We start from the raw sequence: 71,389 nt of genomic DNA, 5'->3' as shown, positions 1-71,389 counted from the left end.
GAAAGGGATGAAAATGTCAACTTCAAAATTTAGGGCTATGTTGCCCAAAGTTTATAATTTCTCTTAGGAAGGAGGTTCTTATGGAAAAGTTGCCTATGAATTTATCTAGACTATCTTTGAATTATTTTTTCTTACTTTCTGTACTCCCCATCTGAGTAATGAGTTTTATTACTTTATACACTGAATTGGGCAGTAAACTATTACTTTTTATTAGTCCTAATAAAAGTAGTAAGTGTATACTATGTGTCAGGCATTGTGCCTATTTCTATCCTCATAGCAATCCTTCAAATTAGTTATTTACAGATGAGAAAAGCAAGGCTCAAAGAAATTAAGCAACATGAGCACTGTCACACAGCTAAACCTACTGGGATTAGAACTCAATTCTTTCCTCTCTCCACTTTCTTTCCCTTCCTCTTACCCCTTCCCTTCCCTTTTTCTACATAAAACTTCTGTCTTTGTGATTCTAAAACCTGGGTTTAAAATTTTTTTAAAAATATACTTTATTGTTTCTTTAGACTTCTAACTGCATTGTAACTTCTAAGATTTGATGCAGTCTCTACCATTTCACACCCTTTCTATTTCATACTAATGTGTCCTTTATATATCTATATCTATATTAAAAATATGTATGCATACATAAGCTCCTCTGTCCTTTGGTCTTTTGGGATACCTTTCTAGGCCTTGTGTATCTATTTTACCTTTTTTGTGCTGTGATGGCCACAACTGCACATTCTATTCTAGGTACAGATACGCTTTGGTTTGTACAAGGGCAGGATAATGTGTTCTGTGTTTTCAAAGCTTTCGTAATAACAGTCAGCATTTTGTTGCCTTTTTGTAGCTGTATTCAGCATAAGTCCAGGGACTCTGAAACCCTTTTCTTGTATTGTAACAGGTAGCTTTAGAGCTCATCATCTGATAATTATAATTTGGACTATTTTTCCATTACCGCATTACCTTATTTTTGTCTACATAGAAGCTATTTTCCACATTTCTCAACACACAACTTTGTACCATCATATTTCTAGCTACTGCTTTAGAGTCATCTGCAAACTGGGAAGATGTCACTAGACAGTTTTTTCTAGATAATTTCTAAAAATGTTACTTGTGATAGGTTTCAGCATTAATCCTTGGGGGACCCCTTTGTTTATACATCTTTATCTAGAGAAGGTACTATATCAGAACACTCTTATTTCTGTTTCTAAATGAAGTCTCTGGGGAAAAAAGTTAGTCTTCTTAAATAATATTTATTTACTGTTTTCAGTAGCTTTTGGAAGAGTTTTTTTTAATTTTAATTCTATTTAATTTACATTATATCACATATCCTCTCATTTCAGATATGCATATGTTTTACCTGAAACCTTGCAAACAGTAGGTTCTCTGTAAGGCTTTGATATATTAAATGTTCAACAATAAGATAATGCCCAGTATTGGTTTATTAGTTTAACATTCAACAAATAATAATTGAGTATATGTTATGTGCCAAGTATGAAGAATACAACTCAGTGACTATGAGAGGTAAGGTCCCTGCTCTCATGCAGTTTAAGAAGCCTTGGGGGCTTCCCTGGTGGCGCAGTGGTTGAGAGTCCGCCTGCCAATGCAGGGGACACGGGTTCGTGCCCTGGCCCGGGAGGATCCCACATGCCGCAGAGCGGCTGGGCCCGTGAGCCATGGCTGCTGAGCCTGCGCTCTGCAGCGGGAGAGGCCACGGCAGTGAGAGGCCCACGTACCGCAAAAAAAAAAAAAAAAAAAAAGAAGCCTTGGGTAGACAATAAACACATAAATAAAATATTGAAAGATTGTGATATGTTAGGAAGAGAATAAAATAGGGTGCTATAATATAATAGAGATAATAGAGGAACTTAGAGATGGTCAGGAAAGGCTTCTCTGAGGAGGTGACAAACCAAAACTGAAGAATGAAAATGAATGAGCCAAATGAAGAGGTGAGGAAAGAGTTCCAAGATAGAAGGAACTAAGAGCAAAGGTATTTCAAAGCTTTGTAGGACTGATAAAGGAGTTTTATTTTGAAGTAAAATGGGAAGTCTTGGTGAGTTTTTTTTTTTTAATTGAGGTACTTGAAAAGTTTTTTTTTTTAACTTTGTTTTTTTTTTTTTTTTTTGGTGGCCGCACTGCAAGACTTGTGAGATCTTAGTTCCCTGACCAGGGATTGAACCCAGGCCTCAGCAGTGAAAGCATGGAGTCCTAACCACTGGACCGCCAGGGAATTCCCTAAAACAACTTTTTAATGCAAAATTTCAAGCATTATATAAAAGTAAATGGTATAATGAACTCCTGTGTATCTGTTTCCTAACTTCAACAATTATTAATGCATGACTAATCTTTTTTCTAATATCCTATCTCCTCCCCTAATGTTATTTTTTTCAACAGTTAATGTAGCTTTTATTTATTTTTATTTTTTAAGCTTTGAGATATAATTGACAAACAAAAATCTTATATATTAAGGTATACAACATGATAGTTTGATACATGTATACATTGTGAAATGATTAACCACAATCAAGCCAATTAACACATATTGATACATCACCTCATGTAGTAACCATATTGATGCATCACCTCACGTAGTAACCATTAATAATGTAACTTTTATTTAAAATTACTATCTAGCCTATAGACTGCAGCAGTTTAAATACTTGAATTAACAGTGCTTTCGTTTCATTTTTACAACAGTTTTATTGAGATATTATTGGCATACAATAAACCCCATACATTTAAAATATAAAATTTGATAAGTTTTGACATATGTATATACCATTAAAGCTACCACCATAATCAAGATAATGAACATATTCATCATCCCTAAATCTTTCCTCCTTTGTAATCACTCCCTCCTGCTCCGATGCCTCCCCCCACACCCCCAGGCCATAGGCAACCACTGACCTGCTGTCTATCACTATAAATTATTTTGAATCTTCTAGAATTTTATATAATCATACAGTATATGCTCATTGACAGGGGCGGAGATCTGGTGTCTTTCATTTGGGATAATTATTTTGAGATTCATCCATGTTGTTGCAAGTTTCACTAGTTCCCAAGTAATAATGCATTACATGAATATAGTAATTTGTTCATCCATTCACCTGTTGCTGGACATTTGGGTGGTTTCCAGTTTGGGGCTGTTACAAATTAAGCTGCTGTGAACATTTGTGTACAAGTCTTTTTGTGGAATTTTTTAAAAAATTAATTAATTGATTATTTGTTTATTTATTTCTGGCTGTGTTGGGTCTTTGTTGCTGTGCGCAGGCTTTCTCTAGTTGCAGTGAGTGAGGGCTACTCTTCGTTGTGGTGCTCGGGCTTCTCATTGCGGTGGCTTCTCTTGTTGCGGAGCATGGGCTCTAGGCACACAGGCTTCAGTAGTTGCAGCACGTGGGCTCAGTAGTTGCGGTGCGCAGGACCTAGAGTGCACAGGCTTCAGTAGTTGCGGTGTGCAGGCTCAGTAGTTGTGGCGCACGGGCTTAGTTGCTCCACGGCATGTGGGATCTTCCCGGACCAGGGATTGAACCCGAGACATTTCTTTTTAATTTTTTTTTTTTTTTTGCAGTATGCAGGCCTCTTACTGCTGTGGTCTCTCCAGACGCACAGGCTCAGCGGCCATGGCTCACGGGCCCAGCTGCTCCGCGGCATGTGGGATTTTCCCGGACCGGGGCACGAACCCACGTCCCCTGCATTAGCAGGCAGACTCTCAATCACTGCGCCACCAGGGAAGCCCTCTTTTTAATTTTTAAAACTGAAATACAATTTACATGCCAAACAATTTAGCCATTTAAAGTATGGCATTCAGTGTTTTTTAGTATATTCACAAGGTTATGCTGTCATCACCACTGTTTAATTCCAGAACATTTTTATCACCCCAGAAAAAAACCCCATACCTATTAGCAGTCACTCCTCATTCCCCCCTCCCCATGCCCTACACAACCATTAATCTACTTCCTATGTCTGTGGATTTGCCCATTCTGGACATTTCATATAAATTCAGTCATACAATATGTGGTCTCTTGTAATTGGCTTCTCTCACTTAGCATAATGTTTTCAAGTGTTCATCACGTCGTAGGCTTGTATCAGTACTCCATTGTATGTGTGTAACACTTTTATTTATCTATTCATCAGTTGATGGACATTTCAGTTGTTACTACTTTTTTTTTTTTTTTTTTGCGGTACATGGGCCTCTCACTGTTGTGGCCTCTCCCGCTGCAGAGCACAGGCTCCGGACGCGCAGGCTCAGCGGTCATGGCTCACGGGCCTAGCCGCTCTGTGAGATGTGGGATCTTCCCGGACCGGGGCACGAACCCGTGGCCCCTTCATCGGTAGGCGGACTCTCACCCACTGCGCCACCAGGGAAGCCCTGTTATTACTTTTTGGCTGTTATGAATAACGGTACTATAGCATTCTTGTACAGATTTTTTGTGTGGACATATGTTTTCATTTCTCTTGAGTATGTACCTGTGAGTGGATTTGCTGGGTCATATGATAACTCTTTTTGAGGAACTGCCAGACTGTTTTCCAGTGTAGCTGCACTATTTTACATTTCCACCAGCAGTGTATGAATCCAGTTTTTCCACATCCTCACCAGTATTTCTTATCTGTTTTTTTGATGATAGCCGTCCTAGTGGGTGTGAAATGATATCTCGTGGGGGTTTTTTTGGTTATTATTTTTTTTTTTGAAGTATAGCTGATTTAACAATGTTGTATTAGTTTCTGGTGTACAGCAAAGTGAATCAGTTATACATACATATATATGTATATTCATTTTCTGATTCTTTTCCATTATAGTTTATTACAGGATATTGAATATAGTTCCCTGTGCTATACGGTAGGATCTCATTGTTTATCTATTTTAATATTCACTTATTTTATTTACTTATTTTTTGGCTCCGTCGGGTCCTAGTTGTGGCATGCGGGATCTTCGTTAAGGCATGTGGGATCTTTTGTTGTGGCGCGCAGGTTTCTCTCTAGTTGTGGAGTGCGGGTTTTCTCTTCTGTAGTTGTGGTACGCAGGCTTTCTCTTCTCTAGTTGTGGCACGCAGGCTCCAGGGTACGTGGACTCTGTAGTTGCGGTGCGCAGGTTCCAGAGCTCCTGGGCTCTGTAGTTTGCAGCACGTGGGCTCTCTAGTTGAGGCGCGCAAGCTCAGTAGTTGTGGCACACTGGCTTAGCTGCCCCGTGGCACGTGGGAACCTAATTCCCCGATCAGGGATCGAACCCACGTCCCCTGCATTGGAAGGTGGATTCTTTACCACTGGACCACCAGGGAAGTCCCTGTTCATCTATTTTATATATAGTAGTTTGTATCTGCTAATCCCAAACTTCTAGTTTATCCTCCCCCCAGTATCTCATGTTTTGATTTCCATTTCCCTAGTGACTAGTGATGTTGAGCACTTTTCATGTGTTTGTTGGCTATTTGTGTATCTTCTTTGGAGAATGTCTATTTAAATGTTTTACCCATTCATGAGTTGGTTCATTCATCCTTTTATTATTGAGTTGTAATAGTTTTATATATATTCTGGATACAAGTCCCTTATCAGATATGATATGTAAATATTTTCTTTTCATTTCTGTGGGTTGTCTTTTTACTTTCTTGACCATGACCTTTAAAACACAGAAGTTTTTCAGTTTTGATGAAGTACAGTTTATCTATTTTTTCTTTGGTTGTTTGTGCTTTTGGGTGTCTTATCTAATAAGAAACGATTGCCTAATCCAGGATTGCAAAGATTTACACCTGTGTTTTCTTCTAAGCGTTTTATACTTTTAGATCTTATATTTAAGCCTTTGATGCTTGTTGAGTTAATTTTTAGCATGGTGTTAGGTAGGGGCTCAACTTTATTATTATTTTTAAAGAATTTAAAAAAATTATTTATTTTTAATTTTGGCTGTGTTGGGTCCTCGTTGCTGCGCGCGGGCTTTCTCTAGTTGTGGCGAGTGGGGGCTACTCTTCGTTGTGGTGCGCAGGGTTCTCACTGCGGTGGCTTCTCTTGTTTTGGAGCACGGGCTCTAGGCGCACAGGCTTCAGTAGTTGTGGCATGCAGGCTCAGTAGTTGTGGCACACGAGCTTAGTTGCTCCGCAGCATGTAGGCTCTTCCCGGACCAGGGATCGAACTCATGTCCTCTGCATTGGCAGGTGGATTCTTAACCACTGCACCACCAGGGAAGTCCCGGGGTTCAACTTTATTCTTTTGCATATGAATATCCAGTTGTCCCAGCACCATTTATTGGAAAGATAAGTTGTTCCCCATTGAATTTTCTTGCATCCTTTTCAAAGATAAATTGACCATAAATGTATGGGTTTATTTTGGGGTTCTCAGTTCTATTCCACTGATCTGGATGTCTGTTCTTAATGCCAGTATCACACAGTCTTGATTACTGCAGCTCTTTTGTAAGTTTTGAAATAAAAAGAGTGTGAGTCCTTCAATTTTGTTCCTTTTTCAATATTGTTTTGACTTTGCTGAATTCCTTGTACTTCCATATGAATTTAGGCTCAACTTGTCAATTTCAGCCAAAAAAACCCAGCTGGGATTTTGATAGGGATTTTATTGAATCTGTAGATTAATTTAGGGAGTATTGCCATCTGAACAGTATTAAGTCTTTCAGTCCATTAATATGGGATGTCTTTTCATTTATTTAGGTCTTTAAATTTTTTCTAGGTTTTGAAGTCTTAATGTACAAGTCTTACACTTCTTTTATTAAATTTATTCCTAAATCTTCCTAAACTTATTTATTTTGATGCATTTGTAAGTGAAATTATTTCCTTAATTTCATTTTTGGATTGTTTATTGCTAGTGTGTAGAAATAAAATTGAATTTTGTATATTGATCTTGTATACTGCTACCTTGCTTCTAACAGTTTTTTTGGTGGATTCCTTAGCATTTTCTATTGATATAAGATCATGTCATCTGCAAACAGAGTTTTACTTCTTCATTTCCAATCTCATGCCTTTTACTTCTTTTTCTTACCTGATTGCCCTGGCTGGAACCTCCAGTACAATACTGTACAGAAGTGATAAGAATGGATATTGTAGTCTTTTTCCTGACCTTAGGGGGAAGTCTTTGTCTCATTTTGATAGTACAGTAATACTGGTCTCATAGAATAAGTTCAGACTTGTTTGCCCTTATTTTTGAAGCAGATCCCAGACTTCATTTTATTTGTAAATATTTCAGCATACATCTCTAAAATACAAGTATTTCCCCTATTGAAACATGGTTATATTAACATTGTCACACCGCAGTATCTTTAAATATCCAGTCAGTTAAAACGTTTTAAGCAGGGGGTGGGTATGTGATATGATTTACATTTTTAAAAGATTAATCCAATTGCTGCAAAGAAAATGGATTATTTGGGGGCAGGAATTGACTAAGGTGAATAACAGAAGTCCAGTAATGATGGAGACTTCAACTAGGTTGGTAGAAAAAGAAATGAAAAGAAGTAGATGTATTTAGTATGTATTTTGGAGGTAGAGCTGATAGGCTTGATGATGAATTGGATGTGTGGGTCAAGGAAGAAAACAAGGATTGAGCATGCCTTCCTTCTGGAAACTCTTCTCTTAGCTTTTATGACAAGGCATTGTTCTGATTCTCCTACATTTCTTGATGCTTCTTCCTTTGTCAGTCTCCAAGTTGTCCTCTGTCCTTGCCTCTCTGTTTATGCTTTTGTGTTAGGAGGTCATCTCCTCTCTCATGTCTCTGACTACAGCCTTCATGTATCAATAGTAACTCCCAAATCTGTATTTCTACCTCTGAACCTCAGTCCTAGAGTTCCTATTGAATCCCTCCACTTGGGTATCCCTTCTGCACCTTCAGCTTTTCATGGATTGTTTGCTTTTGGGAACCAGTGGTCAGATTGGTGCAGCCTGTTTCCTTCTTGCTTGGGAGACATGTTTATAGGTTTTAAGGATGGATTTTATACAGATTTTAACGATGGAACCTTTGCTTTTCTGAGAAAGTTGCTTAGCACACCTGGACAGCATTTTCCTTCAGCACCTTGACCTCCTCATAAGTTAAAACGGGAAGGCTGAGCTTTTCTTCTGCCTGTCCACCCCCCGCTGCCCCCAGTCCCCTGACTTGCTGCCTTTTATCCTGACTCACATATTTCTATTTACTTATTCACTTAGTCATTTATTCAGCACATTTCAGGGCGAGTATAAGTCTGCCAACATACCAAACATTGGCTCCGCTGTTTTCCCACTTCATTCAGATGTAAGGCCTTAGTTGCTGTTGACTTCCCTGAACTCCCGATCTCTTTTCATGCCAACACACTCTCAGGTCCCTCCCTGTCTTTTTCTCCCACTAGGTCAGTTTTGGTCCTTTGTTACCAGTTGCCTTGACTGCTGCTTCTTATTCCAGTCTCCCCCCACCCAGCTCCATTCTTTTCTCTGCTTAAGTGAGATGTATAGCATCTTCCTAAATATTCTGTAATCTATAACTCCACTTGTGTGACTCCTAGCACTTACCGACTAAAGTACAAACTCAACCTGATATTTAATATTCTGTGATCTGGCCCTACTTGTCTTTCCAGCCTTGCTTCCTACTACTTTTGCAATAACGTACTCATCTGCATTCCCCAGAAATGCCTCATTATTTTCTGCTTACGTACCTCTGCTCACACTGTCCACCTTAGACATAATACTCGTCTTTACATGTCCAAATCCTGCCTATATTTATTTATTTATTTATTTATTGTCTGCACTGGGTCTTTGTTACTGTACGCAGGCTTTCTGTGTAGTTGCGGTGAGCAGGGGCTACTCTTCATTGTGGTGCACGGGCTTCTCATTGTGGTGGCTTCTCTTGTTGTGGAGCATGGGCTCCAGGCACGTGGGCTTCAGTAGCTGTGGCTCGCAGGCTCTAGAGTGCAGACTCAGTAGCTGTGGCGCACGGGCTTAGTTGCTCTGTGGCATGTGAGATCTTCCAGGACCAGGGATCGAACCTGTGTCCCCTGCATTGGCAGGTGGATTCTTAACCACTGCGCTACCAGGGAAGTCCCTCCTGCCTATTTTTTTTTTTTGCGGTACGCAGGCCTCTCACTGTTGTGGCCTCTCCTGTTGTGGAGCATAGGCTCCGGACGCGCAGGCTCAGCAGCCGTAGCTCACGGGCCCAGCCGCTCCGCGGCATGTGGGATCTTCCCAGACTGGGGCACGAACCCGTGTCCCCTGCATCCGCAGGTGGACTCTCAACCACTGCGCCACCAGGGAAGCCCTCTCCTGCCTATTTTTAACATCCAGTTATATGACACTCCTCTACGATGCCTGTCGTGATTTACTTAACCAGAAGTAAACCATAACTTCATCACTTTTACTTTGTTTTATATTTATGTTCTTTTCTTGTCTCTCCTGTATTAGGAAACTCTTTAAACAGAAACTGTTTCTTGTATCTGTATACATCTTCTACAATGCTATGGCCTTTGCACTTGGTGGTTACTCAATAAATGTTTGCTGAGTGAGGTAATATTGCAAGTAATGTTCCTGGAGGCAGAAAACTAGATTGAATGACTTCTTGAGGTACTTGCCAACCCCATCATTTATTTTCATAGATTTTTGTAGATTCAAGAGCAAGAAGTGTCCTTATAGATAAAATTTTCTCTCATTAAAAAAAAGTATGGGGGGGCTTCCCTGGTGGCGCAGTGGTTGAGAGTCCGCCTGTCGATGCAGGGGACACGGGTTCGTGCCCCGGTCCAGGAAGATCCCACATGCCGCAGAGCGGCTGGGCCCATGAGCCATGGCTGCTGAGCCTGCACGTCCAGAGCCTGTGCTCTGCAATGGGAGAGGCCACAACAGTGAGAGGCCTGTGTACTGCAAAAAAAAAAAAAGTATGGGGGCTTCCCTGGTGGTGCAGTGGTTAAGAATCTGCCTGCCAATGCAGGGAACATGGGTTTGAGCCCTGGCCCGGGAAGATCCCACATGCTGTGGAGCAGCTAAGCCTGTGAGCCACAACTACTGAGCCCACGTGCCACAACTATTGAAGCCTGCATGCCTGGAGCCCGTGCTCCGCAACAAGAGAAGCCACTGCAATGAGAAGCCCGTGTACCACAACGAAGAGTAGCCCCCGCTTGCCGCAACTAGAGAAAGCCCGTGCACAGCAACGAAGACCCAACGCAGCCAAAAATAAATAAATAATTTTTTTTTTAAAGTATGTATAGAAAATTTCAAACATATACAGATGTAGAGAAGATGATATAATGAACCCCTACATGCCCATCACTCAACTTCAACAGTTATCACCTCATGGTCAATTTTGTTCATCTGTACTAATACCTGCTGTCTCATCCTCACAAGATTCTTTTGAAAGAAATCCCAGACACCATGTTATTTAAATTGTTAATAATTTCATTATGTAGCTATAAAAGATACTCTTTAAAAAAGAAAAGTAACACAGTACACAGTAACATCATTGGATAGCCAGTTAATGTTCGTATTTCCAGTTGCTTTCTCTTTTCCCTCTTCCCTTCATCTGTGCCTTCCTTTCTCTCTAAGCATTTGCTTTATTCGAATCAGGTTCCAAAAAATATCCATACATTGATTTGATTTATATGGCTCTTAAATCTCTTTTAATTTTTGGGTTCTGTGGCTCTTAAGTTTCTTTTAATCTTTCGGTTCTCTTGCCTTTTTTCCTTTATATTTTTGTTGTTGAAGAAAGCAAGTTTTCCCACTCTAGATTTTGCTAATTGAATTTCTATGATTTATTTGTTTCTCTGTCCCTTGTATTCCCTGTAAACTGGTTGTTAGATCTAGAGCAGCATTGTCTAATAGAAATATTCAAGCCTCAAATGAAATTTTAATTTTCTGGTAGGCACATTAAAAAGGTAAGAAGAAACAGGTGAAATTTGTTTTAATAATATTTAAAATTAACCTGATAGTTGCAAGTTACTATCATTTCACCACGTAATGAATATAAAAAATATTGAGATGTTTTACATACTAAATCTTTGTGATTCAGTGTGTGTTTTACACTTAAAGCACATATCAATTAATATGAGCCAGACACATTTCTAAGTGCTTGATAGCTACATGTGTGTAGTGGCCGCCTGTTGGTCCGCACAACTCTAGAGGCTTGACCTAAATCAGGTTCCTGCTTTGGCAATATAATGCTTCATAAGTGTTGTTGTATTCTACTATCAGGAGGCCTATAATGTCCAGATGTCTCTTTGTGTTGTAAGTGGTCATGGATAATGATTACCTAGCTGTTTGCAAAATGGTGATATTCTAGTGCTATCATTCTTTCTTCATTTATGAGCTGGAATACTTCAAAAAAGAAAAACTTTCCCTAATCAACTCTTTGGTTACCCTGAAGTTTTTGATTTGTACAGGAAAGGCAGGATAAATACTTGATTCTTTATCTTTAGTCCTTTACTTGCAAGTTTTCAAAATGGTAAGTTGGTTCCCTGATATGCTCCAAAGGGAATCAGTGAGTTGTTAGGTTTTTTAAAAAGTATCATTATGAATTTATGGGTATTAACATATTTAACATGTTTTAATCTATTGTAGTTATTCTTTTTTTTTTAAATAGATTTATTTATTTTGTTTATTTATTTTTGGCTGTGTTGGGTCTTCGTTGCTGCGCGCAGGCTTTCTCTAGTTGCAGCGAGCGGGGACTACTCTTTGTTGCAGTGCGCGGGCTTCTCATTGTGGTGGCTTCTCTTTTTGCGGTGCGCGGGCTCTAGGTGCATGGGCTTCAGTAGTTGCAGCATGCAGTCTCAGTAGTTGTGGCACACGGGCCCTAGAGCACACGGGCTTCAGTAGTTGTGGCACATGGGCTCAGTAGTTGTGGCACACGGGCTTAGTAGTTGTGGTGCACAGGCTTAGTTCCTCCATGGCATGTGGGATCTTCCCAGACCAGGTCTCGAACCCGTGTCCCCTGCATTGGTAGGCGGATTCTTAATCACTGTGCCACCAGGGAAGCCCTATTGTAGTTTTTCTTACTGATGTTCAATTTGTTCTATCTTGGACCAATGGGAGCCTCTTCAAGTTGGCTCCTGATTTCTTTTGACATAACTGCAGTAGTCTTTGATAGTGTTCCTTGGTTTCTAGTTATGATAAGATGTTCCAGACTCATCTTGTACATTTCCTGCCCTTTAGTCAAGGAGCTCTGGATGCTTTTAGTGAGATATGGTATTTAAAGACCACATTTATTGCCTAGGAAACTGAAGGCTGGAGAAGTAGAGCGATTTAACCAAGGTCACACAGATTTAGCAGCATCATCTGACCTAGAACCTGAGGCTTGTGGCTCTTAACTCTATGCCATTGCCATTTTGTCTTGCTTCCTCTACCTAATTTCTGTGACAGGAGTTTTAACTGCATTTGAGCTTCTACTCTAGGCCATCAGGGGAAGATAGGTTTTGTGGGTCATCATCGGAGGTACAATCAGACCTCATTAATTTGGGCTAATTGAGGTAAATCCTAGTGAGAGTGTTGTGTTTTGTTTTTCTCTAGGTGCGACTGTTACTTTGAGTCATAACTGAAACTAGGCTATTAGTGTTACCAGGTTTTTTTGTTTGGTAGAGGTCCCTGTATCTGGTTTAATGAATAGCTGAGAATGATGTGCAATTTAACTTTAATTGTATGTAAATTAGACTCCTGAAATGCTTAAAAACCGCTCATTAAACATCTCTCCCTGCAATCTTATTTACACTGGTTTCTTAGCCAGGCTTTTCTTTATTAGAGTACAGAGGTAAACTTTAGCTCAGGTCTGAATTTGTCTCAAGTTTTCAAATGGGTGTGGAGTCTATATTAATAAAGTGTTGCCATAAAGTTCAGAGAATTTTGGAAAGAATATTTGAGAAAGTGCAGAGGAAGAGCATCTGAAAGTCAGACATCTGGCATTTTCAGCCAACCAGAATGCAACTTCTTGTGTTTGAAAGTAAGCTGAAAGTACTTTTAAAAGTCAAAAAAAGCTTTCAGAAAGCTCGTTCACTATCTAAAAAGTCGTATCATCCTAGGACTTCACTCAGAGACAACTGTATATTGAGGGACAGAGGATCTAGGTGTGCTAGGGCTGTCAGTGTTGCCTGTTGGCTCTGTGGCCCAGAGTAAGTCACTTGACCTATCTGAGCCTTAATTTATTCATCTATAATGAGGTAATTAAAATTGGGAGTAGTAATACATGTTCTTTTTACCTCACAGACTTCTTGTGAAATTCAAATCAGCTAATTAATCAAATGACATAGTGGATATTTATTGAATTAATGAGAGATGACATGAAAGTGCTTTTTAAACTAAAAGCCTTGTTTGACTGTAAACATTATTAGAATAATATAGATTAGATGCACTAATACATACTAATGATCAAAAGCATGACAGCAGAAGGAAGAGATTCAAGATGTCTGTCCAGACTTTATAGCTGTTTTACTACAGAGGCATATAGCACCTCATACCTTAGGAGCCTTTGACAGCATCATGGTTTTATAGCATAGTACCACTGCTGATGTGAAGACCCTGAGTTACTAAGAAAAGGTTAAATTATATTTAACATATTCTGTTTAAGAAATAATGGATAAGCACAACATATTTTACAGAGGTTTTCATTAAAATGGCTTTAAGGAGTATAGTGTCTAAAGAGTTATTTCCATTATCTGACAATTCTACCTTGTATGGAGTCTATCACTCCCTAAAAGCAGCTAACACCTGCACTAAATGCCAAAAATTGTTCTAAATTCTTTATATTTACTCCTTTATTTCTCCCAATAATCCCATGAGGGAGAGATTAAGAAACGTGCCCACAATTCTGGATTAGGATCCTGGGTTGAGGAAAAAAATTCCTATACAGAGCATTATTGGGACAATTGGTAGAATTCAGATATGGACTTTATGTTACATAATAATATTGTATTGTTGTTAAATTTCCTAATGTGATAATTGGACTATAGTATGTTCTTAGGAGTTGTTCTCTGTAGTATTTAGACATAGAGGCACCATGTCTACAACCTATTATCAAAATGGTTAAAAAATTAGTAATGAAATTGTGTGTGGGGGAGATAAAAGTAAATATGGCAAAATGTTCATAATTCCTGAACCCAGGTGCAGGACATAAAGGAGTCCTTTGTACTATTGCAACTTTTCTCCAAGTTTGAAATTATTTCAAAGTAAAAACTAAAACAGCAAAAAATTTTTTGTCACACAGCTAGAGTTTATATAGCAGGGTTGAGATATGAACTCCGGCCATTTGGTTCCAGAATCCATGTTCTTAGTCACTCTGCTATTCTGCTGTTATATTCATGGTGCTAGATAAATGAGGTAAATCTGTACTGAATTTTAAATAATTGGGACTATGATTGGATCCTGAACATTGAGCTGTTTTAGCAGCTCTGCCTCCTGGTTCTTCAAGGAAAGGGTGATCATATAATTTATTGTGTAAACTAATTCACTTAAAAAAATCTTTTTTAAGTGAAGTATAGTTGATTTACAGTGTTATATTAGTTTCAGGTGTACAACATAGTGGTTTGCTATTTTTTAAAACAGTTCACTTTTAAGAGTAAGGAGGAACACTATTAATAATTTCTCTGGGACAGTTGATGGAAATCAAGACGATGGACACCCTAAAAGGACACCTGTTGGCAGAGTTTAGTTTTAACAAATGTGACAAAACATGATAATTGCTTCATTTTAATTAAATTTTGTTTACCATGGATTCTTGTTTACACAGCGTCCACACTTGTTTCTCCTGCCAGCAAACCTCAGGCCTTCACCTGATGCATTTTCATTTTTTCTTCTCTAGATTTTGCTAATTGTTTTGCTTCCTTCCAGACCACTTGGGAAATATTCTTTGTCAAATTCCGTTTCCTCCAAGTCTGAAAAATGCCAACAAAAATTTCTGTAACACTTGTCCAGTTTTTTAAAATACTGGCATTTAAAACCAGAAATGCCCAAATATCTTTTTTTTTTTTTTTTTGGCCGCATGCTGTGCAGCTTGTGGGATCTTAGTTCCCCCATCAGGGATTGAACCCGGGCCCTCTGCAGTGAGAGCGCAGAGTCCTAACCACTGGACTGCCAAGGAATTCCTCCAAACATCTTTATTAACGTGATTTCTAAAAGGAAAAGTAGTAGTAAAATGCATCTGTATTATGAGATAGGTAGAGAAGTATTACTACTGTCAACTTCCCATAGATATTTGGGAAATCCTTACTGTGTGGTACTGGAGGCTGTGATAATGCCTGTTAAAAAGGATTATACCAAAAAAAAAAAAAAAAAAAAAAAAGGATTATACCAATCTAGAATCAAAGGTGTATGTATTGCCTCACTGATCTGTTGCCCAGGTAGTGTCCATTGCTGTTCTTCTGATTGTACTTATTTGCAGTAACAGTCTCCTGGACTGTGTCCAATTAAAGATGTTGACCTTTACTAATCGAGGACTAGTATTTTTTGGTCAATCTCTAAAGAAGCTTTCAAAATTATTCCAATACAGTCTCTGGATTTTTAAAGCTCAAACTACCTCTTTGCTTCTCCTTTCTCATATAGAATGCATTTAACCAAGTGCACATCCACTAGGGCAGGAGAGGGTGGGACAGGGCAGGGACTGTGACATGTAAATCAGATAATTTTCCTTCCAGTTACCTACTATGTTATAAGGTTTGAGGAAGGAGTGGATAAAACTGATGACTAACATAATTTTTTTTTTTTTTTTTTTTTTTTACGGTACGCGGGCCCCTCACTGTTGTGGTCTCTCCTGTTGCGGAGCACAGGCTCCGGACGCGCAGGCTCAGCGGCCATGGCTTACGGGCCTAGCTGCTCCACAGCATGTGGGATCTTCCCGGACTGGGGCATGAACCCGTGTCCCCTGCATCGGCAGGCGGACTCTCAACCACTGAGCCACCAGGGAAGCCCTAGCATAACTCTTTTTTAAACCACTAAGATGACTTTTTTTTCCTTAAATCATGAAATGTGTTTTTATAGTAGCAATAGTCTTAATAATAATTATATTTTTGTTTTTTAAAGTAATGTGTATTTTGTAGTTCAAAGCTGTTAAATTTCTTATTCCTGCTGTTTTTTTTCTTTAAATTCAAGGAATTGCTATATTTAAATGGGTTGTTTTTTAAAAAATAAATTTATTTATTTTTGGCTGCGTTGGGTCTTCATTGCTGTGCGTGGGCTTTCTCTGGTTGCGGCGAGCGGGGACTACTCTTCGTTGCGGTGTGTGGGCTTCTCACTGCGGTGGCTTCTCTTGTTGCAGAGCACGGGCTCTAGGCTTGCGGGCTTCAGTAATTGCAGCATGCAGGCTCAGTAGTTGTGGCGCACAGGCTTAGTTGCTCTGCGACATGTGGGATCTTCCTGGACCAGGGATCGAACCCGTGTCCCCTGCATTGGCAGGTGGATTCTTAACCACTGCGCCACCAGGGAAGTCCCTGGATAGTTTTTTTTTAACATCTAGTTTAATGAATGAGAGTAACCTCTGAAACCAATTTTTACTTGATTGAAAAAAAGGTTCTTTTTAATTTTAAAGACAGCCACAGATATTACTCAGGTCAACCATGTATTAATCAAAATCAACTATTAAAATAATAAAATACCTATTGACTTGAGCTATCAATATTGTATCTTTTTAAAATAAATTCATTTATTTATTTATGGCTGCATTGGGTCTTAGTTGTTGGGCGTGGGCTTTCTCTAGTTGTGGTGCGTGGGTTTCTCATTGTGGTGGCTTCTCTTGTTGTGGAGCATAGCTCTAGGGTGCGCCGGCTTCAGTAGTTGTGGCACGTGGGCTCAGTTGTCGTGGCTCGCGGGCTCTAGAGCGCAGGCTCCGTAGTTGTGGCACACGGGCTTAGTTGGTCCACGGCATGTAGGATCTTTCCGGACCAGGGATCAAACCCATGTCCCCTGCATTGGCAGATTCTTAACCACTGCGCCATCAGGGAAGTCCTTGTATTTTTTTATTTGATATAGGAAATTAAGAAATACTTTTAGAACACATTATGTACAAAAGACTATGATAGACGTTATCCCTGTCCCAAAGAAGCCTATATTCTAGGAACACAGAGACACATGAACATGTCGCAATATTGTGAAATCTCAGACCTTTGTTTTGGATCCTTATCTCTGCCCTTATTCTATCTAGCCTTCTAGCCATCTTTTCCTAATAACAATTTTTGCTAATCAATTTAAAGAATACTATGCCAGTTTATTTTAAAATTAGATAAAATGGACAAACTTCTAGCAAAAGAAAACAAGATGACTCAAGAAAAAATTGAAAACCTTTAACTATTAAATAAATTGAATTTATAGTTAAACAACTTTTCCCACAGAGAACACCAGGCCCAAATAATTTCCAGATGAATTTCAAGATACAGCCTAAGGTTTTAGATTCAGTTATAAGTCCCACTTTTTCATGCTATTGTCCCCCATTAAGAAGGTGACTGTATGGTTTACATTTTCACTTCCTGGCCTTCCTGACATGGATCTCTATTAAGGGGAGTGGATTGTTACAATTTATTCTTCATTAGCTCTCACTCCTTTTCTCCTACCTTGCCTTTTCTCTGATTTTTTTCTTCATAGTCAGCAAGAGTCAGAAAGGACCTTTTCATTGTTTAGAGATTTTTTCTTTTCTTTTCTTTTTTTTTAAAGAATTACTTTATTTACTTATTTGGCCGCGCTGTACAGCTTGCGGGATCTTAGTTCCCAGACCAGGGATTGAACCTGGGCCCTCGGCAGTGAGAGCTTGGAGTCCTAACCACTGGACCACCAAGGAATTCCCTAGAGATTTTTTCTTGGCAGATTCTGTTCATCCTTCTGTCCACTTATCCAGTATTTTATGAAGAATTGATGGGTGACCGAGTGCTGCTCAGCACCTCAGGATTTAAGAGATAGTACCTTCCTTCAAAGAGTTCACAGTCTACTCCTGTTACAACTGTAATATGGGATGGATGTCATAATAGAGGAATAATAGAGTGCTACTGAAGCAGTGGAGAGCTTGATTAATTCTTTCTGGGGAACATGGTCAGGATGGTTTCATGGAAGCAATTACATTTGAACTGGGCAGGGAAGGATTAATAAATTTCAAGAAGCAGGGGAAAAAAAACTGAAAAAAAGGTATTCCAAGAAGCAGCAAATATCTTGACTGAAATCACAGGCATGAGAGTACAATAGTGGATGCAGTGTAGAGCATTGTAAAGGTGTGACCAGAAAGGAGGCTGAAGAAGTATGTTGATGTCAGATAGTCAAAAGCCTTAAGTACCACAATATTTGCCCCTCTCTGATTTTTCTGTCTCAGTCTAGTCCTTCTAAAATCTCTAACTCATCTTCAATTCTCAGATGAAAAATTTCAGGTTTGCCTGCGTGTCAGGTGTCAATGTGGCTGAGATTCGGTCATACTGTTTTAGCTTAGTGCTAAGAGAGACCAGTCTTCATCTTGTTCATTGTTGGGAGGCAGCATTCTGAATGACCTCCAGCCATTCTAGGCTTTCAGAGGTTTCTGAAAAATAAAGAGTAACTCCTTTCTACAGAAAGCATTGGGGATGTTCAGCCTCATTAGCAGGGAAATGCACATTAAAACTACAGTGATGTACTCTTTTGTGTCTATCAGGTGGGCAAAAATTAAAGTGTGACAAAAAATGTCAGCTAGGATATGAAGCAACCAGAACCCAGCAAACAGTAGTGTAAGTGGGTACAGCTGTTTTGCAAAACGATTTGGTGTTGTTATCTCATGATCGAAGACGTGCACACCCTCTGACCCAGCAATTCCACTCCTAGATATCTACCCTAAAGAACTCTTGAACATGTGCAGTGGGAGACAAGTACAAAAAAGTCCATAGCAACACTGTTGGCATTAGCAAAAACAAACAAAAAATCCAACCTAGGAAAAAATCCCAGTATCCATCAACTCTAGATCGGATAAATAAATCACAGTGTGGCCATACAGTAGAGCACTACGTAACCGTGGAAATGAGTAAATTGCAACTATAGCAAAATGAATGAATCTCAACAAATTGTAGAGTGAAAAGTTGCAGAATATACATTATGATTAGATCCCTATAAAGAAACATGTGAGACTAAAAATATAATGTTTAGAGATAAGATGTGATAAAGTTATCACCATTTGGGGTAGTGTTATCTCATGGTGATGGAGGGAGATGGGTTTGGGGAGAGACATGCAGGGGACTTTAAAGCCAATAGTAATATTTTATATCTATAAATTTTAAAACATTAAGAAAAGTTTGGTGATACCTGCTCTAGTCTAGTGTTCCCCCAGTTCTGCTTTCACACACAGACACATTTTTCAGAATGTAAAAACTGAGATTAAGTAATTTAATTGTTCAAAAGAGAAAGCTTATCAGTGACAACCTGGTCTCAAACTCAGTATAGAGCAATTTCTATCATCTTATGTTGCAACTTTCCCATTGTAGATTCTATCGATCAATTAGAAGTGCTTCCACTTGGATTACTGCCTCAGTCTTTCTCCCCTTCATGTAATACGTTCTCCACATTGCTGCCAGAGAGAGCTTTCTAAATGCAAATCGGATCATGTCACTCTCTGGCCTCAATCTTAAATAGTTCCCAGTAGCCTTCAGAACACTCCAAGTGCTATATTGCAGCATACAAGGCTCTCTGTGCCTGGGCTTCTGTCTGCCTTATTAGCCTCACCACTCGTGACTTCCTGCACTTCGGCCACACCAGGCTATTTGCTGTTCCTGGAACACTGTTTGCCTCTGCACACATTGCTCCCTCCACCTGAAACTTAACTAACCCTTTTTGTCTTTTAAAACACTCTCTTTTTTTAAAAAATTAATTTGGCCACGCTGAGTCTTAGTTGCAGCACACGGGTTCTTAGTTGCGGCGTGCAGGATCTTCGTTGTGGCATGGGAGATCTTTTTGTTGCGGCATACAAACTCTTAGTTGCGGCATGTGGGATCTAGTTCCCTGACCAGGGATCGACCCCAGGCCCCCTGCATTGGGAGCATGGAATCTTAGCCACTGGACCAACGGGGAGGTCCCTAAGATGCTCTTTCTTAATGACCCCCTCCACCCCTGATCTGAGCTGGATGCCTCCATAACACCTTGAATTTAACATTTGTGGCCACATTTATCACTGAGTATTATTGTTCCCTTTTTTAATTTGTCTCCTTCAGTAGCTTTCGAGCTTCGTGAAGATAGGGGCAGTGTTGAATTCTATCCCCAGTGTGTGGCACAGTGTCTGGTATGTCAGGTTCGTTGAATGAATGAATGAACGAACAAACGAATAATTGGATATCACTTTATACGAATGCCACGTGTAGTTTGAAGTTGTCATTTGTTTGACAAATTCTTACCAGTTCTATCTGTATTTATAAGTGCAAGAAGGAAAGGAAAGAAGGGAAAGAAAGAAAGTCAGGCAGGCTGGTGAGTGAGTAGATGAGATGGGGAAGAAGTATTGAGGGGAGGGAAGCTAGGAAAGGTTCAGAGGCTTATTAACATTTTAGGCCAAGTGCATGGAGATTTTAATAACAGCTTGGATTTCTTTCAAGCTGAGAACATGTGCTGATATTCATGACTTACCCTATTCTAACCTTCCTTAGCCTTTTTGAAAATTTATCTTCTTTGGCTGATAACTCTTATCATTCATCTCTCTTTACATTAGGAAGTAAGAGCTTTGAGGTGCATGAATAGAAGGGAGGTGGCAGATTGCTCATGTTGGTCGGGGTGGCCTTGCACTTTTTTTGTACTAGATTAGACCCCTGATATTTTCTAGGGCTTGGAGAGTGTATGTAGATCCTGTCTTGTGATCTGGTGAGCTACCGGGAATCTTAGTCTAAAACAGAGTTTAAACTTGGACTGTTCAGATTGGGTTCTCTTCTTTCAGGAAGCAGTGCTATAAGACTGGAGGTCCAGACATTCTCCCCATCCTCACCTTCGTGAGGGCCAAAGCACAGGAGCCACTGCCTGTAGCTTTATTCGCTTGGTAAATACCTATTGAGCATTCTCTCTGTGCCTAGTATGGTGGTAGGCACTAGGATTATAGATAACTGATCACCAGCCTCAAAGAATCCAGTCTTGTGGGAGAGCAGTAAGAAAATCAGTCATTTTAAAGCAGTGTGATGGGATGGGCATGCACAGGACGTTATGAAAGTTTAAAGAGTGTGTGGGGGAGGGGCACCAAGCTCCTTTGGGGCAAGGCATGCCAAGAGATGTTTCACTTGAGCTCAGCTTTGGAAGACCCTAGAAGTTGGGGGTTGTGGTAGGTGGTTAGACTTGAGCAAAAGTATGGAGGCAAGAGAGAATGTGATTCAATGGGGAGCCATGGGAAGGTCCCTGGGACTTCAGGGAAGGGTATGTATATATGAAGATGTGACAGGAGATGAGACTGGAGCCAAAGAAAGGGACCATACTGTGAATGACCTTTTCTGCTTTCCTAAATAAAAGGTTATCAGTAGGAGTGTTTTCATTCATCTAATATGAGATGTTTACTGTTTCTCTAATTGTTGTCTCTTGAGCAACTGAGTTTTATCTAATGTTTTATTTCTTTGGTTTGTTCTTTTGGTTTTATTTCTTGGGTTTGTTCTTTTTATGATCCCTGAATTTGAGCCCTCTTTCCTTTTATTCTTTAGGTTAACTCCACTTTAGTACTATCTAGTCAAACCCCATACTCAGGCATTGTGGAGAGGATGATGCATTGCTTTTAAGGCAGCTTGGAAGGAGGAGGATTTAAATGACCTTCAAAGACTAATGTCAGACCCTCACGTCAATGTCACTGCAATTCATGCATGCATGGAGAGTGGGAAAGGGAACTTAATTATGGAGGAGGGGAATCGTAACCCGGCTTGAATGGGTAGTTGAAAGTCCTGCATCCGCCCCTTAGCCTCAAAAAAGGACTTTCTTACATTTGCTGCCAAAGAGGTCATAGGCAGAGTCCACATAAATACCATCCCCCCTCTGGGGTATGTGAGCCTGTCTTATTCTTTTGCTTTCACAGGTGCAGAATAGGTTCAGCAAATAGTATTCTGATCTCCATTGAACAGAATTTGGCATCTTATTGTTCTTTTCCAGAAAATCAATCCCTTTAAAGCATGGAACATGGCAATTTTAGGTCAGCAGGCATTTAAAAACACCTTTTAACTTTTAAGGGCTGGCCTAATAAGATATATTTTGTACAAAAATACCAGTGTTAACCAAGATGAGACTTGAATCATTTAAATCTTGAAAGGGGCTTAGTTTTAGCTGCTAGTACACTTTTTACCTGTGAAATTACTTCTTGTTGTCTTTTAATGGCACTGTCCTTCTGGAGTTCTGTGAGCATCATCAGATATCAGGCTCCATTCCTTCTGCTAACCCTTGGTAACTGTTCAAAATTCATTACAGTGTTTGGAATGAGGGAACCCACAGTGACCCATGTCACTATCCTTTTGGACCATAAAGTAGCCTTCCATAGTTAGCCTGGATGACAGCAGAAGCCAGCCTTATGTAGTCAGGATCTGCTTCGACGTGGCTACAGTATGAATGACCAAAGGAGTTAGTCAGTTAGGCTTATCCATTTCATTAATTTGTTTTGAGAAGTCGCATCAGTGAGGCAGAGCTGCACCTTTGGCTCATTAATACAGGGGTCTGAACAGAAAAATTTATTTCAGTGAAATCCTTGAGAGTTGCTGAAAACACATGATGCTTCTTTGTACTTTATTTTTTTCAGCCGCACCTCGTGGCTTGCAGGATCTTAGTTGCCCGACCAGGGATTGAACCCGTGCCCCCTGCATTGGAAGCTTGGATTCTTAACCACTGCACTGCCAGGAAAGTCCCTCTTTGTACTTTATAACTATTTATTTATTTGTTCGTTTGTTTGTTTTTGGCTGCTCTGGGTCTTTGTTGCTGCACACGGGCTTTCTCTAGTTGTGGCGAGTGGGGGCTACTCTTCGTTGAGGTTCGCGGGCTTCTCATTGCAGTGGCTTCTTTTGTTGCAGAGCACGGGTTCTAGGTGCGCGTTCTCAGTAGTTGTGGCACTCAGGCTTAGTTGCTCCGTGGCATGTGGGATCTTCCCGGACCAGGGCTCGAACCCATGTCCCCTGCATTGGCAGGTGGATTCTTAACCACTGCGCCACCAGGGAAGTCCCCTCTTTGTACTTTAAATAGAACTTTTCTACTTTGGAGGGAAAGTGCTGTACAAACATGGCCCCAGTTGTTACTGGTACAACATATATATTCATACAGTTCTTGCTATTTCTAAAGTTTGAAAAAAGTTCTGTGTTAACCTAAATACAATTTTAATTTTTCTAAACACATTCATATCTTAAAACAAGACTCATTGATAGATTTTGGTAGGAAGTAGAAAAACAAAGCTCAGTCTTCTTAATTCCTCATCTGTGTGAGCCTTTTGCCTCTGTTTTAATAGAAATTCTTCAGTGTAAAGACCTTGGCAGATCCCATTTTCAAAGCAGTTCATAGAGATTTAGGTACGCAGTTTACTTACTCTTGGTCACCAAGAAAGAGTAAAAATGAAAGGACCAGATGGCTGCTAAGGGAAAATGTTGTAACATCAAACTTGAGGGGCTAGACCAGAGAGCAAGAGAAGAATGCTTGGGGGTAGTCTCAAGGAACTACAATTGCTAGTAACAGAATAGAAATTAGGTGGTGGAAAATGTAGGCTACTATACCAGAGAGATGCTCCTAACAAATTTTGGCTTGGAATTGTCTTTCTAAGTAAAGCTTTTGTGATTATTGGAATGCCACAGAATTCAGCTCTTGGCTTTTTGTCCCACAAAGGTATTAGAATTTAAAACAGACTCTTTGACATGATTTATGGCAGACAAGAAATACCAGTTCAGTTAGGGCAGGTGTTATTTAATTACCCTTCTCTCTGGGAGTGGGGCTTTTCCCACTAAAATTGTTTGTGGGTGAAATCACAACAAAGATCCATAAAGTACAGCTTTATATGTATATTTAAAATAGACATCAGTGTCTTGAATTTTTCTAATGTCAAAGGTTAATTTAAAATATTAATGCTGAAAAGATTAATTTAAGATATTAAATCTAGGCAAGAATACATGTACATATTATAATTACTTCCTTTTTACAATTAAAGTAATTGGATTATATTTAATGAGCTATTTACATCTAATAATTAAAAAAAGACATCTTTTCAGTATTCCCCATATGCAGAAAGAGATTGAAGGGGGGAGACTCATTTCTGATATAATTATGTTTACTTGGGCTAAAAAGGAAAAACAATTGTGCTTTTTAGAAAAATGCTCAGAAGAATTTTATTTTATTTTTGGGGGGGGGATTTTTTTTTATTATTCAAACAGAAAGACACAAAAATTATAATCATCCTCATCAGTTCACTCAGTCCCATGTAATTAATTATTTTTTATCTTAAGAATATTATTTTAAAATATACATACAGTCATCACCCGTTACCTGCAGGTTCACTTTCCACGGTTTCAGTTACCCGAAGTCAACAGCAGTCCAAAATTATTAAATGGAAAATTACAGAAATAATTCATAAATTTTAAATTGCACACCATTCTGAATAGCATAATGAAGTCTCACACCATCCTGCTCCATCTTGCCCTGGACATGAATCATCCCTTTGTCCAGCATATCCAGCTGTGTATGGTACCTGCCCGTTAGTCACTTAACAGCCATCTCGGTTATCAGATCAGTTGTTGAGGTGTCGCAGTGCTGTGTTCAGGTAATCCTTATTTTACCTAATAATGGCCCCAAAGCGCAAGAGTAGTGATACTGGCAATTCATATATGCCAAAGAGAGGCCGTAAAGTGCTTCCTTTAAGTGAAAAGGTGAAAGTTCTTGCCTTAAGAAAAAAAATATCGTGTATATATAGGGTTCAGTACTTTCAGGCATCCGTGGGGGGGTCTTGGAACGTATCACCCTTGGAGAAAGGGGGACTACTGTGTACAGTTTAGGAAATACCCATAGGAATGTGTTTTGTGGTTCATTGTAAAAGAAGATGAAAGATTAGGCACTTAAAAAAAGTCCATGATGACAAGATTTCATGAGCTCAACAGTGCACAGAGAATGAAGCTTAGTGACTTTCAGGGACCTCGTAGGTAAAAGTAACCCATCAGAAGTGACAGAAAAACAGATGCCTAGCTGTTTGAAAACAGGAATTTGTTTGAAAAGCAGTAGCATCTGAACATGTTGTCTGAGGCTGGCACTTTAAATGAGCCAGTGTTTATGTTGTTTAAAGTGAAAGATGTGAAGCCCCTGAGCAGCTGGCTAAAACTGGGTGTAGAGAGGGAGAAAGCAGTGTGTTATTCTCATTAACACCATTTCAGTTCTAGGGTAAATATGTCAGGAAGGCTTTCTTAGGTTAGCATGTAGTCTTTTTTTCGAGGGGGAAGAAACTGGTCTGTGGTTTGGTGGCACTTGTGTATGAAAATGAGAAATATGGGCATAGTCTGGTTTGGGTGTTTTGTGAAGAGTCATTGTGGTGTCATGGACACAGATGGACCTGGGTTTAAAAGCTGACTGTGTGACTTTGATAAAGTTACAGAACTGCTCTTAGTTTTTAAATTCTCTCATCTGTAAAATCAGAATGCTACTACTTACCTTTCAGAAGTGTTTTAAAGGTTAGATTTGTTCAAGAAAATGCGAATGAATACCTGACACATTTTCGGCAGACACTACAGGATACAAAGAAGTTTTAAGAATCCCACCCTTGGCTCCCAATAGCTGCTGCTGTTACTACTGTTTCTGTTAGGTTTAAGGATATTTTGTTTTTCAGTTCCTATATTTAAAGAATTATACACTCCCAAATCTGCGCTGCAATATAGAATGTAGTGACTGCCATAAAAGGTTCAGCATACTTTTTGGCACTTTCGGAGAGGGAGAAATGACTTCAGACAAGAAGAGTCAAGGAAGACTTCTTAGAAGTTGTGACATTTGCCTTGGGCCTTTAAGATGAAAGGATTAAAAAAAATTTTTTTTTAATTTTTAAGAAATGCCACAATCCAAATAATAGTACCTTTGAGACTATTTGCTTTCAAAGTACATAAAGTGAAAATACTGATTTGACTCTTGACTATGATTTGGAAGACTGATACCCTTTGTCTTAATCCTTAAAATTGGTATAATGTAAGCAGAGGCCATCCATTTCTTTCTCAGCACTTGTCTTCACACTCCCAGAGAACCTGTTTCAGAAGGTAAGAGGCCCACCTACTGCTTGGTTTCCACTGAGACCAAAGAAAAGAGAACCAATTAGGAGAGCCCCTTGTGTAATGCGCAGTGCTGTTTAATTTGACTTGTTCTCCTTAATTTATTTTATTAGCACTAGGAGGTAAGTCCAAACAAACTCAGCTTTTCCTTTGAATTAGCAATAATGAGAGCTGTCAGTTATTGAGTACCTACTGGGTGCTAGATACCTCTCTAGAAGGCTTACGTATGTTATCTCATTTTATCCTTAGAACCATTCTGTGAGGTATGTTTTATTTTCCCCATTTTACAGATGAGGCTTAGAGAGATTAACCAGCCCCAAATCATATATAACTAGTGGCTCAGGGAATCGTTGAGTCTCTCAACTGAACTTGCCTCTGGGTTCACCAAGCTGTATTGATTTTTGAATGTGGTAAGCACCTGTATGAGTATTAACTTTAAAAAAGAAAAGAGAAATTGTCATTATTAATTATGATTATTCAGAAAATTAATTAAATATTTTGTTCAAGGGACTTCCTTGGTGGTCCAGTGGTTAAGATTCTGTGCTCGCAATGCAGGGGGCCTGGGTTCAATCCCTGGTCAGGGTACTAGATCCCGCATGCCGCAACTAAGACCCGGCTAAGCCAAATTAAAAAAAAAAAAAAAAAAAATGTTGGGCTTCCCTGGTGGCGCAGTGGTTGAGAGTCCGCCTGCCGATGCAGGGGACATGGGTTCGTGCCCCGGTCCGGGAGGATCCCGCGTGCCGCGGAGCGGCTAGGTCCATGAGCCATGGCCACTGAGCCTGTGCGTCCGGAGCCTGTGCTCCGCAACGGGAGAGGCCACAGCAGTGAGAGGCCCGTGTACCGCAAAAAAAAAAAAAAAAAAAAGTTATTCGAATATGTTATATGCGTATGATGATGATATCCTACCTACTTGCAGTGCTTTCTTATTTGTTTGATTTCAGGATACCTGTTATTCCTTTTAAAAGTACTCCATGGTATACACTTATTGAAGATAAATTGAAATTAATCTGACTTTAAAAATTTTACAGTACATCTTTATGATTTGGGACCTTGCAAAACTAGAATGGAAACCAATTCTGACTTAAACAGGAAGCTTGTGGCTTTAATCGCTGGGAGAAGGGAAATAAGGAGGTTGAGCCCCATGATTACTCTTTCTGTCTAGATGTATATTCTAACCATGGAGCAAGGTGGGGGATCCCAAGCAGAGCACATTAGTCTTACTGAACTGAAGAGACAGAAATTGTAGTTCAAGGGAGGCTGAGGCAACTGGAAGCTGTGAGGTAGAGTTCTGGAAAAGAGGGAGCTATGCAGAAAACTGTTCTATAAGTCTTCTCAGAGTCCTCTTGAGGCTTGGCGGATCACCCACATGCCTGGTGGGGTCAAGCTACAGGAGGTTGGGGAAAGAGGGACCAGGAAGTTATGAGCTAACTGGTTCTCAGTGTTTGAATTCCTACTAGCCAGAGGAGAGAGCCCATGTGGCTCACTCTCCAGCAGAGATCCAGTAGACAGCATCCAGTAGAGATTACAGAAGGGCCACATCTGTACTGGGGCTAAAAGATCCGATAGAGTAAAGGCTGCTCAAGACCCACCCTAACAAAGCTTAAAAACAAGCCTCAGACATACCAAATTGAATCGAAAGTCACTTAACTGCCTACGGGAACAAAGCCCAGCACTCTTGAAACCAAGACAACAATGCTAGTTACTCAACATTGTAAAATCACAATGTCCAACATCCAATCAATCAAAAGTTACCAGGAAAATGTGGCCCATGATTAGGAGAAAAATCAGTCAGTAGAAACACTAAGAAATGACAAAGGTGAGACTTCCCTGGTGGTCCAGTGGCTAAGAGTCCATGCTCCAAATGTAGGGAGCCCAGGTTCAATCCCTGGTTGAGAAACTAGATCCCACATGCATGCCGCAACTAAGAGTCCACATGCTGCAACCACAGATCCCGCATGCCTCAACTAAACATGCCGCAGTGAAGATCCCACGTGCTGCAACTAAGACCCGGTGCAACCAAAATAAATAAATAAATAAATATTTTTTAAAAAAAGAAAAGAAATGACAGAGGTGATGGAATTACCAGACATGGGTATTAAAACAGCTGTTATATCTATGTTCAAGCATATAAAGGAAAATATGAACATACTAGTTAGGAGGTAAACATTTTAGCTTTGCAAATAAACAGTGGAATTTGGTTCCAGTCTCTTATTTTTATTATCTTTCTTCTTCCCATGCTGTTGATGATTTGGTAAAATTTGAATATTCTCTTGTAAGTCTGAGTCATAGAATCATATCATTTCAGTGTTGGAAAGAACTTTTAAAGATCATCTTGTTCACCCTCTCATAGTGTAGAAAAAGAAATATTATATTTCATTGATTCTGAGATGTACATTTTCCCTACATTTTAACGTTTCTTGAATCATGATGCATTTTAGATTTGATGAAATACCATAAAAGCCCATTAGAATTGTGACTTTTCCATAAATTCTTAGTGGTAGAATTCAAGACTTCCTAGAAAACTTCCCTTCTTTATTCTTTATATCCAGATCCTGCCCAGTTCAGCTCTTTATTCCAGGAAGTCTGTTCAGTTCAAAGTGATCTTTTCATCCTTTCTATGTCATCATTGCATCATTCGTTTGATAACTGAACTTCTGTTTGCTATGTTACTTAACTGTGTTTTATCTGTCTCCTCAATTAAATTATAAGCTCTTAGAGTCAGGGGAGGGATTTTATATTTCTTTGTGTTTTCTAGTGTCTACTTGATAAATATTCATTGATTGATAAGTGTACTATAATTAGTAATTAGCCATTTATACAACTGAAGCTTATTAATAGTGTTGTTTAATGGTTAACTGTGTGCCAGAACCAAGTGCTAGATAGATGTAGGATTAGTACTTCTATTACTGTTGCTGCTGCTGCTGCTACTAGTACTACTATTACAGTCACTACTACTATTATTGTAATTATTCTGAGCTAGGTACTATATTAAGCATTTTATACATGCATCATTTCATTTTTCTTCACAACAGCCTTAAAAACTAAGGATCATTATACTAACTTTAACAGATTAGGAAAAAGACTAAGAGATTGACTGCTTGCCAAGGTCCCAAAGCTGAATTTTGGCAGTAGTGGGTTGAAAGCCACACCTCTTTCTCTAATGTCCATGCTCTTGCTGCTCTACATCACTGCTTATTAGGTTTTGAGGGCTTTGGTAACCTAGTAAACTGAGGGTAGAAAGAAAAGAAATGGGCACGCACTTTTCACCCTGTTCAAGGACTTTTCCTTATAAATCCCATGTTTTGAATGGTGAATAGACCTTGTGAGAGGAAGTAGATGTACAGCTGCCCTTTGCTGCTCTTAGTTGCTGGCAGCTTGGCTGGTAGTGACAGATGAGTGTGTGACCCTTTTTCAGCAATGAATTCTTGTTACAGCTGGCAGAATAGAATAGTTGATGTGGAATTTCATGGCAGTTTGCTTCATAATTCCACTCCCTGGTGTTCAGATGTAGTTGTGATTGCTAGGTCTCTCTCCTCACTTAAGTTGGTATATTAACAGTCACATCCAGGACTACTGCTTCTGTCTGCTCCATGACCACACAGTGTGTTTGTGTATTGCCCTGGGCTGTCAGCAAAACATTTTGCTGAATTTCCTTTTTTGTTGTTTCTCTTTACCTTTTTTCCCCTGGCCTTTCTCATTTGTGTAAAACTGGTTTCTTTTTTGGCCTTTTTATCCCAGAGAGGGAGTAGTTACTGCAGAGAGAAGCTTGAAATATGGAGAGAAGTATCATAGAGATTAGCACGCATAGTTAGAGAGCTAGCAGGTTGAAATGAGACTTACTCAGTGCCTGACGTGCTGTTTGGCCCTGATTATCTCCTTCCTCCCTCATTTTCAAACTTGCCTCTGTATCTAATCCACCAGTGGGTGCTCCAGTGCCTTGTCTGTAGGGAGCTTAACCCAATGCAGTAGACTACTTGGAAGAACCAGGAAAGAAAGTTTACGACCTAGCCCCATTTTCTCCATCCCTGGGTAAGGTAGTAAACTGGGATTAGACACTTCCATAAAAACCCACTGTGTGGCTACTGAGCCTGCGCGTCTGGAGCCTGTGCTCTGCGACAAGAGAAGGCCGCGACAGTGAGAGGCCTGCGCACAGCGATGAAGAGTGGCCCACGCTCACGCAACTAGAGAAAGCCCTTGCACAGAAACGAAGACCCAACACAGCCATAAATAAATTAATTAATTAATTAAAAAAAAAAAAAAAAAACCCACTGTGTGTTCCCATACGGTAGCACATGTCCAGATTAGGCTTCCTCCCAGCTACTCAAGCGCATGTACTTGGAGAGGAATGCATTTTGTATCTATCCTCATCTCAAATTTTTGGCCACCACCAACTGGTGGTCACTCTTTTCTGTTATTGGCTATAAATAAAGGAAGCTCTTAAAAATAAAGAAGACTTTATTAGGGCTTGTGTGAGTTATTGACACATTTCTGATAATCTTGTGAGCTGATTTGTTGAGGTTTGATACTTTGTTTTGTTTTGTGAGTTTTTTTTTTTAATATTTATTTATTTATTTGGCAGTGCCACGTCTTAGTTGCGGCATGCAGGATCTTTAGTTGCAGCATGAGAACTCTTAGTTGAGGCACGTGGGATCTAGTTCCCTGACCAGGGATCGAACCTGGGTCCCCCTGCATTGGGAGCACGGAGTCTTAGCCACTGGACCACCAGGGAAGTCCCTCCTTCACCTATTTCTTTCTTCCCCCCTCCCCTCTGGCAACCACCTGTTTGTTCTCTGTATCTGTAATTGTTTCTGTTACTTTTTTTTTTTTTTTTTTTTTTTTTTTTTTGGCCACGCCATGCAGCTTGTGGGAACTTGGTTTCCCGGACCAGGGATTGAACCTGGGTCACAGCAGTGAAAGCACCGAATCTTAACCACAGACCACCGGGGAACTCCCTGTTTCTGTTACGTTTGTTCGTTTGTTTTTTAGATTCCATATATAAGTAAAATCATACAGTATTTGTCTGACTTATTGCACTTAGCATCATACCCTCTAGGTCCATCCATGTTGTTGCAAAGGCAAAATTTCATTCTTTTTTTAAAAAAAATATTTATTTTATTTTTGGCTGCATCAGGTCTTAGTTGCGGCACACGGAATCTTCATTGCAGCATGCAGAATCTTTTCATTGGGGCGTGCAGGCTCTTCACTGGGATGCGCGGGCTTCTCTCTAGTTGTGGCCCAGGCGCTCAGTAGTTGTGGCACATGGGCTCTGTAGTTTCAGCATGCAGGCTCTCTAGTTGTGGCTCGATTGCTCAGTAGTTGCAGCGTGGGCTTAGTTGCCCTACAGCATGTGGGATCTTAGTTCCCTGACCAGGGATCGAACCTGCGTCCCCTGCATTGGAAGGCAGATTCTTAACCACTGGACCACCAGGGAGGTCCCATACCACATATTCTTTATCTATTCATCTATTGATGGGCACTTGGGTTGCTTCCATATCTTGGCTATTGTAAATAATGCTGCAATAAACTTAGAGGTGCAGATATCTTTTTCTTTTTCGTTTTTTTAATAAGATTATTTATTTGTTTTTATTTTTGGCTGGGTTGGGTCTTCGTTGCAGTGCATGGGCTTTCTCTAGTTGTGGCGAGAGGGGGCTGCTCTTCATTACAGTGCATGGACTTCTCATTGTCGTGGCTTCGCTTGTTGCAGAGCACGGGCTCTAGGAGCGCGGGCTTCAGTAATTGTGGGACGCAAGCTCAGTAGTCGTGGCTTGCGGGTTCTAGAGCGCAGGCTCAGTAGTTGTGGCACATGGGCTTAGTTGCTCCGCGCATGTGGGATCTTCCCAGGCCAGGGCTCGAAGCCATGTCCCCTGCATTGGCAGGCAGATTCTTAACCACTGCGCCACCAGGGAAGCCCCAGATATCTTTTCGAATTAGTGGGGTTTTTTTTCCCCCTTTCGATAAATACCCAGGAGTGGAATTGCTGGATCAAAAGTAAGCCCTTTTAGATGGATAGTTTGGAGTATTTCAAACCATTCCATTTAAAAATTTTTTTTAATTTATTTTTTCATTTTTGGCTGCGTTGGGTCTTCCTTGCTGTGCAAGGGCTTTCTCTAGTTGCGGCGAGCGGGGGCTACTCTTCGTTGCGATGTGCTGGCTTCTCATTGTGGTGGCTTATCTTGTTGCAGAGCATGGGCTCTAGGCGCGCGGGCTTCAGTAGCAGTGGCGCACGGGCTTAGTTGCTCTGCAGCATGTGGGATCTTCCCGGACCAGAGCTCGAACCCGTGTCCCCTGCATCGGCAGGCAGATTCTTAACCACTGCGCCACCAGGGAAGTCCCCTAGACCATTCCATTTTGATGAATTAGGTATTGCTAGAAATTGGCATTAGGCTGGGAAAGTAAAATGAACTTTGTGTCTGTTACTGCACGTTATCAGTGATAACATTGTAGACTCTGTGTAATTGGGGTCTTAGAACAGGGAACTTGGGCAAAGGTGGAGATCTAGGAAATATTTTACGTTAATAAATCGTTTCTTTGGAGCGCAGAATACTTTGCAAACAAAATCTCAGTTTCGTGTGGCACCTCTCAAGCATTTTTTTTAGTGCAGCTCACAGCCGAACTAGAAAGATGAATTGAAAGTTTTTCCCCAATTGCTAGTCATCATTAGACTAAGAACTAGAATCCAGGTTTCCAACTCACAGTTTTAGTGTATTTTCTTTTGGACAACCAGACGGATTCTACTAAAAAGAGAGCCTAATTTTGGCCATTTAAAAGGCAGTTTTCGGGCTTCGCTGGTGGCGCAGTGATTAAGAATCCACCTGCCAATGCCGGGGAGACGGGTTCAAGCCCTGGTCCGGGAAGATCCCACATGCCGCAGAGCAACTAAGCCCATGCACCACGACTACTGAGCCTGCGTGCCACAGCTACTGAAGCCGGCGCGCCTAGAGACTGTGCTCCGCAACAAGAGAAGCCACGGCAATGAGAAGCCTGCGCACCGCAATGGAGAGTAGCCCCACTCGCTACAACTAGAGAAAGCCCACGCGCAGCAACGAAGACCCAACGCAGCCAAAAATAAATGAATAAATTTAAAAATAAAAGGCAGTTTTCTATGGAATAGTTGATACTAGAAGAAACTAATTTTGAAGTAAAAGTTATCCCCCAATTTTAGCTTTAAGAGCAAAGCTATGGTTAGAGCCTCAAGAGTAATAAAAGTAAGAACAAAAGGTGGTATTGCTCCCAAAAGATAATAGAAAGCTATGGAATTACCAGATGTGAATGGTCCTTGATGTACAGTGTGTTCAAGGAGTAAGATACAGTAGTTTGGAAGTCCTGTTTCCCTGGGCTGCTTTCCCAAAACCAAATTAGGACAAGAAGGAGCTTTATACTTATTGAATGTAGGTCCATAGCTGGTGTCATTCCTTTATGAAATTGGAAATTTCTCCTGGTTTTAGATCACAAGTAAGCTTTTTTTCTTGGTTCTCCCAGTCAGATAGTTTCTTTGTCCACCCTAGGAGTTCCATTTGTCTTGCTAGCTCTTTTGAACATTACTCTAGTGACCTAAACTGATTTGTCAGTAACTTCTTATGTTTGGAGAGAGTCTGGTTATATTTGTAGGTTTAGCCCCACCCTGTATTTCAATAGGAAGTGGGTAGATGCTTTAGTCTATAATGAGGCATTCCTCGTGATTGTTGCATGATAGTGAGGGCTGCTATATGCAACAGTAAATTCATACTTCTTTAAACATTTTAACAGACAGACTTAGATTACAGTAAACCCGTGTGTTGTGTATTATTTTGAAGTCAAATGATTATTTGACTTTCAGTTGAGATTCTTGAACCGCTGTGAAATATACATTCTTTAACATAAAGAAATTTATTTCTTGAAAGAGGAAACTGGCCTACAAAGCAAAGCTCTTCTCATATGCCCCCATCCAAAGTGCTGTTAACTATAGAACAGTGGGAAATGCTGAAGTGAAAGCAGAAGTCCTAATTGCCACACATACAATATCCCCACATGTTCTCATCCCCTGCTACTGCTGATCAGCATTTTGGGGGTATGTTTCAAAGAGGAACTGCCTTGAGAAGCATTTCTGTTGTTACGGTTTTTGCTGTAGCTCAGATATACTTGCTTTTGGATGTGGCCATAGAAATCTGCAGGTGTTATCAGTGACCGTGGCTCTAAATGAAGCGTTGTTTATTTATTTATAATAAATAGCTAGTAGTACATATCATTGCCAGAACGAGTAGTCATCTGTTTTCTGTCCTGGTAATAATAAGAATTCAGAGTGTAGGGTACAGATGAGTGCATCCTCCCTCTCACATGCAGCCTTCCTTTATTATCTTTTTCCACCCTCCCAATCCCTACCTCTCACCTACTTCACCCCACTCCTGCTACAGGCTGTTGGGAACAGAATTGAGAGTTCAGAGTGTAGGGTACATGTCAAAGTCTCCTTTTGCCTTTGCACTGACCAAATGTGATATATAAATATTTCATGATAACTTCAAATATAAAGACTTGCAGAATCTTACTGTTGTGAAGGGACCTCAAAGAACACCTCATCCAGTTTCCAGTTCAAAGCATGAATCCCATAATGGTACTGGCAGTCTAGACTGGTCAATGTACTCCAGGCCATAGCTAGGAGGGGATGCCTGAAGTCTTTTATTTATTCTCAGACTCATTCTCAAGTTTCTTAGGCTGAAAATAGCCAGGGGTAAAGATGGGGGTTGCTGCTGAGGTTGGCTGGATGTCTGGAACTGGTCCAAAGCCAGTTTTTCCTTTGGACTTCTTTGGGTAGCCAACTCCCAGATTGGCTTGGGAGGTTCCCAGAGTGTAAATAACTTAACCCCAGGGCTTTGTCTGGAATGTCCTTTTTACCATTCTGGATCCTAGCCATCCTGGTAACTAGATGAATCTAGATCTGGCAAAGGGTTTGATTCATGGTCATGATCTGCCCTTCTCTACAGTCCCTAGACCTCCCTCTGGCCTTGTGTTCAGAATGCAAGTGGCTGTTGGCCAAGTAAAGAGGTTATGGCAGCTTAGGTAGAAGCAAATCCAGGAATTTTAGAACTTCTTAAAGATCATCTAGCTCAGTCTCTTTATTTTGCAGATGAGGAAACTGAAGCCCAGAGTGAGAATTATATCATCTTTGATTTAACAGGCATTGTAGAAGTCATCCAGTCTGACCTCTCAACATCATCATCTTACAGTCTAGGAATCTCTCCCCCAACATGCCCAATAGCTGGTATCCAGAGGATGATACTGGGGAACTTATAACTTCTGAAGAGAACCCATTCTAATATAGGACAGCTCTAATTAAAAGGAACTAACTTAATTGAAATCTACTTCCCTGTAACTTTTATCTTCTCAGTGGTTCTAATTTAATTCCTCTCCTATGTAACATCCCCCAAGGTAAGACCTTCTCAGGCTCCCAAGTTAGCAAATATCTCTGTAGCATATAATTTCCCTAATCAAAATAAAGTATAACTGAAAAAGAACTTTACTGATTCTATAAAGACAGGGCATTCCACTTTCATGTGTCCAAACTTCTTTTTCCAGCCAAGAATGACTACTTTCTTGGTTTTCTTCACTTTCTTTTCATTACTGGCACTAGCATTTAGCTCTTCTCATAATACTTTTTTTTTTTTTTAATTTTTTATTAGAATCAGGACCTCAGTTCCCCCACCAGGGATCGAAACCAGGCCACAGCAGTGACAGTGCCAAATCCTAACCACTAGGTCACCAGGGAACTCCCTCATAATACGTGTAATAAAGAAACATACATTTTATCACTTTGTGAGTATAACTGTACAAAGCTATCAGGAGAGAGCTACAGATAGGGCTGAAGGGTTGGACTCACCCCTGCAGCCTGTCTATGGTTCCTCAGTTCATATTTGCTAGCTGTGGTGGGTCTCTCCATTTCTACTGTCTCCTTTTCAGCCTGGGAAGAGTTTCCCAACTGGTCTTCTTACCTCCAGTCTTCTGCCCAAATACAGCTTCCGATTTCTGTTAGAATGATTTATCTAAAAAATGCAGATTTGCCCATGTCACTTCCTTAATTTAGTGGTTCGTCAACACCCAGTGCTCCACACATTTTCCACTAAATGACTACTGATGATAGATGAGCTTTTCTCAACTGCATTCCCATAAGAAAATTAAACCCTAATGCTATTAGGCATCCATTGTATGTAATGTATTAACTTTTCTCCAGTGCATCTGAAATGGTCCTAGCTGCTTACACTCTTGAAGAGAATTGAGGAAATAAGTCATTCAAATTCTTTTCTTTGTTCTGTGGTTCAGATGAGGAACCCAGTGTAAAAGAGTAAAGAGAGAGAATGTATGTTCTTCAAGAGGTCCAGAAGCATGGCTGGGAACAATCTCCAGAAAAAAACTCCACAAATTTCATTGAAGTCTAGGGTTTCAACTTTATTATTATTTTAAAATATATATATATATACACACACACACTTATTTATTTAATTATTAATTTATTTATTTTATTTATTTATTTTTGGCTGCTTTGGGTCTTTGTTGCTGCATGCGGGCTTTCTCTAGTTGTGGCGAGCGGGGGCTACCCTTCCTTGCGGTTCACGGGCTTCTCACTGTGGTGGCTTCTTTTGTTGCAGAGCACAGGCTCTAGGTGCTCAGGCTTCAGTAGTTGTGGCTCGGAGGCTCTAGAGCACAGGCTCAGTAGTTGTGGCGCACGGGCTTAGTTGCTCCACGGCATGTGGGATCTTCCCGGACAAGGGCTTGAACCCGTGTCCCCGGCATCGGCAGTCAGATTCTTAACCACTGCGCCACCAGGGAAGACCCTAGGGTTTCATCTTTAAATTTATGTGAATATTGTATTCTACTACATAGTATGTCCATTGTTAAAAGTGTTTTAAAATATTTGTCAATGAATAGAATTGATTTTACAGGAGGATTTGCCTGAGGTCCGTGGAACTAAAAATAACTACCTTTTTTCTTAGCCCTGTTGTGGACATTTTATACATGTTACATTATTTAATGTCTCTAGGAAAATTGCCCAAGATAACACAGCTAGTAAGGTGTCAAGACTCAGGGCACTAAGAGAAGTATGTCTCAACTCCACAACTTGAAGCTGAGTTGAGTCAAGAGCCTTGGAAGTCTTTGCCCCATTTCTAAGTTTGTCTTCACTGGAATAGAGGGTTTTTTTTTCCTTGGTCAAATTAGTATTGTGGTTCAAATCATGCGTAATTCCATACTTCTTTGGCATAATACAACTAACCTTGATTATCCAAAAGAAAAATGAGCAGTGATGCAGGTAATTCCGTATAATAGGGAATCTTGTCTTTCTCTGGTGGCTCTGAAACATATAAAATTACTTTTTTCTTAGTAGCAGATTCACTTTTCTAATTGTTTTATCTTGATAGATATTGACATATTGTAATTTCCTGAGTACTCTAGCTGGTTGTGGGAGCTGGCTTTTTTTGGCAAGAGGTAGCTATCTTGCTATTGAAAACTTGGTTCCTCCACCCCAGAAGACATAGAGTTGACTCCATTTGTGTCCACTTACCCAAGGTACTTGGGAAAGCATAAATGCTAAAGTACCAAGGTGTCAGAGTGGCTTCCCCAGCTCCACCCCTAATCTGACATTTACCTAGCCATCTGGAATCCAGTTTCCATTAGGTGTCCAAAGAGAATGTCTGGAATGCCCTGTCAGTGGCCATTCAGCGCAGAATTTCAAGGGGATCTGGCTCCTGTAGCTCCTCTAAGAAGCTAGAACAAGTTCTGAAATAATTGCTAATGGAGGGAGCCATAGTGGCTATTTTCACTCATCTCTGGCTGTACCCCTGAATTTCTGGTTCTTCCTAAAAGCTTGAAGTTTGGGAGTCTAAGGGCATCCAGAGGATGCAGAGTCCTGTGAGGTTCTTTTATTTGTAACACCTTGCCTCCTTTGCTGTTCTAAACTCTCTTTTCAGTATGAGTTAATAAAGATTGCATGTTAGTACCCAGTACCCTTTAGATTATGTAAAAGAGGAGAAGAGGTAGACTGGGAGGGAAAGTCCAGAGTTTGGATTAGAAAACCTGTTTAGTCAAAGGGGAACTTAGCTGAGGAACAGAATGAAAATTATTTCCTTAGACAGTAGACAAACATTCAGGAAACACCTCTGCACCCCAAAGATAGGAACAGCTGCCACACAGTGACTATTAAAGGGAGGTTCTAAGTTATGAGCAAACAGCTGATTCTCTTGGTTCTTAGGCTGTTGCTGTTGGTGACAGGAAATCTTGTTTCCCAAGCTGCTGGCTTCCTGTTTTATTTTTACTCTTAGCAGATCAGAATGTCCATAACAAGGAGCAGTCTGTTCCAAAGGGTTCTACTCCCTCTTTGAGCCTGAAGGGCTTTTTTTTTTTTCTTTTGGTCAGACAATATGTTGGTTCACTTTTAAGATCTATGATGTTTAGCTTGATTTAAGCATTTCGTATTCACAGTCAACTTTTTTGGTGATGAGCTGGTGTTTTGAGATTTGATGTAAGTAAACCTCTGTGGGGTTTTTTTTTTTTTTTAAAGAGGAGTTTGCAACCTTGGGGACTTGGGTATGTTACCTTTATGCTTTACCATTTAATTTGCCATTTTCCCTAGCACAAAAACCATTAGGCTGTTTTAAATTTCTTTAGTTTCACAAGATAGGGAAACAGTTCCAGCCCGATGTGCCTTGGCTGTAGTCATATCCACTTTGTTGGATAAAAAACCTCCTCCTGTCCTTGTAAAGCTAGGAATTTGGTAATCTAACTCTAAAACAATAGCTCAGCATGAACCTAAAGTGCTGGGGGATTTCCTAGGGAAAGGGGCTCAGCCGACAGGATAAGAAACAGTAACTGGAAGGTTTCCGGATCTGCTCCACTTCCTGCTGTTTCAAGAGCCTTTTGGCCCAGGTGTGTTGAACCGGATGGGAGAGAGAAAGGGAGCTGTGGGTAGAAGAGAAAGGACTAGGGAATCTTACAGCACAGGGTGCTTGGCATCATGTTTGATATATTGAACGTGTAAAATTTTCCTTGATATTCTTTCATTCTGTCAATTTACAGACTAAACTTTGGTAGTATTAATAGATACTGGCAGTATTTAGCTGTACATTAACAGTCCTCCATCAGGGAAGGACTGGAGAAGTTATGTCCTGTTGCAGATCAGTAGAATCACTATTGGCAACTTAATTTCATTGTGGAGACTGTCAGATGATAAAAGCTCTTTTTTGATTCTTAAAATTGATTATCTGGAATCTGATCTGTTCTGGTTGTGGACCCCCCAAGGTTAAGATCTGTACCATCCAGGACTTGCTGAATGGGCTGTTTTCTTACCATGCGTCCCTGCCTCTGGAGACTCTTGTTAGTTGGAGCATAGTTGTTATTTTAAGGTTTTTAGGTTTTTATGCTGCCTGTGTACCCTCAGTCAGCAGTCACCAGTTCAGAATTTCTAAACTTATCCAGCAAGCCTCTAATGGCAAACCTTTAAAAGGGGTGGTAGGGGTAGGGAGGGCTTAAAACAGAAAAAAGATAGAAGATTTTTAAAGCTGTTCAGATCAGAGCAAAACAAAAGGAAAAAAGACTCACAGCCCTGGTGTGCCTGGAATTTGTGGTTGAGTAATACTTTTCCTGTTATTTCTTTTTTAGGTTGTTTTTCATCATTCAGAACGTTGCCTGAAGCAGGTCCACCATGCCGTTAGTAACGAGGAACATCGAGCCAAGGCACCTGTGCCGTCAGACGTTGCCTAGCGTTAGAAGCGAGCTGGAATGCATGACCAACATCACCCTGGCAAATGTCATCCGACAGCTGGGCAGCCTGAGTGAGTGCCGCAGAGAGCCTGTGCTTTGCCCTCAGGGGTCGTTGGTGCTCTTTATTTTGTTTCCTTCTCCTCCGTGTTCCTATTTCTCCCCCATCTGCCTTCCCTAGGTAGTGCGAAAATTTATCCCACTCCCACCTCCTCCCCAAAGAGAGGCTCCTTTTTGGTACAGATTCTTCCCCTCAATCCTTTCTTCATATACCACCACCCTCTAGGTTCCCTCCCCCTCCCCCTCCACCTGCTTCAAAAGAAATCTGTGGGAAGGGTGGCAGGAAGGGCTGCAGCAGAAACTGCAGATGGAATGACAGAGCAGAATTCTCTGTGTGTAAAGTGGGAGGTTCACAGAGCAGTATCTTGGGTTGGGGAATGTGCCTGTAATTGCACAAAGCTATTCGATGTAGCCTGACTTTGTTGAAGCCTCAAATGTGCCAATAGTCTTTATCTACACAACAACCCCCCCCCCCCCACCCTTTTCTTCCCAAAGAGAAGTAAAGCAAACATGCATTCAGAGAGATTCTGGCTGACTTGTCTGCCTTGGTACACATTTTATTGTGCTGCAAGCCCCCAGGTCCAAGTTCAGGGTACAAATTACTTCTGTAGTCTCTGGGGGGTATTGGGAGTTTTGCAAGCTCTGTGAACACAGTGACACAAATTGGAGCTGGAGCCATTCTTCTCTAGGAGGAAGATGGGGGTTAACCCAGTCTGTTTTGGAGCTGAGGGAAAGCCAGCTCAACTGTAATTTTTTTTTTTTAATTGATAAGAATGAATAAGACTGCCTTGGGTGGGGTACATGCATGGGTTTGGATTTCTTTCTGAATTAAGTTGACTTTGTTTGCTTGGAGCCGAGATATGGGAAGGGCAGATGCTTGGATAGGCTCTGCATTTGTCTAGTGCCATTCTAGCTCCCATAAGAACCTCTGTCAAAATGCCATTTTAGTGATCTTCCTTAGCAAAAGCATCTTGGTGTGAATTATTTCAGACATTCACCTCTCCTATCGCATCACTGCCCTTAGTGAAAACAGTGGAATATCAAGAAAGCCTGCATCCCCCCTCAGATAGTAATAGGCCCTGCCTTGAAAATAGGTGCCTGAGGAGACAGAGATCTATGACCATATGATGTATGGGGTCTGAGATTCCTAACCCATCACCTAGCTCAGAGGCCATCTCAGTTGATCCAGGGCTTAGGGAAACCTGGATGGGGCATCAAGAAAGAAATGAAACCCCGCCAGTGTCTGTCTTACACAAAGGAACATTGACAGCAGTGCAACAGCAGTATGGCTGACAAGGAAGCACGTGAAGGCTGCAGAGAGCCTCACTGCTTCTTAAGAGCATCATTTCTGCTTCTGTCACCCTGAGAAAGCCAAATGGGTGGAAGTCAGTCATACACTGGTTCCTTCTCTATAGGACAAAGGACATCTAGCTAATGATAACTTCTTATTCTCACTCAGCAGGAGTTATGCTCTCTCTCAGGTGTTTTTCCAGGGTAGTGTTGCTGGATGCCATTGCTCACTCTCCCACTTGTGATCAGAGCATTCCTATCTTGAGGAAGTTGATCTGAGGGCCAGGGTTGGCTTGTGCCTGTGGAAACAAGATTTCCTCAGGTTGTAGAGCTAGCTGACCCTTTATTCATCCAGTAAACATGTATTGAACATATTTTATGTGCCAGATGCTGAGAGGATACAGCAATAGTAAGAAATGGTCTCTGCCTTCCAGGAGCTCATACTCTACCAGAGGAGAAAGAAATAAATAATTCTTAAGGGGAGAATGGGGAGAGGATGAGAAGGGAACTCACATTTGTTGATTGCCTACTTTAAGCCGGGTTTTAATAGGATCTTCACATAGATTATCTCGTTTAATCCTTTTAATAATCCTATGACGTTAGATGTTGGCATTGCCATTTTTCAGATGAAGAAATGAAGGCTCAGAAAAGTAAGGTAACTTGCCTGCAGACACAGCAGTCAGAGGCAAATTCAGACTTCCTAGGAATTTCTCAGTTCTGTCTCCTGTCTCTCTGTCTCTACCAACACTGCCCTGGTTTAGACCGATTTTAACTCTCACCTAAACTGTTGTCCTAGCCTCCCTCTGGCCTCCCTTTCTCTGATCAGCAGCCTTAAATCTATAAACCTAAAAATTGTATAAAATCTTATAAATCTTAAACCTATACTCTTGCCAGAGTGGTCTGCCCAAAACTAAAATCTTACTTTTTACTTTTATAATTCTGAGTTGTTTGAATTTTTAAAAGTTAAGTCTGTGTTAACTTTTGCAGTTTAAAAAGTATTTTTAAAATAAGGGTATAAATGTTAGCTATGTATTTATCTCTGCTCTTCCTCACTATGGAATTATTTAAGTTCCTTGGCCTGGCATTCAAGACTTTAAGACCTGCCTTTCTTTTCAACCTCATTTTCTGTAATCTGTCTTCTCCCATTTTACAGTCTTTTTAAGGGATTCTTTTAAAATTAAAAAGGGGAAAAAAAGAAGGAAGAAAAACTGAATTACCAACTACTTATAGCTTCTGAGACAGACCATATTCTCTCGTACTTCGACGTGGTGGCTTCGTTGTTCCCACTGCCTGGAGAGCCCTTGCCATCCTTGTAGCTGATCTTCAAGGCCCACCCAGCTCAGGGATCTCCTCCTCCAGGTTGGACTGAGTACCCCTCTGAGATCCTATTACATGCCTGTATTATTACCCGCCACATTATATTGAAATTTATCTCCTATATTAAATTGAAAGTTCTTTGGAGGCAGAAATCATGTGTTGTTTGTCCTTGAACCCCAGTGTCTATCTTGTATAGTACCTGGCACCCAGTAGGAGCTCAGTAAATACTTTTTGAATGATTCATGCATGTACTCTTTCCATGCTTCCATGCTGTTGGTGCACAGAGAATACAGGGAAGGAAGGAATATTTCCTATGGGGAATGGGAACATAACGGGAATAGGGAGAGTCAAGGAAAGCTTCACAGAAGAGGTTACATTTGAATCGAGCCTTGAAAGATGACTAGGATTTCATCTAGCAGAGAGGGGTGCAGGAATGGGCTCATATGTGCTTCAGGCTCATGACCTTGGCCTCATGTATTATATTCTAGCTGGAAGTGCTTGGTCTAGTAGGGAAAGTCTGATTATGGAATGAATAAAGCACAAAACTAAGATTTCACAGCCATGAATTGCTCCCTGATAGCATATCCAGGATTCTCATTTTCCCTCAGTGCAGTGAGATTGGCATTTCACATATTAGGTTGCCGTATCTTAGGAAATGTGGGCACAGCCAGCCAGCCAGCACTTCTGAATCAGTATCCTGACCACCTAGGAAAAGGGGACCCCTTCTTGGGTCATTAAGATTTGTTATGGGACTTCCCTGGTGGTCCAGTGGCTAAGACTCCACACTCCCAGGGCAGGGGGCCCAGGTTCTATCCCTGGTCAGGGAACTAGATCCCACATGTTGCAACTAAAGATTCCACATGCCACAACTAAAAAAAGATCCCGCATGCCACAAGACCCAGCGCAGCCAAATAAAATAAATAAATAAAAATTTAAAAAGATATGATATTGAGTTTTCTGAGTACAGTGGGTCTATGCCATTGGGGGGCTCCAAGACTCCCACTCAAATTCAAACGAGCAGCTTCATATTTTGAAAAATCAGTTTTACTTGTTCCATTTCCACATAAGATTTCATTTGAAAAACTGTACTGCTAAGAGAAAAAAAAAAAGTTGAAGACTGCTTCTGGAATCTTGCAAAATGGGGTAGATGTCTATTATGAATGTCCTGATGTGGTAGTGGATCTATCTTGGTAATCTGAATAAGTGAAATTATTAATTAATTAATAAGTGAAATTATCGCCTGCCAATGCAGGGAATGTGGGTTCAATCCCTGGTCCGGGAAGATCCCACATTCCACAGAGCAGCTGAGCCCGTGCACCACAACTACTGAGCCTGCACTCTAGAGACTGCAAGCCACAACTACTGAGCCCGTGTGCCACAGCTACTGAAGCCCGCATGCCTAGAGCCCGTGCTCTGCAACAAGAGAAGCCACTACAATGAGAAGCCCGTGCACTGCAACGAAGAGTAGCCCGCCTGCTCACTGCAACTAGAGAAAGCCCGCGTGCAGCAAATGAAGACCCAACGCGGCCAAAAAAAAAAAAAAAGTCATCTGATATGGTTGAGCAATATAAGGAGGAGTCTCATTATAACAATTTACAGGGACTTCCCTGGTGGCGCAGTGGTTAAGAATCCGTCTGCCAATGCAGGGGACACAGGTTCGAGCCCCGGTCCAGGAAGATCCCACATGCCACGGAGCAACTAAGCCTGTGCACCACAACTACTGAGCCTGCACTATAGAACCCACGAGCCACAACTACTGAAGCCTGTGTGCCTGGAGCCTGTGCTCTGCAACAAGAGAATCCACCACAATGTAGAGGCCCGTGCACTGCACTGCAACGAAGAATAGCCCCCACTTGCCGCAACTAGAGAAAACCTGCATGCAGCAACGAAGACCCAACACAGCCAAAAATAAATAAATTAATTTAGAAAAAGAGTTTACATTTTTGGCTCGTTTAATCCTGTGACAACTTGGTGAGATAGATATAGTTGTCCCCATTTCGTAGATGAGGAAACTGAGGCTGGGAGAATTTGACTTGCTGAAAAGTACACAGGTGTAGGTAGAAAGAACTGCGACTTAAATTCAGACTTTCTGGTTTGAAGTCTACTGCTTCTTCCATGTATCATCTTGCGGTTCTAAGTATACCTAGGGCCTGACATGACGTAACGTGACAGTGGGGAAGCCTTCACTCCACCTCACTCCCCCTTCAAATAGCATTCTCAATGTTACCATTTTTATATGGTGGGGTTCTTTGTATGATTTCATCTTAAACCATTGTGCCACACTGATTTCTACTCCCACTATCACTGCCCCCTTCACTGAGGAGCAGGAAATCCTGCGTACTCTCACGGTGACCTAAGGGTAAATTGACTTGGGGTTTTCTTTTCCTCCAGAACAGCTGGATGGTTAACATATTTTTGAGCCTGGTTTATTTTCCATGCTTAATGTGTGTTTCTGTTTCTCTGTTATATAGTCTTCTGATCACAGTTATTCGTTACCTAGGCAAGCATGATACAGTATGGTTTTTGGTTTTGGGGTTTTTTTTTGAGATATGGTTGATTTACAATATTATGTAAGTGTCAGGTGTACAACGTAGTGGTTCAGAATTTTTAAAGGTTATTCTCCATTTATAGTTATTATAAAATATTGGCTGTATTCTCTATGCTGTACAATATATCCTTGTAGCCTGTTTATTTTATACACAGTAGTTTGTACCTCTTAATCCCCTACCCTGTCTTGCCCCCCTCCCCTCTTCCCTCTCCCCACTGGTAACCCCTAGTTTGTTCTCTATATCTGTGAGTCAGTACAGTATGGTTCTTATACGACTTAGCCATATTATCAGGGATCAGATTGGATTCTCAACCTGCCCTGTAGAAGTGCAGCTTGTTAGCCAATTTCAGTCCTTTGAGCTCAGGAGCTTCCCATGGTTGTTTAGATCACAAAACCATTCAGTATGCAAAGACTTGCTTCTTCCTTGATTAGAAACTCTTTATTGACTAAATTTACCAGCAATTCAAAATATGCTGTTGATTGGTCTTATCCTTACCTTCCAGGTTACATTGAGTGAGCTGCATTTCACCCTGAAGGTGCAGTTTTGGCCTTTTGATCTAATTTTTTCCCCTCAAGTATGGACTAAGAATAAATGTAGTTTAGAAACTAAAGTAAGAGCCTACTCTAAATAGTTCTCAAGGAAATGATCTTTTGGTTGGGCACAGTAACTTATGCCTGCCTTCACCTTGCAAGTAACAAACTCGGATGGTGTATTTATTCGTATGCACCACTTTCCATTCTAGCAAGAATGTGCTTTGTGGCTTGGAATGACAATATGGAGGTAGTGTCAGATTGCTTTTATGTTTCTTTGGCTGCAAATTCTCCTTGCATTCCAGGGTTGAAAGTACGGAACTCTTTTTCTAAAAAACAAGACATTGTGGAATGAGACCACTGGTATGTTGTTTTTCAGGGAGAGCTTGAATGTTTCAGCTTTCTACTTGTTCCCTGAGATGTAGATTTGAAGGATTATAACCTAAAGCAAAGACTTTCAAAGTTGTAGGTCATAAAACATAAAATAACCTTTTCACCTCTTAGAAGAAGTTATGTCTCTATTATGAGTTGTTAGTAAGTTCAGGGCCCCTCAAAGATACCACATCTCATCATGGCTGTTCAGCGTACTTTTGGGGCTCCACTGAGGATGTGATTTCTTATTTTTCATGTTAACTGTAAACACATAGAAGGTCCTTCTAACTCCCAATCTGTTTTCCAGAAGCACTTTTACAAGGTGCTTTTACAGAGCAGCAAAGGGCTAAGGGCTATAGGCAAATGTATAGACATTCTCTCCGCTCTTCTAGGATTAGTTTTTTGGATAACACCTTTTGATTTTATTCATCCTGTTTTGAGTTTCATGTCAGTTTATTTTGCCAAGAAGACTCTTAGTTATAGAGCACGTGCAGGCTGCCCAGGCTCTGGAGGGTATGTCTCTGTCTCCAGGAGCAAGCTCTGCACGTAGCCTGAACCATCTTAGAGGGGTGGGTGGGTGTGTTTGAGAGGTGGGAAATATAGTCTTTAGTAGCCAGTTTTTCTGACCATGTATGTCACTTTTAGGCACTAGTGATTTGGTTTCTTTGCTCTCTCAGGTAAATATGCCGAGGACATTTTTGGAGAGCTCTTCACTCAGGCAAATACTTTTGCCTCTCGAGTAAGCTCCCTTGCTGAGAGGGTCGACCGCCTACAAGTTAAAGTCACTCAGCTGGATCCCAAGGAAGAAGAAGGTAAGGAAGCTGAGCTCAGCATTTGCGGGCTCTGCTGAGCAGTTGCTTAGGATTTTTTTTTTCCTGATTTATAAAAAAGTGAGGGGAGAAATCACAGAGACCTATGGAGTTCTGCTTTGAAACGACACAAGCCTGGGTGATGTAAAGAAACCTTTTAATCTGTACCACACCTCCACACACTCCCTTTCTCCCGTTCCCCCAATCCCCTCTTTCTCAAATTCCCCTTCCCCCCAATCATATTTTGCTACCATAAAAGTACTTGGAAGATTCATTCCTCCTAAGGAGGGGCCTGCTAGATCTGGCCACATAGTAAACCTTTGTGTTGCCTCATTTTGTTCAGTCATGAAATGGCTGGGCTGCTGACAGCCTTGTGGGGCTTCCCCAGAGGGGGAGGAAAAAAAAAAAAACCTGGCTGCAGACAGCCGCAGCCAAGAAATGCAGCAGCTGAGGCCTCTCCGACTGGTGTGACTCAGTGTTTGCTCAAATAGCCTGTCATCCATTTTCTAATGCCTTCCATCTTCTTTCAGTGTCACTACAAGGAATCAACACCCGAAAGGCCTTCAGAAGCTCTACTGTTCAAGACCAGAAGCTTTTTGACAGAAACTCTCTCCCCATACCTGTCTTGGAAACATACAACACCTGTGATACTCCTCCACCTCTCAACAATCTGACCCCTTACAGGTAACCTGGCTAGCTTCTACCTTTTTCAGCCTGTGGTTAACAACACTAGATTGCCTTTTTATTTAAAGATGTTGTTTACATCAGAGGATTGTATCAAAAAGCATACTACTACCCCAGAGTTGCTTGTGGCAGCAGAAGCTAACGTTTACCATATAAACAGTTGCCACTTATTATTGTTTGGTTTCTTAAACTCATAGTGAATATAATATATATTGAAAGTTTGCTATAGCATTGCATGCTGCAGAGTTTACTTTCGTACAAGCCAGGTCCATCTTGGATCCCATCCAAGGAATTTAGTTATTATAGAACCAAAAGGACTTTGTTACAAGGCAGTCCTATAGCATGCATCCCAGGGGCGACATTCTAGCAAGGCTCCCACTTACTCTGAAACCACTAGATTACCAGATGTTTGGGCGTGTTAGTGGGGCCAGCCTTGTGGACTGGCTGCTCTGGGCCCTGAGGGTCCTTCCAGAGCTTAAGGAGTAATTGGCATTCTTCCAAATGAGTGTCGTTCACTTCGTTTTGAACATCCTTTCATCATTCCCCTCTGAAAGGACCTACAGTGCTGTGGCTGGACTTGAAAAAGGTAGTCTTATAGACAACTTAAAGCCCCTCCCCTCTAGTAGTCTCTAGTGTTATCGTGCAAAAAATTTCCAAGCGGGGGCAGAAAGCGAATATTTATCTTGCTCGCATCCATAAATATCTTTGGAACAGGTAAAAGTAATTACAGATAGCTGGAGGCAGATGTCTTCTGTGAGACATGGGTGTACTGCAAAGTAGAATATGTGTGTGAAATTCAAGGACGCCCACCTGATCCACAGAGCCAGGATAGGAGCATGGTCGCTTCTCACACAGATACAGAGGAAGTACATGGCATCTATCCTATTATTATTACTGTGTGAAATGATGTTTGCCCCTTGGCTCTCAAAGGGGCCAGCTAACATAGCAGGGCGTAGATTTGACTCTCTAGCCTGCATCATTTAGCCTAGTTGGATCTGAGCAGAGGAGTTGTAGGGCAGGAAAAGACTACACACCTGATAATATTGAAGGGACTATGGTAAGACAAGTTTATTTTTCAGTTAATGTAGGGTATTTTCCTTTATAACATTCTCCTCTCAGTTTTCTGGATTTAGCCTAACAGAAAAGAGTGGTGGTGTGGCTAACTCAGAACAAGATTTAATATAAAAATCATTAGTGCATGATTAGGAAATGGTTTCTGTGTGTTGTGATAGGCTTGGAAGTTAGGAAAGAATTACCTTTCCAGTTCTTTTTAGTTCAGAGTAGTGTTAAAATAAATATCCACCCCTAAGTGCATGCTTTCTGGAGAATGGGAGAGACTCAGCCATGCCAAAGTGCAGGATTCCAACCAGGGTCACTGAGTCTGGTAGATGCCTCTACATCGACACTCAGTAGCTCACTCTGTACCTCTTTCACAGCCACTAAGAGATGGTAATGAAATCTTGTGGTCATAAAACAGGTGGCCATCTTTTCTCACTGGGGCCCCCTTGTGGCTGGGGGGTGGGGGTGGATGCTGAGCTCTTCCGGAAGGGAGCAAGTAGGTGGAATGCTGTGGTTGTCTGTATTTACAGAATAACAGCTGCACACATATACACATTCATGTGTGTATGTGCATACATATGTACACATGTGAACCTGCACATGTGTGCACAGGTTTTGGGTGGATAGAAAGCCACTAATGCTTCCTAGAGAGACCTGGGCAATTGATGGTGGTAGGGAAACCAGTGACAGAAATCCCATCTAATGTGCCAAGATATCAGAATGTCCTCAGGGAGATGTCTGCGGCCATGGAGATCATTAGCCATAATCAGGATCCCTGCTGCTATAGCCCATTCTTGCCCTGACCATGCAAATTCCTCTACCAGGAATTGAAAGTAAGGCCAAGGTTCTTAAAAAGCCAGATAAGTAAAGAGGTGCCATGCCATTCAGGGGCTTTGGAACGCTGGTATGGGAGAGGAAATATGCAGTCGATTTGAATGACTTCTTGATTCCTCAGTGTAAAAACTGCTAACTGGTAGGTGTTTGGAATATTGGATTTGGTTGGGAGCTCATCTGTCTACTCACAGCTACTTGTCTTCATTTCTGTCCAAGGGACGATGGGAAAGAGGCACTCAAATTCTACACAGACCCTTCGTACTTCTTTGATCTTTGGAAGGAGAAGATGCTGCAGGACACCAAGGATATCATGAAAGAGAAGAGAAAGCATAGGGTGAGGGGAAAGGGGCCTCTGTTCTACACATCAGTAGGCACGACTGTGGAGGGGGGATAAAAAGGAAGCCAGTCTTATGTTAAGTAATCATTCCGAGTGGCTGCTTGCGTGGATGTCAGGTGAGACTCTTAAAAAAAAATGTGTCCACTCCAAGCACAACCAAGATGAAAGTATAAATCACACCAAAAATGTGTTTGTTCCTCCCGGTGCTATTAACAATTGAGTATATTCAGGCTGAGTTTTAGAAATTGACTTTTCTAGTCACCATTTATTTCTCTTGCAATTTGCACCTGACTCTGCTGGACACTCAAGCTAGGCTAGTTCCCTTCCCTGCCAGTTTTGCAGCTCATTTCTCAGAGATCAGCACAAGGCTCTACAGTGTTTGATTTGCAACAGGAGCGGCTTAACACCTTGACTACTGGTTGGGTGAGGCAGGGGGGGGGCATAGGCCTGGTTTTGGTAGATGCTCCCCTCCCCTTAGGCTGCCAGTGAGGTGTGTAAGCATGCGACCTACCAGCAACCTCACAATCCCATTAGCATGGCTGCCGAGAGGCCCACGAGAGCGCCAGGGGCTAGTGCAGCGGCACAGGCTGAAGAATTCTTCATTGGTTGTTTTGGTTTGTTTTTTAACTATTTCCTTATATCTGTCCCAGATATCTACCGCTATCATTATTTCTCTTCTCTCTTGACTGACCTTTGTGGCATAACAAATAATAAATAGCTATTTACTAACTTCCTAACAATTAGAGCTGCTGAAAAACATGAATGAATTACCCAAAGAGGTAGTGGGTAGAGGTGTTTGAGTATGGGATTGAGGAAATGTGTTTGAGCCCAGGAGGTGGTTTGGATTAGATGACCTCTGGGTCACTCTAAACCCAGCAATTCTGTAAATTCTATAGTTACTGTATGTTGTCTAGGCAGATCTTCTCTTGGGTATATATCCATGAAGCTGGGTGGAATTTTAATGAAGAACTTTGGGAAATGTTTATTAAGGCTTTTCTGTTTCTTTTCATTGTAGAAAGAGAAGAAGGATAATCCAAATCGAGGAAATGTAAACCCACGTAAAATCAAGACACGCAAGGAAGAGTGGGAGAAAATGAAGATGGGTCAGGAATTTGTAGAATCCAAAGAAAAGCTGGGGCCTTCTGGGTAGGTGATGCTTCTCTCCTCTTGGTAGCATTCTTTGAAGGGGCTGGGCACCTGGGGGCAACAGTCTGACAGCTCTGGTGTGACACCTTTCATACCCCCTGAAGTCTTGCTATGTGGCTTAAATCAATACCACTGTTAATCAGCTACTTTAAAGTGCCTCCATCTGGTGATTAAAATTTGCTAAAAAAATCAAGAGACTTGGCAGTTTAAATGAGGTGACGAGAGTGGTCTGGAAAATAAAGCCTATGGCTTCTAGTGCCCTTGCTCTGCCAGACACTGGTATGTCTGAGGGACTCAAAGGAAAGACTAGAAAGGGAGAAAAGTGGCTTTGGGAGGCCTTTGCCTCCAGAGCATTGATTTGAAGGTTGTGGCTAAAGAGCTGGCATTTCATGGGAGTAGGGAGGGCCAGGTAGAGAATTTGTGCACATCACCAAAGCAACTTTTCAGCCAGCCTTTGTCAGTCTTGGGAGAGAGGCTGGCCAAGGGACTGAAAGCAGACCTCAGAGACAGTGTGGGAAAGGTCGTGCGGCCAATATTGAGGCTATATATTTCCGTGAAGAAATGGTAGATGTCAGTCTGACCCCATTTCCCAACACCAAATCACACTAGAGGTTTAAAAGGAAAAAAATGGTTTTAAAGCTTGGTTTGATGCTTATCCTGGTGTCCGACCTGTGTGACATTCAAAGCCAAGTCACCACAATTGCTTGGCATAAATGTCGCCCTGGTTTTTCCCCTAAATACCTTGCATCCTGGCTGTCAGAGAACCATGCCAGCCCATGCCGGGTGTCTAGGTATGATAAAAGGAAAGAGTTGAGTTGTTCTTGCTTTTAGGAATAATTCTACCATGAAAATCTTGACTTTTAGAAATCTTGACACTTCTGACACTTGTTCTTCCTAGATTAAGAGGTTTGTTTTAAAGAGTGATGAGGATGGTGAGAGGAAAAATGAGTCTTTCTTTCTACAGGGGAATCAGCCCTGAGGGTACCTCCATTATCTTCACCTCCCAATAAAAAGGGGCCATTTTGTTCCGTGGTCCCTCCTGTTCAGACAGGCCCTTGTTGTATGAAGGTTCAGTGACTCTCAGGGTAGAAGCATGTTCAGGATGCCGACCAACTCTGTGTGTGTGTGTGTGTGTGTGTGTGTGTGTGTGTGTGTGTATTGAGGTGGTGAAAATAAGGACTTTGGATCAGGCTTCATGGCTGCTCTACCTGGACATGCTTGTTGGTGAGCCTGTAAAGAGATATGCCAAGTCTATAGGGCTTCAGGCCTTGGGGATTTTCCACATCAGAGCATCATTTGACTCAGTTAGTTCCCTCCAACTCTGTTCTCCCTGGGGTCTGCTTTAGATGAGTTCCTTATAATCCAACAATGGTGGAAAGAAGCGGGAGGTGGAGCAGAACAGGCCACATTTTGTTAGCTGCTGCTTGGTATGTTCGTGCTTGTTTAGAAGTTTGTTGCTGTTCACCCAGAGCAAATTCACCCAAGGCCCAGTGCTATGAGGGACAGGTTTTCGTGAGGCAAGCCCTAGCACCCCACTTTAATCAGCAGCTCCTTTTGTTAGATAAGAGACCATGTCTAACTATCACACAGCAACTTGCATTTGTCCTCAGCTTGGTTTTGCAATCAGATGCCTCCTTGGCCTTTGAGCGCTCCAGAGGCTTGCCGACCTCAAAACCAGGCTGTGTGCCAGTCACGTGCTTGCAGCTCACTAGCCTTGGGGCTTGGCTTTGCCCTTTGCTGGAAGACAGACTTTGGGATTTGGGTCTGGGCTGCTCCTAACATGTGGGAGAGAATTTCAAAGAACTGCTGGGTTTGACAAGGCCATCATTGGGAAAGGAACAGCATGGTTTTGATAATCTGGGTTCAGTCCCATTTCTACAGACAATCCAACAGAAATATCTGGGAGAGGGTAGGGATAAATTGGGAGATTGGGATGGACATATACACACTACTATGTTATAACTAATAAGGACCTACTGTATAGCACAGGGAACTCTACTCAGTACTCTGTAATGACCTATATGGGAAAAGAATCTAAAAAAGAGTGGAGATATGTATATGTATAGCTGATTCACTTTGCTGTACACCTGAAACTAGCACAACATTGTAAATCAACTCTACTCCAATAAAAAATTTTTTTAAATAAATAAATTACAACTACAGCAAGTGGGGGAAAAAACAAAAGAAATATCTGGGAGGTTTTTTTGTTTGTTTAAATTTATTTATTTATGGCCGCATTGGGTCTCTGTTGCTACGCGCAGGCTTTCTCTAGTTGGGGCGAGCGGGGGCTACTCTTCGTTGCAGTGCGCATGCTTCTCATTGTGGTGGCTTCTCTTGCTGTGGAGCACAGGCTCTAGACGCACGGGCTTCAGTAGTTGTGGCACGCAGGCTCAGTAGTTGTGGCTCACGGGCTTAGTTGCTCCACAGCATGTGGGATCTTCCCAGACCAGGGCTCGAACCCGTGTCCCCTGCATTGGCAGGCAGATTCTTAACCCCTGCGCCACCAGGGAAGTCCTGGGAGATATTTAACAATAGAATATTTAGTCCTAAAATAAAACTTCAGTACAATAGAAACTATATGAGAAATATACTAATTTTATTTCTCCCTAATAGTTTTTGTATCAAATGCATTTTTATGGGGTCTTTTAAGAAAACAAGAGAGTACCACTCAGACTTTAAATGACAGTTTTGGCATTGGGTTCATTGTCAGGTATCCACCCACCTTGGTGTACCAGAATGGCAGCGTTGGGTCTGTTGACAACGTGGATGCAAGCAACTACCCACCACCACCACAGTCAGACTCCACTTCTCCGCCTTCTCCTTCCTTCTCTGAGGACAGCTTGCCTCCCCCACCAGCAGAATTCAGGTAAACGGTGATACCTCTTCCATCTACTAGGGGTGGTTAAATGCTCAAGAACAAAGTAAGAGTTCTAAATCCAGGCCAGGACCACTAAAGTGACTCCAGACAAGTGTGTCTAGATAATAGAAATAATTAGTATTTATTAAGTGTTTGTAAAGTGCCAGGCATTATGCCAAACACTATATATGTTACTTAATCCCCACAAGAGTCCTCTTGAGATAGGTACCCATTTTACAGATGAGTAAACAGTGAAGCACAGAGAGGTCAATGAACTTACCTAAGATCTCACAGCCAGTAAGAGGCAGAGTCATGATTGGAAAGCAGGTCAGTCATGATTGGAAAGCAGGTCAGGCTTTCTTTCCAGAGCCTGTGTTCTTAACTACTAGCTACACCTGAGCAGATAGAAGTCACCAACTTATCTCTTGCTTTTTTTACTTGGCTCTGACTCAGCATGACATAAAGTGGTATAATCTCCTGCTGTACATAAAATATTGAACAGCCTCCTTCCCCAGTTATCTGGGAACGTAGAAGATAGTCACCCTTTTCTCCTGTCACCTCTGGTCCATTTCACTGTGGATAAAATCTCCAGAAAGAAGGAAACAAAAGAAAAAGAGATGAAACTTAGAATCTGACCATTTTGGTATTTGTCAGTGTCCCTGGCAGAGGTATATAGAGGAAGAGTTAGCAAGTAATGGCTGCAAGAGGAAGGGATCTGAGGAGTGTTAGATTTCAGTGTTTCCTCATAGTTACTTTTCTTTCTGATGCCTGACAAGTGAGAGCTTTGAAAAGTATGCTTGTCTCCTTGGACACCGTTTAATCAGAGATTGGGTATGTTGAAGACCCCTCAGATGGAGACCTAAAGCAGTGCTGTCACCCCCACCGCCCGCCCCATTCTTGGCGCTTGAAATCACTAATCCCAAGTCTCCTTCTGCCTCCCAAATCACTTCCTGCTTGTTGCCATGTCGGATGCAGCTAAGGCTCGAAGGTCTGTGGAAAATTCCAAGATGGATGCTTTTCTAAGGAGTAGCTATTAGTGTAGGGCAGATAAAAAGGTGGGAAAAGAATCCCTTCAGTCTCACACATGGCCTGAGACCTTGCAGCCTCAGTCAAGTATGCCTGACCCAGGAGAGGTGCACCTTAATTCTCTCTCAACCTGGGTCAAGTCTGGCAGCACATTCATTTCCCGTCTCTGCTGATCCTCAGGCCCTCGGTCTCTCTCAAGTTTTTCCACATGAGCACTGAAGGTACATTCACCTAAATCTGTACCCCGCTCAGTTTCGGTCAGCTTGGCTTGGATTTCCTGCCCTCATAAGATCTGGTGAATGTTAATAGGCTGTGGAGCAGAGCCTGTGGATAGTGGTGTTTGAATTTTTATTCCAGTTCTTTCTTGCGTGCCTTCTTAGTCCTGGCTCCAAGATTGAACTGACCCTTCTTCTTAGAAGGGTGCCTTCCCTGGGAGAGCTGAAAAGTTTGAGGGGGACCTAAGAGAGGATCTTGGCCAGCCCTTACCTGTTGGAGAAATCCTAAGTCCACTTTTTTCAGGTAGTTTGTCTCAATTTCTGCTTATACTCCTCAGCTAATGGGATGCTCATTACCTTACAAGGGTGTCCATTCCATTGTTGGTCTGTTCTGACCATCCCCAGGTTCTTCTTTCTATTTGAGGCAAAATGAATTGATACTGTCAACCAAAATGAACCTAGGCTTATAGATAAACTTAACTAAAGGTGGAGGTTTGCATCCTGAGAGTGATGGTGGGTCTTTTTGCTTTGTCCTTTTAGCTACCCAGCAGACAGTAACCAAAGAGGGTCTGGCTTAGCTGGACCCAAAAGATCCAGTGTGGTCAGCCCAAGCCATCCACCACCAGCTCCTCCTCTGGGCTCTCCGCCAGGCCCCAAACCTGGGTTTGCTCCACCACCTGCCCCTCCGCCTCCACCTCCGATGATGAGCACTCCACCCCCACCACCGCTTGGAGGATTTGGGTCTCCAGGGACGCCACCACCACCTTCACCCCCATCTTTCCCACCTCACCCCGATTTTGCTGCCCCTCCACCTCCTCCCCCACCGCCAGCAGCTGACTACTCACCTCTGCCACCACCTCCCTTGTCCCAACCAGCAGGAGGAGCACCTCCGCCTCCCCCGCCGCCCCCTCCTCCGGGGCCCCCTCCTCCCCCTTTCAGTGGTGCAGATGGCCAGCCTGCTGCACCTTCACCACTTTCTGACACCACCAAGCCCAAGTCCTCCTTGCCTCCTGTGAGCGATGCCCGCAGCGACTTGCTTTCAGCCATCCGTCAAGGTAAAATCCCAATGGTGGGTCCGGGATCATGAAGCCTTGTCTTCCTGCAGCTGGAAGACTGATTGGAGGGTGGACAGGGGGTTCTGTGGCCTTCCAAGGGAATAGCTTTCATTGGGTGGGGAGAGATTAAGACCTCAGATCAGCGTGAAGAAAGGCTTCACTGTAAAAATACAGAGGTTTATATTTCTTTCCACCTTGGTTTAAAGTAAAGACTTCTTAACGTGGGATCTTTGAACTCCTTGGAAATTTATGCTTTGTGTATGTTTGCATCCATTTTGTGCCCCAGAGAAAAACAAGAATCACTGTCTTAGAAGGTACTTCCTCAGCTGGACTCACACACTCCTTGTCCTCCACTTTTTTGCCTTTCATATCCTTCCTCCCTACTCGCCCCCGCTTCCCACCCCCTTACTTCTCCCCTTTTTCTCCTATCCCCTTCCCTTCCTTTCACCCTACCTTCCTCCCCTCCCTCATCATCATCTCACCATCATGGGGCATTTATTCTCTTTCTGTCAGAGGCCGGTTCTGGTCCCAAGGGACTGGAGTGGTTTCTTCTGTCTGATCCTCCAGGAACTGAAGGGTTGTCTAGTGGAGACACAACCTAAGGCAGCTGAGCTTCATGAAAATCAATGACTTGGGCAGACTGAGTGCCCACTAGGTGGGGATTGGCAGCCACTCCCCACTCAGTCTTGGGAGAAGTACCATCCTCACCAGCCTGAGAAACTGGGAAGCGTGGAAACTGGGAAGAATGGCAGGCTCCTTTCAGACACACCTGTAGCACTGGGGCCACAATTTCATAAAACCTGTCTTTACTTCTTGTCCTGAGGATCTTGCTTTCCCAGAGGGTCCTTCTCTTTCACTGTCCTTTCCAATACCCACCACCACCAGGGGCTGCTCCCTCTTCCACAGTCCTGGATGGATTCGGAGACTGACGCACCTCTTAACCCTTTTCTCTCTCTCCCACCAGGCTTTCAGCTGCGCAGGGTTGAGGAGCAGCGGGAACAAGAGAAGCGGGATGTTGTGGGCAACGACGTGGCCACCATCTTGTCACGTCGCATTGCTGTGGAGTACAGCGACTCAGAAGATGACTCCTCTGAGTTTGATGAGGACGAGTGGTCGGATTAACTCTTCTGCCTGCTGCCCGCTTCCTTTTTCTTTCCTTCCTACCTGCCTCCTTTGATGCCTACCCCGACAGTCCCAAGGGGAAAAAAGGGAGGAAAAAAAGAATCTCAAGGGGCCAGAGCCTTCCCTGAAGCAACCAAAGATATATCCAAGTGCTTCCTCCAAATCAACATGTATTTCCCATCTCCCCGAGGTCAGGCCCATGGGGCTCCTGAGGTTCAGTAGCTGAGATGTTCCCTCTTCCCTTCAAGTGACTGTTGCATATTGAAGAGAAGGGAAAACCCCAAAGCAGATCCCTTTGATTGGATTTAAATTGGAGTTGGTGCCTTCCCCTAGGCGCCGTTTTCTGTGGTCTTCTTCTAGAATCCTTGTCCTCAGCTACTTTGAATAATGCCAGCCATCTTCTGGTCCTAAAGCCTGCCTGGACACAGCTGGCCCCTTTCCCATGCGCTGAGAGAGCGGGGCAGCCGCATACCCAGTGCCTCCCCTTTCTGCCCTCATCAGCAGGGTGAGGCTGCCTTTTGCTAAGCCATCTCTATGTCTGGATGCCCTTTATTCCAGGAGCCATCAATCCCCTAAAGAAATGTCTTACCCCTCTGCTCAGAAACAATGCCTTTCTGGAAGCAGGGGTGGTTCCCTCCCTCCCAGGGTCCCTCTCCTGAATGTGGCGTTCCACGTTCCTTAAATGCCCCTCCCTCACCACCAGGTGCCTCCAAGCACCACAGCCCGGTTCTAACCTCTAACCCTCATGACCAAACTAGCCCTGACACACAGGGATCTGGGCCTCTTCTGGCTCTCGGGAGCCAAGCTTAGAGACTTGTAACTGCAGGACTGGAAAAAGGCGGAACTGGGTTGAATGATGCTGAAGCCTAGAGATGGGGAGTGACTTGCTCAAGGTCACACAGTTGGATGATGAGAGAGCTAGACCCCAGAGTTCCTGATTCCAAGTCACCTGTGCTTTCTGGGACCAAATGGTGGGCATCTACTGGAGCCCGGGCAGAGCAGTTCTTGGCTCTGTGCTACTCCAGACCTCACCACAGGTGGGGGTCCCAGTAGAAGGGCTCAGGGCCTGTGCCAGGCCTATCAGTGCTGCTCAGACCCTCATGGCCTCTCTTGTAATTGTTTGCTCCCCCTTTCCTATCACCAGCCAAGCACCTGGCCTTGAGAGCTGCCCTTTTGGGGGACCAGAGGTAGTGAGAGAAGGAAGCGGGTAGGCAGCGTGACAGGTGCTGCTTTCAATTCCTCTGCAACTCCTCCCCCTTTTATTTCCCCAGTTTAAGCATAGGTCCTTCCAACTGTAGAAACTTCAGTCCCTCAGGCTGGCAGCCGCTGCAGGTAGCTGCCCCGGGGCAGGGGGTGCTGGCGGCTGGCGGCCATGAGGAGGGTCGAAAGGCAGAAGGACTCTGGGTCTTGTTTCCAGCTCCCCTCCTCACTGCACAGTGACGTTCCCTCCCTCACTCCCCCTATTTCCCAGAGCTAATACACAGGTGCTATTATTCAGAAAAAAACTGGTCAACTTTGGCCAACAGTGAGGTTTCTTCTCTTCTGCCCTAACTATTGTGTAGCCTCTTGTGCTGAAACTGGCTTCTGGCTTCTCCGGCTTCTCCGGCTTTCCGAGCCCTGAAACAAAGAGAAACAGGATCTGTCTCTACCCAGCACAGCAAATGGTTATAGTAATTGCCAAAGCCTTCATCAACCCCTCTGGCTTGAGGAGAGGGTGTAATCGTGGGTACTGCCACTGTGTCGTGGCTGAATCTCCCCCTCAGCCTTCTTTCTGTGAACTTGGGGCGTGGGGACCGAGTCTTTAGAGGCCAGCATGCCCTCCTGCAGGGGCTGCTCCAGAGTGTGCCCTCCTTCCTCTCCTAGATCACACATCTCTGGCACAGGGCTGGCGTCAGGCCCCAGTGCTGAGCGTACCAGACGGTGTGCACCCCCTCCTTGCCTCCCACTGTGCACTCTGGAAGCTGAAGGTGCTCTCTTCAGAACTCTAAAATGGCTGTCGAAGGTGCCCCCGGCTGCAACCCAGCAGTGACCAAAGTGGCAGGTGGAGGGCAGTGGTTCTCCCAAATAGGAGTCCTGGGGCCTGGCTAGGCCAGGGTTTGGGCCTAATGGCTTTGACTAAATTACCCCCATCCCCCTCCTCTCCGGAGAAGGGGGAGCCAGCGCTACTCACTATCATTCTTCTCTGACCTTGAAGGGGGCGGTGTTGGCCTGGCTTCTGGAATGGACGGAGTCTGCCTTGGAAAGGGCTGGGGGCAGGAGGAGGTGGGGAGGGCCACTGCCTGCAGAAGGTAGGATTAGATCATTAGCTCAGTGACCTCCTAGGGTTTCGATATGCTGTGTTCTCATCCTACAGCTGGTTTGGTAATGATCTGAAAGTCCCGGAGAGCAACAGCACAGCTCTGCCCGATGCTCTCATTAAAATCTATGCAGCCAAGCTCGGCGCTTTGTAGCAGCCGGCCTTGCGAAGCCTCCTCAGCTCGGGGGGGGCGCTGGGGACCCAGTCAGCCGAGAGGCCCTCTGGGCTCTACTTATGCATATGTGCACCAAAAAAAAAAAAAAAAAAAAAAAAGCTTCTTTAAACACAGAGCCCTTTAAGATGATAAAGGACCCTATGCAGGTAATTGTGTTATCTTTGGAATCCTGTAATTGTAGAATGCAAAGTTTAGTGATTATTTAAACTGGGCTAAGGCTGGTAAGAGTATGGAGCAATGGCCCCTAAGGACTCTAAGGGCTGAAGCCAAGGAGCCGCCTCCCTTCCCTATTCTGCCCAGCCCAGGGGACCTGCCCCCATTCCTGTGGCCCAGGGGCCCAGCTTCCACTCGGCAGTGTCAGAAGTGAGTTGTGACTCTGCCTTGGTTGTGAGATGAGTACATTCCAAGGGAGCAGCCACGGGGAGGGGGCAGGCTCAGTGATCCCTTGGAGGCTCCGAGCAGCTGGCCCGAGCTCCAGCTCGCCTCCAACGGAAACTCAAGCGCCCTCAGAAATGACCCTGGCCGCTGTCACCGCAGAGCTGAGGCAGTGTTGTCAGGGCTAATGTGAAATCTCTTCCCGTGGCGCCGATTCTCCGGCTCGGCAGCGCCATCTCGGACAGATTGAGGTCTCTGTGGCTTTGGTGACCCTGCGTAAGCATTTCCACCGTGTCCCAGCTCTGCTTTCAGCCTGCCGCCCACTGCAACCCCCCTCACCTGACCTCAGGGCTTGAGGAGGGGGGCAGTGACCCCAAGGCCAGGGGCTTTTGCTCAGGAGAGAGGTCAGGCTTCCTGGGGGCTTTGAGCTCTACCGGGGTTCAGCTGACCTGGGACCAGGTGTCACCCAGAGATGTGCCTCAGGAAGGGCTAGGGAACAATTTTGTTACTGTATTAACTTTAGTCGCTTAACTCACTTGAGAAACTAACCAATTTTTACTTTCTGTCTAGAATGATGTATGTGTAGGAGAGTGAGCCGTCATGCTCCTGAAGTGCCTTGTTTTCTCTGATATAAATATATTTATGAGGATCTGGTCCAGTGGATTCTTGGGTGTGTTTGCCACATCAAGATTTTAGGGAGTGGGCTTGTTACATCGTGGGGTTACAGTCTGAAGATGAGTCCGCTTCCCCGGAAGATGGGAAAGGAGCTTGAGAGGCAGCTCTGAGCTCTAACCTTCAGGGGTTAAGCCAGACCCCTGAAGTGACCCTTTCCTTGTCACCCTATTCCTCTCAGGTCCTTAGAAGGAGGTCTAGTTTTTCAAAGCCCCATGCCTCCAAGCCTGGTCCTACTTGAGTCACTGCCGGGCTCGTGTGTGTACCACATTAGCACCCCAGTGACCTGAAGATTCTGTGTAATTGTTTTACGTATACATGTGAATGCATAAATGCCAACATCTTAAATAATTTGATAAAGTCTTTGTAACCACGCAGCCACCTCTGGGGTGTGTGTGTGTGCGCACGTATATGTGTGTAATGGGAGAAGCATTTATAAGGGGGCGACTGATGCCACGGGTGGTGGCCAGAGCTCCAGAGGGAGGTCGGTGTGGGTGGGCTCGGAGGGCGGGAGGCCTCTGGGTCTGGATGGTGCACCCTGTGTAGGAGGGGGGTGGGGATGAAGGCCGGAAACCATTTTGGGTTAGGGTGAGACCCAACTGGGGGACCTAGAGGCCCTCAGCTGGCTGAGAGGGGGGTGCTGGGGCCAGGGAGACTCCTTGCATCAGGCAGGAGAGGAGCACAGGCTGAATGCTGATGCTGCCTCCCAACATCTGGCCGGCATCTTGTCTGCCTCTCAGACCCAAGCAACTTACCTTAAATAGAATGATTTACAATGGAATCCGATAAAAGGTTTAGGGTGCTGCATGTCCCTTCTGCCTGGGAAAGTGAGGGAGCTGGGTTTATATTCTGACCCCCAAAAAATGACCTACCCAGGAAGCAACGGTTGTTCCGAGCCCAGCTGCTGGGGGTGACTGTCCCTGGGGGTAATTTATGAGTAGACACCCAGTTCTGGGCCCAGCAAACACAGTGCGCTGGCCCCAGGAGAGGGTTGGGAGCAGGGTTGGTGACTTGGCTGGTCACGCCTGCTGTTCAGAGAGAGTCACCCGCTGGCATCCCAGGAGAGGGGGCAGAAGTTTTGAATTGTCAGCAAGTGCTGCGCCAGCCACTCTGAGCTCATCGCTGGAGGTGGGGTGCAGGGGAGGGGGCGCGGGAGCCAGCTCGCCCCGGGCGGAGCCCCTCGCTCCACCCTCCTGCTCAGGCCTGTGTTTAGTCAGCACTTGGCTTCCCGAGGCCGGTGACTGACAGGCAGCCAGACGCCCGCCCTGGGAGAAGACAAAATGGTGGCGTCAGGAGCCGCCCTTGGTGGGGAATTGGAGGGAAGGAATGTGGTTCTGGGAAGAAGGAGGCCTGAGCTTGAATTCCGGCTCCTCCGCTTGGGAGCTTCAGCTCTTTGGGCTAATCCTGAGAAGAATGAGCATTTACTACTACCTGCCCAAGACCGCATACATTTTATTTCAACCTCATGAACCAAGGGTCTCCCATTTTACACATGAGGAAAAGATTCAGAGAGGTTGAGTTGCTTAAGATCACATAGCTGGCCAGGAGCAGAGCCATAGTTCGCACGTGGGTCTCTTGTGCTCTGTCCACCATGGAACTTAAACCCTTTTCAGAATCTCTCCATCTAGCATCATGGTCTTTGGTGTGAGGGGGTGTGTTAAAGGTTTTCTGTTACGGTCTACCCTACCCCCTGGTGCCCAGTTTTATAGGTGATGGTTATTTTTGCTCTTACTTTGAAATCAAGTGGGCTAGACTGAGGGTTCGGCTATCCTAGACCTTTAGAGTTAGAAGTACCCTGTGCCCTCAACTGCCTGGAACAAAGTGAGTTCCCTAGGTATGGGCTGGGGCTTCCGTCAGGCATGCCTTCAGTATATGCACACACCTGTTCAGATGGATGCATCTATGCACACTCGGACATGGATACACACGGAGATGTGCACACACTGCACACAGAGTCCTATCCTTGTGCAAACAAGGGCACAGATCAGCACACAGTTACAGGAACACACAGGTGCAAGCAGACCTCACACAAAGTCCTCAGGAGCCACCCCTCCCTTCGTGCTGCCTCCGCCAGTTCCTCACTGCCCCCTCCTGGTCACCCAGCGGCCAGGGCAACCTGGCACCACTTCCTGTAAGTTCTGCTCTGGGGTGGTTGTCAGCTAGTTCCCTCCCAGATCATGAGGCTAGGGGCTGTTTCAGGTGCTCCCCAAAGCCAGCCTTAGCCCCAGGAGAAGAGGTGTCTAGTGGGGGGCCTGAAGCTGGAAGACAAAAAATAAGCCTTTCACACCCAAAAGAATCTCTTCATGGTAGAATTGTCAGTACCATGGTGGCAGGAGTCCTGCAGAGACACCTTCCCACCACAGCAGGCAGCCATCCCCACCCTTACCTGGGGAATTGTGCACACACCTGCTGACGCTCTGCATACATATTTAAAGAAGAGTAGATATCCTGGCTGAGAAGTCAGAGGTCAGCTCTTCTAGCTCCCACCTTGCTGCTCCCTCTGGGCCTCAGCTTCTTCCACTATTCAATGAGGGGTTGACCAGGATGATGTATGCTGCACCCCACACCCCCAGCCCCCTGGTATCTCAGTATCTTGGAAACTAACCTCTCCCAGACGTGTTCCTGAGTAAGGCACATCCATAAACATGACCCCATGGACTCCTCAGGCCAGTTCTGCAAGGATTACCAACACTTTAAAAGCTTTTTATTCCTATTTTATAGTTGAGGAAACAGAAGCACAGAGAGATACAGCAACTTGTCTGAAGTCACACAGCAAGTTGACAGCAGGCATGGAAATAGAAACCCTCTTCTTTCCAATGCCCCAGGCTGATTGGTAGAAAGTAGAACACCCTATGGGCTTGGGTCCAGAGCCAAGGAGACAGGAACTACAGAAGCAAAAGCCAGAACCTCTGCCCTGAAGGGTGAGAACCCAGAGGAAGTGCCAGGCTTAGGCATTAGTTGAGTTCCACCACTCCCCACCCCTGCCTATAGACTGCAGGAACCTCAAGCTCCCTATTCCTCTGCAAAGCCAGTGGCTGGCTATGGGGGTTCTCCCTATCCTGTGGCTACTTGCTAGTTCATCAAGGTAGGCACACACCGGAGTGGTGTGTGCACGCATGCCTGGACTCCATGGGTGTGCACACACAGATGTGAATGTACTTACATGCCTACAGGTATACTTAGATGTACATTCATAGGCATGTGTAACATGTAAATTTGTATGTTTGCAACCCTGTTGCAAACGTGATACATTTGTGTGTTTAGGTGAAGTATGTTTGGATGTATGTACCTAAATGGTCTTTGCGTTTCTGGCGGGTGAATTTATGAACAGGCAAGATTTTGCCTGTATGCTTATTGGGTTTGTTCGTGAGTGTACTTGGGTGTGTGCAGATGTTCACATGCATTTGTGTGGAGAAGTGGGGTGGGGCATGTCCACCCACATGACTAGTAAGTGTGTGCAAAAGTGCATTCAGGGAAAAAAAAAAAATGCATTCAGGGAAAGCTCAGGTGACTGGGTACACATGAATCCTAGAATGCCCTCCCATGAGAATACAATACCAGTGCCCCCCCAGCCCTGGTATAGGGGGTGCCCTGCCTGGCTCCAGCCAGGCCCTGAGCTCATAGCACCCCCCACCCCCCGCCTCGCACTCTATTCCCCAGACCCATCCTGCTTGGCCAATTTGCAGCCTCTCGCTCCCAGCTCCCGAGAAGGCCTGCAGCAAAGTCAAGGGGCTGGTGGCCAATTAGTGAGGGGGTTAATCAGGGATCTGGGGACCCCCGGGGGGCGGGAAGCCAAAGGCGGGCATTGGGGTTGGCAGGAGCATGAGCTGCCTGTCATGAGGCTGGGGGAGGGGAGACTGAGCCAGCCGGATGGTGCTGGAAGCCAAGGGTCTGCCTGTGAATTCATGGTTGCTGAGCATTCACAGTGAGGAGCCTGTGTGACTGTGTGTACACTGTGTGCAAAAGACATGTACGTGCATTCAGGTCCTTGCATGTGGTCCTGTATGCAAATGTATGGACATGATTTTGGATGCCATCTGTATGCACGTGTGCAGTTTTGTGCCTGTGTATATGTGGGTGTGCGGTGGTATGCAGATGGGTCTGTCTGGACCTGTGTGCACACATGTATATATAAGGGTAAGTGTGTCTGTGTATACATGTGTGTGCAAGGGCATTGCATACAGTTAAGTATGTGCTTCTGCATGCGAACATGTGCACATGAAGTTGACATGGTCTGTGTACATATGTCCCATGATATATCTGTGTGCACAGGTGTGCGTACCAGTATGCAGATACATCTGGGTGTACGTGCGTGTCTGGATATGTGTGCATGTGTGTGTGTTCTCCGAACAGCCAGAGGCCTGGACCCCCACGTGTGTGCCTGTGTGCTCGTGCCTGTGTGCGCCCAGGTCTCAGCCTGTAGGGAGCTGGGGTACGCGGGGCTGATGGGCTCCAGGCTCCAGGAGAGAATCTGACAGACGAGACTTGCCGTAGCCCCCGGCCCCGGGAGCCTGTTTTCCAGCTTGCAGAAGCTGTGAGTCCGTGAACTCATCTTATATTAATAGCTGCTGTCTCCTCACTTATTGCAGGGAGAGGCGGTCATGGCCCTGGCGGGGGCTGCCCCCCTCCTCTACACAGGACCTAGGAAGGAGGGGAGGAGAGGTGGGCCCCACCCCCACCCCAAGGCCTACCCTGGCAGAGAGGCAGGGTTCTGAGCCCCAGCCTTTTCCTCCCCCAAGCCAGGGAGCCCCCACTGCCCAGCTCACCCTCCTAGGCCTCTGCAACTGGGCGGGGTCAGGCATGGGGTTGGACGACTGGCAAAGGCAGAGAGGCTGGAAGGCTTGACTACTCCCCCCCCCAAAACACACACACACAGGCGCGCACGCACACACACAGGCATGTGGTGCTGAGCAGCCCCAGGCCGAGCACCAGCTGAGTCTGAGGCTGAAAGAGACATAGAGGCTTCAGTTTGGGGGGGGCAGACATGTCCCTTCTCTCAGGGACCCTCAGTTGGAGAGGGGACACAGCCTTTAGGGGCCCCCATTCCAAGGAGGAAAGCCAGACTTCTCTATAAATATTTACTAAGGAGAAGCGTAGCACGGTGTGTTGTATAAACCGCATCTTTACAGCCACAGGAGGGCTTAGCCAAGGAGGCTTCCTGGAGGAAACACAGAGCGAGAAGCACAGGGAAGACCTGAGGTGTATCTGAAGAATCCCAGGAGCAGGGAGAAGCCAGCTAGCCCCACCACGCACAGAGGCCCCAACCCAGGGACAGATTCAGACACCCTCAGGGTGGGCCCAGGACCCAAGGCAGAGACCTTGGCAGATACAGGCTCCCAGAAATGTCTCAGATCCACCACACAGCCACACCCAGACAGACAGATGAGGACTCACAGCATGAGGGTCAATCACAGGCCCTCGCAGACATGAGGCTGGCCAGCATTCGGCCCTGCTGGGCCCTGGAGCCAGAAGCTAGGATGGGGAAGCAAAGGGCCAAGCCCACCCAGGGCAGGAGAGGCACCTGGCCCCTCTCCTTCTGGTCCTTGGTGGGTGCTCCTTGGGAGTGAGGCGGAGGCAGCAAGGAGGCCTGTTCCTACACCGCCCCTCCCAAAGGTCTAGGGGTAGCCTGGAGAGCCCCACATTTTCCCTAGCCGGGGGACAGAGCTCCCTGCCCTGGCTTCCTTTCTTGCTGTGTCTGAGCTGCTCCTGAAACCCATTCCCTCACCTAGGAAAGAAGCAGATTTGGAGTCAAATGGACCTGGGTTCAAACCTCAGCTCAACTCTTTTACTATGTGACTTTAGGCAAATCAGACGTCACCGTCAGGAAGGCCTTTTGGGGGCACCCTCTTTTAGAGATTACACGCGCTCCCTGTGCCCCTTCTCTGTTTTTCTCTGAGGACTCATCGCTCTCTGACATTACCATGTTTTAGCTTATCTCTTTATTACTGTCTCCCCTGGCTAGAATTTAAGCTGTCCACGAGGACAGCAGTGAATAAATGAAAACCCATTACTCTCAGAGCCTCAACTTTCTCTTCTGTAAAGTGGGGAGAGCAATAGTACCACCCAGTGGACCATGGTGATGTTGTGTGCGTTGTTTGCCATAGAACAGGTGATTCCTGAGTGGGGGTCTTTTCCCAGGGACCTTCCAGGAAGGTGGGGAAAGAGATAAGCCTCAGCCAGATCTGGTGGACCCTCCCCACTTTGGGCCTGGACTGGAGCTATGTGTACCTAGGCCCAGGGCCACCCTCCACCAGCCCTGACCCAGCCCCTGTTGGCATGTCCACTCCCCTTGGATTCCTGTGGCTACTACTGGGGAGCGGTCTTGAACACCAGGCAGAAATCTCTGGCCAGGGAAATGGAGAAAGACCTGAGTCCTAGCCTGGCACAGCTGTGTGAGTTTGAGCAAGTGGCTGTTCTTTGGGCCTCAGTCTCCCCATCTGTACAGTGGAGATGCTCCGAGGGCCCCACCTCCAGGCTTTGCCCACCCAGGAAGATGGGGGGTTTGGGTAGTCAGAGCTTCCTCTTCAGCCACACCCCAAACCTGCTCCTGCCCTTGCCTGTTGAACATGTCCTTTCTGGTTCCAGAACACCGAAATCCAGGGTTCTGAACACTTACATCCCCAAATGCACACAAGGGCACACGCACACACTTACCATCACTCACCTTTGCATAGCAAAAAAGCTCTTTCAGCTCCTGAATGAACAGACCCCAACCAGCCACCTCCCCAAATGTGGCAGCTGGCTGTGAGAGTGAACCCCGATACAAATCTGAGTCCAGAATGTCGTAAGCCCTAGGGTTGGGAAGGAAGGAGATGGGGGGCAGGCATTGGCCAGTAGACAGTGCACAGGTTCTGGAAACAAGTGTTCCTGGTTTGAATTCTGGCTCTATCATTTGCTAGCTGTATGACCTTGGGCTGGCCACTGAATCTCCCTCGGCCTGTTTCCTCATCCATAAAATGGAGAAGTTATTATTACCTGTGCCGTGGGATGCTTGTTGGGCATAAACGTGGTAATGGGCGTAGTACACACCCATGACTGGGAAGGGCTGTTGTTAAGAATACCTACATGCTTTGAGTATACACTTCATGCCAAAGCCCAAGCTAAAGCTCATGTGGGCACGATGTAGGCATCTTCAACCCCAAAAGGGTCTAGCAACAGGGGTTCCAGTCCCCAGGGGGAGGTGGGGTTCTTGCCTGGCGGTGCCTGTGTCTGAGCAGGGGGACCCATCAGATTGGCATCCTGGGGTGGGAGGTGTCACCTGCCGGCCACATTCCACCTGGGTCTCCAGCTCCTCACATACCCCACAGGCCCCCAGGCCTGGCATAATCCTCCCATTCCAGGCTGTCCCCCATCAGGCCCCACTCCACCCCCTCCACACACAGACAAATTTATCACAAAATCATTTTTTATTGAGGGTTGGGTCAGGGACAGGAATAGGGATCGCACTGGGGACCATACCCCAGTTGGCAGAGGGGTCTGGTGTTGGCTCGCACCCTTGCCTCCTCTAGGGCACCGCAGGGTGAGGCCTGGCCACTAAGCTCTGGCTGTGGCGCTGGACGCCAGGCTGGAGTGGAGCTGGGGTTGCTCGGCCTGGTCCCGGCTGCCGACCGGGCTGCAGTTTCCCCAAAACGGCCACCAGAGGGCAGCCGGCCCCCAGCGCAGAGGAATTCTCGGTTTCTCAGGTGATGGTTTCTTAAAAAAATAAAAAACCAGAGGCTGGTGTGTTCCCCCGGCAAACCCGAGGGTGGCGGGCCCTGGGAGAAGGCTCTGGTTTCTATGATCTCTTTGATAAAAAACAAGCAAAAATAATAACAAAATACGTGGTTTCTCTCTCTCCCTTTCCCCCCTCTAGGAACTGAGGTCAGAAATGCAGGTGTTGGGGACTGGGAGTACCCTGGTATGGCCTGGATTTCAAGGTGTGGGTCTCTTTTTTTCCCGTTAACACCCATAAATAAATAAATAATAATAGATACTCTCTTTGTATGTGCACATATATACAGATAAATCTTTGTCTTATCTATCAACAGACTAACTAACCTCTCTGACTCTTTAGTTCAGAAACTCAAAAGTAAAGCGACATGGTCAAGGTCAAGGGAGGGGGAAGATCAGGGACTTGGAATGGCACTGTAAAACACCCAGCAGCGTACTGGAACTCCAAGCCAGCTGGGCTGTGCGACATTTCTGAGTGGAACCCTGACCACCTGAACATTCTAGAACCATGGAGCCGGCTGGGCCCTGCAGGGATCTGAACAGAATCCTGTGAAACACCCAAAGTCCTAGAACTCCAGAACCAGCTGGGTCTTGGGGTGCAGAGCTGGAGGGTTGGAACAAAGCCCTGGAGGACCTAACACTCTGGAATTCTGTAGTGGTCAGGGCTGAAGGGTCACCAGGATGCGACTAGACATCACTGGGGGAACGGGATCGGAAGGGGATCTTGGAAGAGGAACAGCAGCAGCAGACAGCCCACAGCACCTTCTGCACATCCTGGTTGCGGAAGGCATAAATGATGGGGTTGATCATGGAGTTGTAGGTGGCAGGGAGCAGGGTGAGATAGGTGTAGAGGGGTGGGGAGTGGGCATCGCCCAACAGGCAGTAGACGGTGAAGGGCAGCCAGCAGGCGGCAAAGGCGCCAAGCACCACGGCCAAGGTGGCAATGCCCTTTCGGGTGGCCACGTAGTGGGAGGCAGGCAGCAGGTGCCGCTGGAGGGCAATCTGCTGGGCATGGCGGCAGACGATGCGACAGATCTGGGCATAGAGCTGCAGCATGATGCCAAACACCATGAAGAAAGCAACGGCCAGGACCACCAGATGGTTCTTGGAGAGTGGATATACCACGCCACACGTGGCCCGGGCATCCAGGCAGTTCCAGGCCAGCACAGGCAGCAGCCCCAGGCCCAATGCGCATCCCCACACTAGGGCCAGCATCACATAGGTCCGCGTCACTGTCGTCTCTGAGTAGTAGGTGAGGGCATTGTACAGAGAAAGGTAGCGATCAACGGTGATGGCCAGTAGGCTGCCAATGCTGGCAGTAAAGGCCATGGCCAGCATGCCGACCAGCACCAGGCTCATCTCTGCCGAGCCAATGCAGAAGACAGCAGCAAAGTGCATGACCAGACCCAGGCCTGCCAGCAGGTCTGCCACAGCCAGGCTGCCCACCAGCAGGAACATGGGGGCGTGGAAGGCAGGAGTGCCCACGATGATGGCCACCACCAGCGCGTTCTCACAGGACACTAGGGTACCTGAGATGCACAGCACTACATCCCAGGCCCTAGGTGAGGGCAGTGGCATGGCTGGGCCTGTGGGCCCCTCTGTTGAGCCCACGCTGCTCATGTTCATGTTTCCTGGGCCAGCAGAGAGCCAGGCCAGGGGGCTGCCTGCACCCCACATCATGGTACCTGTAGGAGAAAGGCCCTGTGAGAAGCTGGCAGGGCTGGGTGCTGAGTGGAGGGGTCTGGAAACAGTGGGAGTCTCACCTCAGGATACCTGGCTGAGTCCCAACGCCTTGTCGCCCCCACTCCTGCCCTGAAGCTCCTTCCAGGGTACCTTTAACCTCTCCTATGCCGCCGGGCTAGCAGGAGTCTCTTTTCCTGGGGATCCCTGTCCTGGGTCTCTTCATTCTCCCTTCCAACTCCCTGAGTCCTGCAGGTCTCTTTCTCCTACATGTGTGACCAGAGGAGGGCAAGATGAAGGACTACCATGAGTGGATGGAGGCCCATTGGATCCAGGAGAAGCTGGGAGAGGCCCAGGACTGGGGGAGGGAAAAACATCTTAAAACTGAGAGCAGCTCTGCTCCCTCCCCACCAGGGAGGATGACGCTCAGCTTCTGAGGCTCACCAGACCCCTCACGATTCTCAGTACTGCCAAACCCAGACTCCGCCCCCAGAGAAAGCTCGTGAAGCTCCCGCCAGCCCCCACCCTGCACTCCTGGGGTAACAACACCTGGGAACTCGGCCTCCCCCAACACACACCCACCTAGACTTCTGTCCCCAGCCAGACCCCTCTTTCTGCCTGGACCTCTGGGTCTTTGGAACAGACACCCCCTGCTGGAAGCATGGATCCCTGAGTCAGACCCCTCCCTCTGCCCGGACACCTGGATCTTGGGCCTGACTCCGCCTCCTGCCCGGAGGTCTGGATTCCTAAGTCAGACACCTCCTCCTGCTCGGACGCCTGGGTCCTTGCCCCAGACGCCTCCTGCCGGACCAAACTCAGATGACCGTCAGTCCCTTCAGGGCCTCGGGTCCCTGCAGGAGGGCTCACCCCGCGCCGGGCTACCCAGCTGACGGCTCTCAGCACTCAGACACTGGCTCCCCTCCTGCTAGCCCAGACTCAGGGTTCCTGGTCTCGACCTCCGACCCCAGTCAGCCGCTGCGAGCCTTATCTCTTGCCCAGCGCCCCAGAATCCTGACTGCCCTCCCGGACGCCTGGTGTCCGCGGCGGGGCCCGCTACTCACCTCTCGGGACCGGGCGCGGCCGGGCCCCGGGGAGGCTCCGCTCGGGTCCAGGCTGCGCAGGGTGTATGCGGACCCCGAGAAGCCCCCACGGCCACGGGAGAAGCGACGTGAGTCCCCCCGCCCCGCCCCCGGCCACCGGTTTGGTGACGTCAGCGGCCCGCCTGGCCAATGGGTGAGCCGCGCTGGGGCGCAGCGCGCGCCGCTCGGCATAGTGATGAGGCCTCGTGCCGCCCGCTCCCCCATTCATAAAAAGCGACCGTGGCTGCGGCCCCGCCCCCTCCTGAGTCGGCCCGCGCTGTCCTTGACGCGGCGCCCTCTAGGGGCCGGGGGTTTCGGGGGCGCTGGTGCGAGAGCCTGGAAGTCCACGGGAGGTTGAGGGG

The 71,389-nt window shown here is 44.5% G+C and overlaps 2 protein-coding genes across 2 annotated transcripts; one reads left to right on the top strand and one right to left on the bottom strand.

Annotated features, from left to right (window-relative positions):
* The first annotated feature begins 39,722 nt into the window (after window positions 1–39,722).
* Window positions 39,723–57,040, top strand: WASF2 (WASP family member 2). Its single transcript, XM_065886105.1, has 8 exons — window positions 39,723–39,852; window positions 46,574–46,708; window positions 47,236–47,389; window positions 49,499–49,616; window positions 50,635–50,765; window positions 53,476–53,631; window positions 55,404–55,918; window positions 56,883–57,040. Exons 1-8 carry the CDS (start codon window positions 39,723–39,725, stop codon window positions 57,038–57,040), a joined length of 1,497 nt encoding a protein of 498 aa, XP_065742177.1.
* A 10,908-nt stretch (window positions 57,041–67,948) lies between these two features.
* Window positions 67,949–71,068, bottom strand: GPR3 (G protein-coupled receptor 3). Its single transcript, XM_065886709.1, has 2 exons — window positions 71,010–71,068; window positions 67,949–69,953 (listed from the first exon to the last, which is right to left on the bottom strand). Exon 2 carries the CDS (start codon window positions 69,946–69,948, stop codon window positions 68,956–68,958), a length of 993 nt encoding a protein of 330 aa, XP_065742781.1. The 5' UTR covers window positions 69,949–69,953; window positions 71,010–71,068; the 3' UTR covers window positions 67,949–68,955.
* Between the last annotated feature and the right edge of the window lie 321 nt (window positions 71,069–71,389).

This window comes from Phocoena phocoena, chromosome 1, assembly GCF_963924675.1.
Source record: "Phocoena phocoena chromosome 1, mPhoPho1.1, whole genome shotgun sequence".
In the NCBI taxonomy this organism is placed as follows: domain Eukaryota; kingdom Metazoa; phylum Chordata; class Mammalia; order Artiodactyla; family Phocoenidae; genus Phocoena; species Phocoena phocoena.
This window is presented reverse-complemented; position numbering and strand designations above follow the sequence as displayed.

Coding starts and splice junctions, on each gene's coding strand:
- WASF2 (XM_065886105.1), top strand. CDS start 39,723: ATGCCGTTAGTAACGAGGAACATCGAGCCAAGGCACCTGTGCCGTCAG. Junction 46,709..47,235: donor GGATCCCAAGGAAGAAGAAG/GTAAGGAAGCTG, acceptor ATCTTCTTTCAG/TGTCACTACAAGGAATCAAC. Junction 47,390..49,498: donor AACAATCTGACCCCTTACAG/GTAACCTGGCTA, acceptor TTTCTGTCCAAG/GGACGATGGGAAAGAGGCAC.
- GPR3 (XM_065886709.1), bottom strand. CDS start 69,948: ATGATGTGGGGTGCAGGCAGCCCCCTGGCCTGGCTCTCTGCTGGCCCA.